The following is a 72,089-nucleotide window of genomic DNA, read 5'->3' on the forward strand; positions in this document are numbered from 1 at the left end:
GATTGGTACAAAGGAAAATCTGCGGACATGTTGACAAAGCCATTTTCAACTACTAAGTTCACTTTGTGTGTGGACTTAGTTTGTCTTACTCTATTTTCAAAGTGAGAAACAAGGGGTATATTGGAGGGGGAAAACTTGTTATGTATTACTCAATGTTGAGGACTGTGATGGATTGAATTCAAGGTGGAGAGTTATTGTAATTGAGGTGAGTTATCCTCTAATGATGGGTTAATAATTGGAGTTATTATTAATTGTGCAAAGAAAATAAATTGGAGTTTTAAGTTTAAGGAAAATTGACCTTAAATGTTAAAAGAAGAAAGAAAAGGGAAAAGTTGGGCCAAAGAGAAAACAAAGTTGTAGCTTTGATTTGGGCCCAAATTTACAAGGCCCAGTAGCGGCAAGGAATGAGTAAAAATAGAAGCAACAGACTTGTAAATTTTTGGTTGTACCCCCATCCAAAATAAACATTAACTATTTCGGAAATGAATATTTATTTCTTTCTTTGGAAATGAGCATTTACTATTTCGGAAATGAAAATATACTTTTTCGGGAATGAACATTTATTTATTTATTTGGAAATGGACATTTTTCTACTCATTCGAATATGAACGTTTATCTAATTATTTGGCAATCCTCATTTATTCAACCAATTTATAAATGAACATTTATCTACTGATTGTGAAATGAGTAGTTACTAATTTTAAAATGAATTTAGTTATTGCATTACTATGTTATTACTTTGAACATATATTTACATATGTTGAGCAAATAAAACATGTCAAATAACATATTTTACCAAAAAATTGAACATTTTAGGCATTGCCTATGTAAGATTGCACTTGAATTACAAGATATTGGTAGAAATCATCCTCTTTATTTTTGTTCCTATATCTTCAATCTTTAATCCTGCTTTTGATGTAGTATCGAGTTCTTATACTTTTGAATGTGTGTATGAAGTGTGATTTGAACACAATATTTGACTTTCACGGTTTCAATTTCCTCATTGTTGTAGGCTGAAAATTAAAATAGCTAGTAAGTAATTTGATATGATGATCACAACTAATTTAAAAAAGAACATTTACTGATTTGAAAATAATGAGCATGCAAAGAAAACAAATAGGTTAAAAAGAAAGAACAAGGGTTTAAAAGATGTTCAGTAATAGAACAAGAAAGAACAAAGAATACAAAAGGTATTAACAAATAAACAAAAAGTATGAACAATTTCATTATGAACATTAACCAGCTGATTATTATGAACAAACAAATAAACAAGAAAGAACAAACAATTCAACAAAAAAGAACAAACAATATAAAAAAGAACATAAAATCTAGAAGAAACAACAAACAATACAACACTTATGAACAATTTTATAATAAATTTAAAAAAACAACATGAAAGAACAAACAGTACAACAAGAAAGAACAAACTATACAAAAAGAAAAAACAAACCATACAGGCGCGCCGTTTTTTTGGTGGGGGGTACAACCAGAGCTGGTTGTACCCGGGTACAACAGTTAGGGGTTACAACAGACTTATTAAGTTATTATGTTGATGCAAGACCCTGCACGAGTTTGCTTTGTGCTACGTGGCTTATTTTTCTTCATATCTTTAGCTTATTCATTTGTACTATATAAATCCAATTAAACTTATTTTTTGATTTGTAGTGAGATAAACATAAAACATAAGAGAGTTAGAGCGAGAAAGTTATTCTAAACTCATTCTAACACAATTTCTACTAATAATACCTCTTTATAAATTGAAGGGGATATTCTTGTGTGGAATGGTCCACAATAATATAGTGACCTAAAGCCAACAATTTACCTCTTTATATATATATATATATATATATATATATATATATATATATATATATATATATATATATATATATATATATATATATATATATATATATATATATAGTGACCTTTATATATAGAAAATCCGGAAAATGCAAACCATTTTCGACCTATTAGTTTATGCTCAACCATTTATAAAATAATTGCAAAAATGATGGTGAATAGACTCAAAGTTGTACTAGGAAAAATAATTCACCCTCTTCAAGGGGCGTTCACTCCGTAAAGAATTATTCAAGATAATATTATCTTAGCTCATGAGGTGTTCCATTCTTTCAAAAATAAAGTAGGAAAAGGAGGATGGATTGCAATCAAGTTAGACATGGAAAAAGCTTACGATCGAATTGAATGAGAATTTCTATACACAATGCTAGATAAGCTAGGTTTTAGCAAAAAATGGATAAGTTGGGTTCGAGAATGTATTTCTCCCGTCTCGTTTTCAGTCCTCGTTAATGGGTGCCCAACAGATAGATTTTTTTCCTACCAGAGGACTGCGTCAAGGTGACCCATTGTCTCCATACTTATTTATTCTATGTGCAGAACTTCTTGCAAGATAATTTCATTTCCGCAGTTTTCATAAAGACAAGTTGTTAGGGGTCTCTTTAGGAAACTCTAGAGTTAAAATTCCATTCCTCACCTTTGCAAATGATACAATGATCTTTGCCAAAGCTACTAAAGAAGCATGTATTATTATTAAAAATATTTTAGATAGCTACTGCAGAATGTCAGGGCAACTTGTAAATTTTAACAAATCTGCTTTTCAGTGTACTAAAAATGTGCCTGCGTCAGAAAAAATTATTTTCAGAAGTATACTCCAGATGAATGAATCTTCTTCTCTAGGAAAATATTTAAGGTGTCCTATAAAAGACGGGAGAGTTTCCAATTCCACTTTTGCGGATACTGTTCAAAAAACCAAAAATCAGTTAACAAAATGAAAAGCTAACTCTTTATCCCAGGCCGGAAGAACGATTCTTATCCAATCTAACTTTGCATCCAAAGCAAATTATCAAATGCAAAGCTTCACCTTACCGACCTCCGTAAATAAAAGGCTGGACAAAATTTATAGAAATTTTTTTTGGAACCAAGACCCGCTTGCAAAATCACCGAATTTAATAGGGTGGGACAAAATTTGCAAACCAAAGTGCTTAGGAGGGCTTGGTTTCAGAAAAGCGGAAATTAATAATAAGGCCATGCATATGAAACTGTTACGGCAAATTATCTCAAACCCTTCTAATCAATGGGTGCAATTAGTCACTAAGAAGTATCTTCGAGGGAAAGATTTATTTTCTTATTCCCCATCCATAAATTGCTCGTGGCAATGGAGGAACCTTATGAAACTACAACCTTTATTCAAAAAGGGCCTAAGATGGCAAGTAGGATCAGGAAAACAAATTTCCTTTTGGTTTGATAATTGGGCTTTTTCTAGTCCATTAGTAGAAATGGTCTCTTGCTCTAGCTCTTCCCCTGAACAAACAGTACATGATTACATAACGCATGATAAGCAATGGAATATGTCTAAGCTACATAGCGTTCTCCCTCAAAATTTGGTGGAGGAAGTTTGTAAGATTCTTATACCATATAATAATATTGATGATAATTTGATTTGGAGCCCAGGAGACAGGCAATTTCTCTACTAAATCTACATCTTTACTAGCTCAAGGCTTATCCACGACGGTGGAAAATCGAGTCCCCTATCGCTGGATTTGGTCGCTCGACATCCCCCCGAAAATCAAAAACTTTCTTTGGAAAATTTGTTTAGATGGTCTCCCTACTAAAGAAAGTGAAGGAAGTATGTCCTTCACCAAAGGTGCATTAAGTCTAATACCAAGGTTCAGACTAATTGCGAACAATTAATTCAGTGAGATCAAGTGATCGGAACAGCTAGCTGGAGCAATGCTTCCGATCAGTGAGTTCTAATGAATATTAAACTCACAACTTACTCTTGACTGAACCTACAAGGTCACACCAATGACACGTAACAGATCACCGGATTAAATGAATCGGAAATTCATTTAATAGCTTTTCGGGAATTAGTTGGAAAGCGTATTATACGAAACGACCTTGCATCGGAATCGTATATCGTATCGCAAATATTCGTAAGCTAGGCGAAACGAATAAATCGTATCGTACGACGGTGATTCGTCGTATACGAAACGGTAAATAATATATCGGAAATATATTAATCGCGGATACGAAAAGGGGCAACGCTGCCAGCCCAACGAGCCAAGGCGCGCAAGCGCGCAAGGCCCACGGGGCGTAGCAGCGACTCAGCGCGCAAGGTCCATGCCTTGGCTGGGCGCGCGCACACGCAAGGGACAACAGCAGCAGCAGCGCATACAGCGCGGCCCAAGGCCCAGCGCCTGTATGGCTGTGCGCGTGTGGGCTTGCGCGGACGATGCTGGCCGGCCTTGCCTTATGACTTGGTCGGTTAGTAAGGTTATGTTAATAACCTTCTAACCACTTTTCCAACACAACACAATTCAGTCACACAACCCTAGGAGAAAAACAGAGAACCCTAATTCTCTCTGTGCCTCCAAAGTGTGTTCATCCCAAAAGCACAAACTCTTGATCGATTGTCTAAGCTACGATAATCAAGACGGATTTGATCGTGTCGGTGAACCAAGTAGAGGAACGACAAGTGGAGTTCTAAGTTCGTGTTCGTTGACAATTTGTGGAAAACACGCTTCTAACGTAAGTCTGCTTAATCTGTGCTTTATACATGCTTCCTGGCTTTGGGGATTGTTTCCGCACATGTTATTATGTTTAACTATATTCCCCTACAGAAAGATTAGCTAAAAGTCATGTTTTTGTCCCTTCCCAATGTCCATTTTGTGACCACCATATTGAAAATGCGTCTCACATTTTTCTTTATTGTCCATTTAGCAAGAATATCTATGACTATTTGTCTGCAAATGAAGGTTGGACCCCTTTACCTATCTTATCTTCCATTGACATGGTCCAGACCCTTCAAACTCTTAAAGATAATTTAAGATTAGTTGAGTTTGAAAGACTAATTATTATTTGGTGGCATATATGGTTCATACGCAACTCAGTAATTTTCAAAAATAAAAGTTTCAACGCATTCCAAGCTTGCACCATTATTAGAACTTTTTACAAAAATTGGATCTCTTCCAAAGATATAAGCTTGGAGGACATCAATCCTCATGTAAAGACTAACAACCAGAAGAAAATGGCTTCCAAGAGCATTGAAGTTTCTTGGACCAAGTCGCCTTCCGGATTTCATAAGTTAAATTTTGATGGGTCAAAGTTGTCTAATGGTCAAGCTTCTTTCGGTTTTGTTATTAGAAATGATTCAGGCGAACTTGTGTTAGCCGGAGCCAAAGACCGCAGTGGGTATGCGAGAGGGTATTAAAGGAGCTATTTTCCTTGGAATTAAAAACCTTATCATTGAAGGGGATAATCTCCTAGTAATCAATGGTTTGAAACGTACATGGAAAATTCCTTAGATTAACACTATTATGTGTGATGCAGAGATGAACCTTGCTCGTTTCGGCTCTTTCTCGGGCAATCACTGTTTTAGGGAAGCTAACCAAGCGGCGGATTTCATGGCGGCTAAAGGGACTAATCTGCAAATCATGAAGTATTGGTTCTCTTCGTGGGATAACACCCTCTCTCTCATCATCCGTAAGGATGCTTTAGGTTACACTTATGTAAGAGTATAACCTAGTTTCTTCTCCTTATAAAAAAAAATATAGTGACCTTTATGGTTCACATAATGACTACTCCGTATAATGAATTAAACTCCAATTCTCTTAGATGTTATATATTAACCATTTTTTGAACCAAACTAACCCTATGTTTTTAAAAGATAATATTAATACGCAACATGTACTAACGACACCAATTTGATATGTTTTTCATAATAATTCTAATAAACACGAGAAAATAAATTATAATCAAGTTGATGACATTTTTAGGCATGATCCACAATAAATTTAGTGTAGATCAAGTCCATTTAAGAATTAGTGAGATTGAAGTGATTAATACAAGAATTAATTCCCTCCCCAAAAGTGGATGTAAGTCACGTTGGATGAGTGAACCACTGTAAATCTTAATGTTCTTTATTTTATTATACTTCAATTATTTCCCAATTGAAGTTAGTTGCAAAAATTAAAAAAAAATCTATCTTTATTGAATTAATCCGGCATTAATTAATAATAGATAAAAACTTTACCCTCATTTGGTCACCTGGAAGAGTCTATGTGCTTTATAAATTAACCTGCTATCACAGATGAATGAGGAATATATATACAATTGTCTTGAAAGTCACATCTTTATTTTCCCTAGGTTGTAGGGATAGATTGAGGACATCTAGTGGTGTTGTTGAGGTTAGTTGCAACCTCCACCATTGTTGGCCTATCGTCTCCTCCTTCTGCCACGCACCTGAGTGCAAGATGTATAGACTGCCTTAGCTGGAGGTCCTCAATACTTGTCAATCCGTTTCTAGTAATTGAAGGATCTACAATCTCGTAAATGCAATTATTTTTGAAGCCATTCCCTGCCCAGATAATTAATGCACTGTTCTGATCATTTCTTTCTCCTGTCAGATCAGAAAAATAAGGGATCTTTCCTGTTAAGAGCATAAGAAAAATCGCACCAAAAGAGTACACATCAGAACTCTCTGCTACTTTTCCATCCATCAAATATTCAGGTGCTATATAGCCAAAAGCCCCCTTTATAGGACTGACTTGAACAAATATTTCACTTTAGGAATAGAAATAGAAGCACTAAAGTTTGACAGTTTAGCAGTGGTGTTCTGATCCAAGAAAACATATTGAGGTGCCAAACACCTATGGATGATGGGCCTCGGAAAAGCTGTGTGGAGATTAGAAACAACATAAGATATTTCCCACGCAATCCTTAGTCATTCATTCCACTGCAATACTTGTTTGTTTTGGTGCTTATCCTTAAAAAGTATTCGGTCTTTAAGAGTTTCGGAAGCCACCCACTCATAAACAATAACAGGAGATCTAGTCTCCAGGCAACATCCTAGTAGTTTGTGGACATTATTATGTGTAGCCATTTGTGAAGCAACCGCAATCTCACGTAAAAGCCCATATTTGGTGTCCTCATTATCACTACTCTGCAGCTTTACCAATACAACTCTCCCCTCCCAAGAGCCTCGGCATAGATAAAAGCAGTTACTAACAAAAATTAGATCATGTTCCACATTCATATTGTTGAGCTCATCAACTGAGAAGAATCGGACATGATTGGGTTTACCATGAAACAAGGAAATTCTTTCTTCAAGTACATCTGCTCCATTTCTTATGAAATTGTTTTCACTTCCTTGGAAAACTTTGTATTTCTTGTTTCTCTGCATCAACCAATTGAGTTATGTGGTCCATTCAAGTAAGGAAACATTGAAAGTGGAAACGCCAGTCAACTTCAAACAAAGAAATGAAATAGAAGAATTGGCAATTTTCATCCAAGCAGTAAATGAAAAGGAGATGTGCACGAATTCAGATTCATCCATAAGTTTAGGACATCAAGGACATAAATGAAAATGAAATAGCAGTACCTTTTCAACAACGTAACGAAGTCGTCAGAAAATTTTAATAGACTTGAGATTTTAAGATGCCTCCTTCCTGTATCTAGCTCAATCAGATGAAGCATTCAATTTCTTTTCACCACTATTGGAATCGAGAGCGATGGACATGCAAGGCAAATGCGCTTAGCTCCAGTCAACCATCCTTATTCACAAACCAATGACGTTCTTCAGAACCAAGTCCCTATCCTAGTGGAAATATATTAATGCACTCATCTTGTTGAAGTCTTTCTAGATTTGTTACTTTTATATGTTTTATTTACTTTATTCTACTTAAATGAAAGACATATCAATGTATTAGATTATTGAATGTCAATCAAATGAGTAGCTCTACGAAAGCACTCTCACCTAGGCAGGAGGGGACTCAGTTCTAACCAGCACTAACCAACTACCAGTTAAAACACGACTACACGTTACACTTCGTACTGCACCGTCAAACTTACCACCAGTCTACCGCAATTTGGATTATACACACGGGTGCACAGTGCTCATGGTGCACCCTGAAGAACATTTGTTGAGTATCTAAAGAACATGAAGAATGATTTCAATGTACATATACAAATGAAATATTTGCAATATATGTACTATGGATTTGAACTATATGTTCATTTAGTATATGTTATATAAATATGAATGATATGTTCTTTGCATTTGAACTATATGTTCTTTTAAAAATAGGGTGCACAGTGAGCATTGTGCACCCGAATGTATAAACCATATTTTGCCAATCTACAACTAATCAACTTTAATCAAGTATGTAAATATCAAACATAACCATGCTTATCCAAAAATAATTTCAAGAATCATAACATGTAAATATCAAACATAAATCAAACAAACCATCCTTCAACTGCTAATTAGAAACATAACTGTATAAGCAAGATTCTTTAAATTACAGAATCTAAGTTGTTATTTATTATATTTTGTTAGGAAAAGAAGACATATAATTTGATTTGGATTATTGGTAAATTATTTGGTTTATAAATTCGAGGTCACGGGTTTGATACTTGTACAACACATATTTGTCATTTTTAAATACATGTGTATGACATAGAACTTTGGAGTGAGATTAGTCAGAGTGCCACATGACATATAGATGTTCTTATCATACGCTTTGTAATATATTAGTATAAATCGGCTAAAACTTCTAAATGAAAGCATACCTCTTCTAAATTCAGATCAGTGTGATCATACATGTAACTATGTCATGCACGTACCTCATAACATAATATCCCCTTAGGGCTAATCCGAATTCGGGGCGAGTTCTGGGGTGGATAGGTTCCAGTCCCCTCCCAATTGTTTATAAGAAAGTATATATGTGCCACATATATCCCTTCTTATTACGCCACGTCTCCACTAATAAGCATATAACAAGGATCGAACACCGAACCTCATGAGTTTAGGTTACACTTTCTACCATCTTAGCTAGCTACGTTTTTTTTTTTTGATAAACAAATTAATTCATTGATAAAAAGTCATACGACATCTACATAAATATATAAATCTAACAAATACATAACAATCGAATCAAATAAAAACTTCTTTTCACCATAGCTACGATCGTAGTATATCAAACATTTTGTATACCCTCTTTTATATCGCTATGATTTACAGCCTTCATTGACGAGGGGGTCTATAGATCTGTTGTAGCCGTGACAAATATGATTTCCGTCTGATTCGTCTGATTGTAGTCGAAAGATTGACATATTCTTCGATCCCGCATAAATCTTTACCAAAGAAACAACCTGAACTAAACTAAACACACAAAACATAACTAAAAACAAACCCACCATAGGGGTACTTACTACACCGAAACAATCAAACCCACCATAGGGGTACTTATTGAGATCTAACGCAAAAACACAACGGAATTGAAAGAGAAGGGCGGAAATAACCAAATTTCCGAAGAAAATTGGCTATTTCCGCCCTAAAAAACCCTAATTTTTGTAAACCCTAAAAAGAGAGAGAAAAGAGGGAGAGAGGGGAGAAGCGGCTTCTAGCTAGCTACGTTGTATGTTATGTTTTTTCATATAAATATAAAATACAATATTTTTAAAATGGTTTCATGTTTACAAAAGGTAAAACCCACTAAGAGTAAAACCCGTAGCACCACCCGAGCCACACACTAGTTACTAGGTTAGTTCCCGTGCAATGCACGAATGTCACTAAATATTTAGTTTATTTTATCTAGGATAAATTGTATTTTACCATCTAAAAAAATCGAAAAATTGTTTTTTACCACCTAAAAATTAAAACTTGTATTTTACCGCCTAAAAAAAAAATTAAAACTTGTTTTTTACCACCTAAAATTGAAAAAAATAGATGAAACCGTTATATGAAGTTTCGTCTTTTTTGCCGTTTTTCAGATGGTAAAAATACAATTTTAATTTTTTTTAGGCGGTAAAATACAAGTTTTAGTTTTTTAGGTGGTAAAAAAATAAATTTCGATTTTTTAAAAACAATTTGTCCTTTTATTTATTTTGGTTTTTTCTCCCCAATGAAGTAGAACAAATCAAGTTTTGTCATTTGTAATTGGAATTATAACAAAAGAAAAACAGAATTAAGCAAGTAGTACAAAATTATTATATACGAAGTATGCAAGTTTATATTCCTCATTTTATCTGCGAACACAAAATTTGGCACATATTGCGGTTCAAGGTATCTTATTTTGCAGATCCGAAGTTAACCAAATTTCGAGTTTTCAAGTAGTTTTGCACAACTACTTTTTCTTTAATTTTTTTTAACACTTGCTTGACCTCAAATGCAATAAAATATTACCCACAATCTCTCACGTTTTCCGGCACAATAAAAGCTATTAGAGATAAAATAATGAAATTGGGCCAAATCCATAATGAAATTTAGATTCCCAAACGTGCCATTAAGATTATCATAAAATCTGTAAACAAGAGTACATTAATTATAAAAATACTTAAGAGCAACGTGTCACAAACTTGAAATCTACTATGTTCTGTTTTTTCCCCTTTATGTATCCACTTTTTAAAAATAGGTGTATTTTGTTATATCTAATTCTACTTTTATTAATTACTTTATTACGTTTTCCTTACTTTTTCCATCTTTTTCTTACAACCACTCACCACTTCTCAAAACAAGAGTCTATGGTAAATGAGAAGAAATAAAAGAGAAAAACAGATAGAGTAACAATAATCAATAACAATAATCAATAACAAAGAATCACCTCTCACAAATTAAATGAGTATAAAACAGTGTGATAAAAGGATCTCTATGTTGTAGCAAGGCTGGAAAGTAATAATCCGGAAGAAGGTAGCATTATCTATGTTGAACACCGATGGAGCAACATGAGACATTCACAACATATTGCTAGTGGTGCTGGTTATAGATTCAGAGGTTTTGATCATGTTGTTGAGCTCAGCTGTGACTTCAACCATGGTTGGCCTACCATCTTTTGTAATTTTGGTGCATCTGAGTGCAAGATTCAGAGATGCCCTCACTTGAGAATCCACAACACCAATTTTAGAGATTGCAGGATCAAGAATCTCAATAATGTCCTCCTTTTTTAATTCTTTGGTTACCCAATCAATTAATGGAAGAGTAGCAAGCTTTCCTGTCAAGAGTACAAGGAAAAGCACACCAAATGAATACACGTCTGTACACTCTGCCACTTTCCTATGTTGATGATATTCAGGTGCCATAAAATCCCTAGCCCCTATTATAAAATCTTCAACCACAAATTCTTCACCATTGGGAATCAAAACCGGAGAGAAGTTGGATAATTTGGCAGTGTTGTCCTTTTCCAAGAAAACATTATCAGGTTCCAAGCATCTGTTGATGATGATGGTCCCTCAATCATCCTTTTTTGCAACTTTATCAAAACAGCTTTCCCCTCCCATGAACCTTGGTGACAAAAGAAATAACGGATAGGATTTGTTCTACCACGAAACAAGAATATGCTTTCTTCAAGTATCCATGCTCCATTCTTTACAAAGTTTTCTTCACTTCCACGGAAAGTCTTGTATTTGCTTCTTTTCTACATTAAATAAATAAATTAAACTGTATTTATGTTACTTTTATGAATAAGAGTATAAATTAAACTCGAGAAGAACAAGTTGTGGAGTTTTTTTATTTTTGCAAGCAAATTAACAATGTTTTGTATACACAAGAATAATAGTTTGATACCATTTCATACTCGTGTGGTTTGTTTCTGCTCCAGTAACATACTCGTCTTATCTTCTTTTTGATGCAAATTAAGCAACATGTTCGGAGTTCCCTTGAGTCTTAACCCTTGCTGATCGAAGTACCTTTTCTCACAAACCCATGACTTGAACTGCTTACTCAAACTAGAATCGTGGAGTCTGAAATAGAATGTTTGATATAGTAGTTACAACTTACAAGTGAAGTTATTCAAGTGGAAATATTTGATGAGGAACTTGTCCCTTGTCAACCATCAAGTAATAAAACAGAATAATAACCATACCAAATCGAAAATAACAAGAGTACCTTCCAAATGATGCCCTTCTGCAAAAGTAAAAGCAAGGCCCAATTCATTAGCATATGTGTAATTTTTATGGAAACATGACATCAATTACTCTTACTTAACTCAATTTCTTCAACGAAAATAGTGGCGAAAAGTCCACATTTGACTTAGAGTCAACTGTCAACTATCTTTGCATCACAAGTCCACGTTCAAGACAAGCATAGAAGGGAATAAGGGGTGACAAAAGAAATAAAAGGGTTCCTCTGTATGAGAAAAGGATGTCAAATGACAAAAACATCCAAGGTCTGAAATCTCAAGTCTGAATTATTAGTTCGGGAGGAAATTTCAAAACACCTACGGTATCTATACCATTATTGTTTTTTTTAAACGTCGTACAGTTAATAAAAGAGGATAGAAAATGAAAAATAAAAAATATCTTTTTATGAAAATTTTACACGAGGGAGTGATATGTATTATAGTATACTCTAGTTCGTTGTTGACTGCAATTTAACACAGGAAACATATTCAATAATTAAAAAGATAAAAAAGTTGTACGTATGGCAGCTTGGTGGCAGAGAGCATGAAAATAAGTGTAAGGTGCCCCAGGGAATTTGGGTGTTTTAATCCCTTTATTGCAGTTTAAATCTCTAGTGACATCTATGTGTTTTGACAAGAAATGATACAACGTTATTACAAACATACACTTAAAAATGACACAAAAGAATATCTCAACTTCTGAATTACCATTCGGATTTCCAACCGTAAATCGCATCATTAAGCTCTTATACAATTTATGTGTGTGTGTGTCTATATAGTTAAATTAGATCATAAACAAAGCTCCAGAACTTCTAAATTACAAATACATCAACTGATACTTTTCACCTATGAACATTACAATTTATCCCAAGCCCGTCCGTTTCTTGATTAACCTATAAACAGATTTGTAATATCATCTGCGTCTATTTTCACAGACAGTGAGGCTAGTCAGACATTAGAGGAGCAGACCGATAACTTCTTTTATTTTTTTTTAGTGAGAACCACCCTTGGAAGAATCACTGTGTTTTCCAGGGAGCTGATTTGAGGAATCACCAGAGTGCCTTTTCGAGGTATCAGCCTGAATTCCCGACACTCGCTTTGAGGAATCACTATGACCACAATTTTCTAGGAACCTAACCACTACACAGGTGATGTTATCTGCACTACCTCGCTGATAAGCTTCTTTCATGAGCTTCTTTGATGCTTCTTCCGAATCCTGAATGGGTTTCACCATATCAACCGCCTCCTGCAATTATTTGTTCAAGAAAATAAATCTAGGTTAAGAGAGTCCAAATTATTGATTGTGGTCTGTAACCAGGAATGATCATAGACATGGCAAACCTCGTTAGTGACGACATCCCACAACCCATCACTTGCAAGAATAAGGAACTCAAGAGAACTGTCAACTTTTTCTTCCTGGTAAAACAACAATACACATTAGAACTTAATCCAGAAATTTTAGCCTAATTATTTAATTGTGGAAAAAAAACACCCCAAGATTTCTAGGCACCGTGCATGAAAACGCGAAAACAGCACCATTTGCCTGCACACACACATCATATATATGTGTGCTGTTTACAAGCTCATAGAGTACCTACCGGCACAAGATATACCCGAACAAAATTGAGAAATAACAAAATAAAGAAATGAGACATTTACATAAATCCACACATGTTTAAATCCACACATGCCAGCATCAACAGAAATTGCATGTGGTTACTTATTTTATGTTGCTTTGAGAACAAATAGAACTTTTGATTTAGAGGTAATACATTTGTATGAGCATACAATAAAAAGCAACCAACTTCCTCTTCAAAAAAAATTTAGAAACAGGAATGTTGATGACCAGGAAATATGATGAGACGGAAGATTTTGGTTAAGAGAAATAGTTAGATAGGGCCCCTTAGGGTGGTAACTGGTAAGAGAAAATCTGAGATACATGCACAATAACTCATGTTCTCATTAGATGTGCTTATATCAAAGACATTGTCATAGAAGTTGGAGGGGAGAAATACAGATGACAATGTAGAAAATATCATATTTTCCTGCTCTGTTCCATCTGCAGTAAGAATTCAGGCAATTATCCAAACTCGAAATACTCCCTCCTTGCAGGGATAACAGTCACATATGGAGTACCAGTTTGCTATGTTACTCAGACTCGGGTACTCAAGTCGGACAGACAGACACATATACGTGTTGAAGTGTCTGACTTTGCTATTTGGTGATTTTAATCATGTATTGGTCCAAAATGAAGTGTCAAAGCGTCCATACCCTTGTCCGAGTGTTGAGGATTCAAACACGAGTACTTGGCATTAAATAAAGAGTCCCAGTACCATACCTAATTTACCTATTGTAGCTGCCTGAATTTTATTTTATTCCAAAGTAGTAATGGTTTATAATTTGGTGTCCCACAATGCCCTTTGTGGAAAAGGTCCAAAAATAAGCAAAGATTTTTCTAGTAAAATCACATCATGTAGTCAATATTTTACTGCGTTGTGACAAGGTGGCGACTATTTCCATATAGAGAGACATAGCATGGTACATTCAATACATTATACATGACAGGAAATGATATTGTACTATCTTATAGCAAGAATTATATGTTGGAGACAGTTAATAATAATCTAACCCATGAAATTCTTCACCAGACCTTAATCTCAGGGTCAGCAACCACATACTGCTTCAAGAGTTTGTCACCAAAAGCACGAGAAACAGCAAGAACACCCCCAACTCTCCAAGTTCCTGTTTATCAAGAGTCAGCCATCCAAAATTAAACAAATTACAGTGGATAGAAGGAGCTAAGATGAAAAGGATTGGGTACTAAAAACCCTTACCAGCCCACATAACAAAACCTCCTGCATCTTCAATCCGTTGCCGTTCATCACTTTGGTCTGGCTTGTGATCTCGGGAAACAGCAATTGCTGCAAAAATATGGACAAGATGAGTGATCAACAACCCCAAAATTGTCATCAAAAAAGTTTCTGATATTAGCATTCAAACATTACAAAGAAGCTGCAAATATTTTTCACACGGAGTAAAAGAAACCCATTTTACTCTCCCAGTCAACGAAAACAAATTGGCTAAGAAAGTGGTATTCCGAAAAGGATAATCTCACTCTAACCTCAAAAAAAGGCCTTTAAAACATAGAACAAACCCTTCCATTTATTGACCAAAATAAAGCCATAATAACTCGAGGTAATTACTCGGAAACAAAAAATCACAACATCACACATTGGAGGGTTTATTTGACAGTTAAATCAATTCCAATAAAAAGAATTATAAGCATAGGAGGAAAAAGAATAGAGTGAAACCACTAGTTGTTAATCTGCACTATTATTTGTAATCACACCCAAGCAAGAAAAGACTCTACAAACAATTCTTTTTTCTATAATCAACATTGAAGATGTTATGTAAAATCAATTTTTAGATAACAATGTGTTTTGGTAACAATAAGGGACAGTCCTAACTTGTTTGTATTTGTTCTCTGGTGCAATGTATAAAAAGGCTCAAGGCGCAACAAGGCGATTTGGAGTTCCCAGCGCCTTAGGCGCGCCTCGGTGCGCCTCATTGAAGTGAGGCGCCCTAATAAAAAGTGAAAAAAAAAGTGAAAAAATGGTATGTCTCTTGGTAGGTGCTTGCGCCTTTTTGCGCCTCAAAGTGCGCCTTTGTGCGCCTTTTTGCGCCTTGGTGCGCCTTTTTGCGCCTCATTGAAGTCGCCTCGCCTAGACAATAAAAGGCGCTGGCTCCAATCGCCTTGCGCCTCAGAGCCTAGGCGCGCCTTTTTATACACTGCTCTGGTGATTAATATATTTCTCTCTTACTTCTCAAAAAAAAAACAATAAGGGACAGAGGAGGGAGAGATGTGGGCTAGAAATTCCTTTCCAACATTGCATTGCTCCATTTTCATTCGCGTCCCTTTCCCAATTTTATGTCCAAATTCATAAAAATGGATCCCTTGCTCTCTCTACTCTCCCTAACCCTCATCCAGACACACTGCAACCTAATTTCTAATGGTGGTTTATAAGCTGTATATGCCACTGAAAGCCTAATATCCCATAAATAGTAACTATGGTGAAACATGTTTATTGAGCACTTGCCTTCACCACCCCGGCAAATAACAGCCCTAGAATCACCCACATTAGCCACCAACAAACGATCACCAACAAGGATAGCAGTGGATGCAGTTGATCCTGCGTCTCTGTTCTGGGAGTTCTCAGATTTTAAAAATTCTGAATCTGTATGGCTGTAAGCATCAGCTGCAATTATAAACAGAATAAGAAAGAAGATTTTCAGTGATAAGTGATTCAGCTTTCTTAGAGCACTGACAAGACAACGTGCAGAACTCTGAAAATACAAACCTATAGCTGATTTGGTATCAGCAATGAACTTTGGGTGCTTAATCAGATTGCTGAAAAGATGGTGTTTAACATATTCAGCAGCTCGAGCCCCACCATGTCCTGCAAAATTGAGTTAGCCTCAATTAGATCAAAGAACCAACATTGTGAATGGGCATAGAAACAAAACCCTTCCAAATCCCAAGCTCCTTGGTTTTATTCTTCCAACCAAAATGTCCAACGAAATTCACTCCTGTTCCCATTCAAGTCTCACTTCCATTTTATAAAACCTGCTAAGATCCAAACTAAAGATGATTTAAACGGTTGTCATATCATGTTTGCACCTCGCAACTATCCATTACTATGCAAGCAGTATTTACTCTGTAGAAGTACCAAAAGGGAGTGATACAAAGATAGAAGTCATGGAACTATTGGATAAGTATATACTTGAACATATTTGAGAGAATCATATCCAATTGAATTCTCAAGAACAAAATAAATTGTAATTGAGCATAATTGAGGTCAGTTCACAGCGGAATCTTTACTTATAAATACCCCACACTTTCAAAAGGATTTTGGATTTTTTATAATTATCAAGGATAAACAATCAACAAGACAAATTCACAGAAAAAGTCAGGCGGAGGCATGAGGCCATATCTGGTGTTGCTTCAAATATAAGAGAATGAAAAATTTATTTACAGATGGTGTTGCTTCAAGAACTCAATTAATACTTTCCATTGTACACAATTCACAGAAGCAATGGTCAGGCCCAACGATGAACGAAATTCCATCCCCACCTATTTCTTCCCATTCTTTATCTACAGAAGGTTACACACAAATTAAGGAAAGGGGGAAAGGGTAGAGATGGATGATCGTGAAAAAGGAAGAAAGAGAACATTATTAAAGTAAGGGCAAGAAAGTCATTTTAGGTGTCAAAATTTTCCATAACTAGAAAGGAACTATGGATATGAAATTCCAAAATAATTCCTTCAACAACAAAAAAAAAAAATGAAATTCCAAAAGAGGTATATGATGCAATAGAAAAAGAACAGAGGAAGTATTACACAGACTTTGTGAGATCTTTAACACTAAATCAGAAACACTGTGACGACTATATATGATAAAACCAGCATCGCAAAGCACAGGACAGAAGTCAGGAAGGACAATATACCATCAAAAACACCGAACAGGCCAACTATCTCTCCATCAACTCCGTCAATTCTAGTCTCGTAAAAATCTTCCATTGATGACCTTTTTCCAGCAGAGCTTGCATATCCATAGCTAAACTTGCCATTTTGGCTGTTCACATACATATTACTATCACAATTAGTATACTGAATGTTTTGAATATCCACACCAATATAACAAATTAACAATCTTGGTTAACTGTTTTCAGATTCCTCTTCAAACATAAGAACTCATTAGGAATTAATAATTCTAGTTCAGCTAGCTTGGCAAATTCAAGTTTCAACAATGTTTATGCCCTCAAGGAGAATGATACATTGATTATCAAATTCCTGAGTGAAACGCATCATGGTACGCTGTACAACTAAAAAAATCTGTTATTATTAAATTTCTGGTTCCACGACTACTTCCACCCCTAATTGTTACTCCATGCATATAGAATCCATCTCTTAAACTTTAATTTTCAGTTGCGCGTGACATAATATTGAGCTGCATAGTGATTGAGAAAATACTATAAAAAGAGAGGGATAAGGAAGAGTAGATAGTTATGTGAGACATGCTCAAAAATGGGTTTGAGATGAAAATTTTAACAAAATTAACAACTAAGTCAGACCTCAGGCCAACCGCCCACATATCCAAATGCCTTTAAATCTGAAATCTGAAATGCATCTCACATACAGCAAATCACAGCTCGTGTCCAACGTACAGGACTTTGTCCTGTAACAAAGTTTTTTGAGACAAGGTGTATCAGACTGAGATACTCAAACACCTATGCTCCCATACCTGACACTTGAACCCTTGTCTATGTATCTCGTGCGACGTTGATGAGAGTGTTGACCTATGAGAAGTTTCTACAAGATATTGAAAACTGCACTTTCTCTTCTCAACAAAGGCCACCCTTTTCCGCTTTTATATCATTTTTAATGGCGTTGGCATTTTCTTTATCAATATACACTTACAACTCTGGGGCACCTTAATCATTGATAAGCAAGTCTTATTCATTAAAGTGAAGTCCTTATCTTAGGTTACAATTCTTCAAGTAACTTCAATCAGGATAATAGACATAACATGACAATATCTCTTCTCATGCTTATTTCCCCCATGGTCGACGGCACACACCCCTTCGCCTCGATTTGTCATGATAAAATAATGTGTTAAGCTTGATTGTTAAGAACACTAGCTCATTGGATAAGCATCGTACTCAGTCTCATGTTTGCAGAAGTGAGGTAATCTTAGGTAACAAAAAGGTCCAGCAGGGATTTAGCTTGGACAAAGATCAGATGTAACTCTAAGGGCCAATTTGTAGTGTTAGGATTATTTTTAAGGTAAACTGGCTGCAATTATCATTCCAGTGCACCATGCAGGTGTTTTTTTTAGGCCGACAGAAAGTGATAAGATGCAAGAAGGAACAAATTGAGTTCTAGCTGAAGTGATAATTCTCTACACTCTCCAGAAAATGACAACCAACAATGTAGTCATCCATAGAGTATGTTCAGCTTCTATTAAAATGTAGGAAGAAGCTAAAAGACTTATGGTCATGGACATGCAGTCAGGACATCTAGTCCTTCGAGTTGTCATTTTTTCAGGTTCTTCTTACTCTAATAAAAAGAAAACTATAATAACGTAGAAAACAAAAACAAAGTCCATGACACATCATCACTACCCAACAGAGCTTAGTGTAATGTAAGAAATCGGTTGCATTTTAACTCTCTCTTTCCTTCCCCTCCTTATGCTTATGGAGAGCCATACTTCTCAATGGTATATGATTACAAAAGAACCACTGGCAGGCTGGTAGCTTAAAAGTTTATTTATCTTATGAACTTGAGCAAAACAGAATTCTGTATTAGCAAGTGCAGAATTGACTCACTTCACACAAGAAGCGATAATATCCTAGATAACACACACTCGCGTTTATTACCCCATAACGTGCACCTTCACGCCTAGGACACACAAACTCTCTCACACCGCAATGAATCGACATTAGTGAGACAGGCACTTTAGGGAGTAGCATTATAATAAGCTGTTTGTAGCTTGAAGAAGAAGATAGTTAGTTATTTAGGGTAGAATCTCCATAAATAAAGCAAATCAGAATGAGGGAAGGCATGCTGAATGTTATTGAGAGTTATTGTTAGTTTATTTTACATTTAAGGAGAGAACAAGCCTCTCAAATGATTGTAACTATCATCTATTATCGCGGTTTTCCAGATAATAATCAATCAAACTTCATCTTATTCCCTTAATCTTCAAAAAGATCTTGCACACACCCGGTGCACAAAAAATTTGCTGTACATATTGTTAACTTTTTAAAGTGTTATGATTAACTTTTATATTATAAAAAAAAGTTAATGGATAAACATTTTAAATGGTGATCTTTATACATTATTAATGATTTTTAAGGGATAATTTTATTAAAATGAAAAATTCTATCACTAAAAAATAGATAACTTTTAAGCATTTTGAGACAACTTTTACTCTGATGTACAATATTTATTGTACACCACCTTTAAATAAGAATTTGAGTTAGTCTTCTCATTCTATCTCTTAATTGTCTCGAAAGTTATGCTAATAGCACACGCTCACACACAAACAAATTCCTCTTTCTCAATAACATCCCATGATCAAAACCATCGAAACAATCAGCACGGCATCAACACCTAAAGAGTTAACCGAAACTTATGGGGCAAACCATAATAATGATAGGAATTTGACAATCTCAAAAGCATAAATAACAATAACTATATAATTACATCCCCCTCAAAAAAAAACATATAATTACATAAAGCTAAATCTCACAGAACTGTTACACGAAACACTGGAAAGACCAGAGGAAAAAATCACCTGAGGCCGCCGCCTGTGACAGGTTGTTCCTCGGCATGAATTTGATTGGGGGATTGCAACACTGAATCAAGGTAACCCATTTCACTGCTCAAATTTTCACAAACCCAACTTCTACCCTCTTTAATCTGATCTATAAAACTAACAACAATAACAATAGCAACAGTTAATATAAATCCTGTATTCATTAACCTAATCAACCTGTAGGTGGCGGTACCCGTAGAAACATTTCCAATTACTGATAACAACCAAATCCAACCTGAAAAACCGTTACAAAATTAAAATTGCTTTTAATCCCAAATTCTTAATTTTAAAAATAAGATCAGATGCCTCAAAAAACAGATCAAATTTAAAAAGATTGCAAATATCTGATCAAAATCAATGCAGAATGAAAATTGAAAGTGAACCCAAAATTTTAAATTACAAGAAAAGATGAGTGAAGATTATGATAATTAATCAAAATTAATGAAAATCAAGTAGACCCAAAATTCAGAAATAAGAGCATATAAATAAAGATCAAAATTACAAGAAAGCAAGATCATTATGCATTACCCAGAAAAGAAAGCAACAAACTTTACAAAGAGGGTACCACAGAAATTACCTGTATGTAGAAAAACTAATCAACAAGTCTGAAAATTAAGAAATCTAATGGTGGATTTCGATTTTTTAAAATTTTAAAAAATGAAGAAATTCAAGGGTGGTTTGACAATGCAAAAAGTGATGTTGGGAAATGCGAAAAGGGGCAAACTTTGATTGAAATTTACACACCTTTGATTAGCAGCAATTCTAATTTTAGATGTTCGGGAATTTTAATTAGTAAAAAATTCCATTATCATAGCGGTTTAAGCATGATAGGAGAGAGAGGGGCTAAAAATTGAACAAATTGGTGTAATGCCGAAAATAGAAGAAATTTTTAATTGATTTAGGTGATGTGACTTTTGTCCGATTGGTCACTGACGCCCTAAGGTAATATGCAAATTTCAAATTAGAATATAGTAAAGGTATTTAATTACAGTAGTAAAAAGAAATTTGAAGACACATGTAAGAGCATCCTTAATAATGAACAAAATAATACAAATTTTTCAATAAGACCGTCTGACGCGTCAGACGTGCCTACGTGTCAGGGCGCGGGTCATAACGCGGGTCATGACGCGGGTCAAAAGAACTCGTGGGTTTTAACTTACGGGTCATATAAATATTTATTTTTTGTCCTATTTCAAAGCCCTAATTCATTTCCCTCTCCCTCAAACTCTCGGCCTCCCTCTCTCTCCTAAATTCCCTGCTTCTTTCTCTCTCATCAAACCCTAATATCGCGGTGGTGGTGTTGCGCTGCTCGAGGTGGAGGCAAGAGAGGCAGATATCGAGGTTTTGGTTGTCGGCGGCGAGTGTCGTCCTCCTCCGTCATTGCTTCTCATGTTATTGTTTCGTATCATCACGTCAATGGCGGTGGTGGAGATCTCGGGGGGAGGGGAGAGAGGAGATTGAAAGGCGCCATTGAAGGATCCGTCGAGCGGCGAAGAAGACCGACAACAACATCATCAGATTCCGTCGATTTTTAGGTTATTGATTTTTCAGATTTTTTGTTTTTTTTGTTTTTATTTTTTATTTTACAATTTAGATCTTTGATTAATTTTGTTTATTTTCGATTTCCTGACAGGAGGTGGCGGTAGTGGAGGTGCGGCTAGGGAAGGCGATGAGTTTCTGTGAAATGATAGGGCGGTTGTGGCGAAGTTTCAACGGAATGATAGGGCGACTGTGGTGGTGCGAGTGGGTCAAATAACAAAAGTCGATTGCGGTGGTAGTAGAGGCGAGCCACGAGTTTGATGCTAGTCCCTGCTGGTGGCTGCGACGCGAACGAACGGAAGCTGCATAAGCCTCGCACCACCACAGTCGTTGTTGTTATTTTAATTAGTTTTAGGTGGCGCCGAGTATGGTGGTGCTGAGTATGGTGGTTGTGTGGTGTTGTTGGTGCAGAAACATTGCATCACCTCTGGTTCAAGGAGATTATTGATTTAGTTACATATTTGTTGTAATTAGTTAAGAAAAAAATTGTTTTAGTTATTCATTGTTTTAGGTTAGTAGTATTTCATTTTAGTTATTCATTGTTTTAGTTAAGATTTTTATTGTTTTAGTTATATTTTACTTATATTTAGTTAATAAATTAAATGGTTTAGTAATATTTTTTCTGGATTATTGTTTTAGTTATATATTTATTGTCTTTAGTTAAGAAATAAATCATTTTAGTTATTCGTCACTTTAGTTATAAATCATTTTAGTTATTCGTCATTTTAGTTTATATGGTTGTTTTAGTTTTGATAATTTCATTTTAGTTAAAAATTACTTTATTTTAGTTCAGAATAATCCTGTTTTAGTTACATTTTTTAGCTTTAGTTGAGAATAATGATGTTTAACTTACACATTATTATGTTTTAGTTAAGGTTAATTTGTTTTAGTTTAGAATAATGATGTTTTAGTTAAAAGTTATTTTGTTTTAGTTAAGAATATTTTTGCTTAACTAATTGGTTCAAATGCTTAACTAATTAGTTCGATTGATTAACTTATTAATTTAAGTGATTAACTAATTAGTTAATCTATCGGACTAATTAGTTAAGCATTTGAACCAATTAGTTAAGCAATGAAACCAATTAGTTAAGCAATGAAACCAATTAGTTAAGCATTTGAACCAATTAGTTAAGCAATCGAACTAATTAGTTAAGCATTTGAACCAATTAGTTAAGCAATGAAACCAATTAGTTAAGCACTGGAATTAATTAGTTAATCAATCGAACTAATTAGTTAAGCATTTGAACCAATTAGTTAAGCACTGGAATTAATTAGTTAAGCAATCGAATGAATTAGTTAACCATTTGAACCAATTAGTTAAGCAATGAAACCAATTAGTTAAGCATTTGAACCAATTAGTTAAGCAATGAAACCAATTACTTAAGCACTGGAATTAATTAGTTAAGCAATCGAACTAATTAGTTAAGCAATGAAACCAATTAGTTAAGCACATGAATTAATTAGTTAATCAATCGAATTAATTAGTTAATCATTTGAACCAATTAGTTAATCATTTGAACCAATTAGTTAAGTACTTGAATTAATTAGTTAAGCAATCGAACTAATTAGTTAAAGCAATGGAACTAATTAGTTAAGCCTAAAATTCAATTAGTTAATCCCAAAATTCAATTAGTTAAGTTTTGGAACCAATTAGTTAAGCAATGAAATCAATTAGTTAAGCATTGTAATTAATTAGTGAAACGTTGAAAATCAATTTGTTAAACATTTGAACCAATTAGTTAAGCAATCGAACTAATTAGTTAAGCATTTGAACCAATTAGTTAAGCACTTGAATTAATTAGTTAATCAATCGAACTAATTAGTTAAGCATTTGAACCAATTAGTTAAGCACTGGAATTAATTAGTTAATCAATCGAACTAATTAGTTAAGCATTTGAACCAATTAGTTAAGCGATGACACCAATTAGTTAAGCACTGGAATTAATTAGTTAATCAATCGAATTAATTAGTTAATCAATGGAACTAATTAGTTAAGCATTTGAACCAATTAGTTAAGCAATGAAACCAATTAGTTAAGCACTTGAATTAATTAGTTAAGCAATCGAACTAATTAGTTAAGCAATGAAACCAATCAGTTAAGCAATCGAACTAATTAGTTAAGCAATGAAACCAATTAGTTAAGCAATCGAACTAATTAGTTAAGTATTTCAACCAATTAGTTAAGCATTTGAACCAATTTTTCCATTCTGATTGCGTTGATGGATGGCTAGTAAGTCACGCCACTTGCCCTGTTTGCAGGTTCAACCTCACAAATTCCGACTTGTGGAAATCGAACGACGACACTGAAGACGACAATGATGAAATGAGTAACTTGTCGAGGTCGTTATCGACAGGGCATATGGATAGGTTAAGCAATGAAATCAATTAGTTAAGCAATATAACTAATTAGTTAAGTGTTGAAATTCAATTAGTTATGCAATGAAATCAATTAGTTAAGCATTAGAATTAATTAGTTGGGCAATCGAACTAATTAGTTAACTATTTGAACCAATTAGTTAAGCAATTAAACTAATTAGTTAAGCACTTGAATTAAAGTTAAGCAATCGAACTAATTAGTTAACCATTTGAACCAATTAGTTAAGTCGGAAATCCAATTAGTTAAGCAACAGAACCAATTGGTCAAGCAATAGAATGAATTAGTTAAAGCAATGAAACCAAATAATTAAGCCTAAAATTCAATTAGTTAAGTCTTGGAACTAATTAGTAAAGCATTGGAACCAATTAGTTAAGCAATGAAATCAATTAGTTATGCACTGTAACTAATTAGTTAAGCGTTGAAATTCAATTAGTTAAGCATTTGAACCAATTAGTTAAGCAATGAAACCAATTAGTTAAGCATTTGAATTAATTAGTTAGCCAATTGAACTAATTAGTTAAACACTATAACTAATTAGTTAAGCGTTGACATTCAATTAGTTAAGCATTTGAACCAATTAGTTAAGAATTTGAATTAATTAGTTAGGCAATTGAACTAATTAGTTAAGCAATACATTTGATTTAGTATAACTCAATCAAATAACTTAAGTGTAAAAAAATATAAATAAAGCGTTTCATTTCATAACTAAATATAACAAAATCATAACTAAAACAATATAATTTTTAACTAATTGAATTGATAACTAAATCGAAATTAAAACACCAACCAGATAAAAGAAATTGGGGCTTTGTCCTCTTTATCAACAAAAAAAGCAGGTAAAATAAAAAAATACAAAGCTAAAAACAAAATCACAGCCAGCTAACACCACAACGCGGCCTCGACAAGCTAACACCACCCCATACTGAAGAAACACCAGCGCTGCTACCATAACCGGTGTCGTGAACCAGCCACAACCGCGCAACTTTGCGAGGAGGCCATTAACAACAACATCGACCACCAGTGCAACTTTGCGAGGATGCGAACCGCCGCCTCTGCTCCCCACGTCTCTCCTCCGTCCTTCGCCACTCGGCCTCCACCGCCTTGATTATTCTGTCGAGATCACCGACTGAAATCTAAAAACAAAACCGAAAACCTAAAAACAAAATCAAATCCACATCAACTGAAATCTAAAAACAAATTCGAAAACCTAAAAACCTAAAAACCTCAAGGTGCTAGGAGGGACAACGAAGAACTGTAAGGAGGAGCTCCTCGGAAATTGTCGGCATGGTAATGGTCGTCTCCGGCGAGAGAGAAGAGCGAAGAGAGGAGAGAGAGGATCGCATCAGCAGGAGAGAGGGGAGAGACGAGGGGAGGAGATGAGCGACGAGAGGGGAGAGAGAGCAGAAACGAGCAGGAGAGAGAAATTAGAAGGGTTTTATTGTGCGCGTGAACGCACGCGCGCGTGGGCGAATGGGCCGTCTGACAGGCGCGTGGCCGTCAGACGGTCTGACACAAAACTTACTGACAAAATAATGTCCATGTGGATGAAGTTTTAATTTTGAAAAATGAACAAAAAGTTTTCGCTAAACTAATGTTTGAAGGAACGATTAAAATGACATGCTCTTATTTATTTGGTAAAAAATAAAGGCAAATTTATAGAAAATTAATTCAATATTTGTCCAATCTTCTAAAAATCGTATCATTTTTATATTAATTTAGAAATAATTTAAGCTTTGAAGTGTATCTTCCTAAAACAGTATTTGACCTGTTGATAACCCATTTTTTTCCTTTTCCCCCTCCATGACAATCTCTCTACTCCTCCACAACCATGCACCTTAAAAAAAAAAAAAAAAAAAAAAAGTAGACTTGTTGCTAAGGTTGTAGGTAAATGTCCTGTTTTGAAAGATAACCCTCAAAATTTGGATTAATCCTGAATTAATCAAATATGATAGTATTTTTAGAAGATCGGACAAAGACTAAATTATTTATTACAAAATAATTGAGAAAGTACATATCATTTAAAAGAGTTATAATACGAAAAATTATTATCATTTTTATAACTCGGCTGATGGGAGTGATCTTCTCTCCTTTTAAACCTCTACTTGAGACCCATTAGAGATGATCTAAAGAACACAAGTAATCAGGTCTTTTTCTCTTGAAAACAGGAAAGAAAAAATTATGGAGAGTGAATCGATTTGCTTAATGAAGGATTTGCATACTTCACTAAGCTTTTTCTAATTTGACCTCATATTTGAGTGTTCAAATTAAGTTCATATTTGAGTGTTCTAAATTAAGAACAATTCACGTATTCATCATTCATCTCTGGTTCTTTCACCAAAAAAAATTAAAAACTTATTCAACTCTGGTTCAACTCATTTCCTCTTCTCCATTGAAAACGTTAAATTGTGATTCTCCGACAGTCCGGCCTCACAATGGCTGTCATGCCTATAATGAATAATAGAGAGTAAATAAATATATAAAAACATCACTTATTTCGTTCTTGTATTTTAGATAAAGCTCAGTGATATTGCAGCAGAAACTAGAAAGCATACCAGCACATCACAAAGAACGAAAACTCGACCTTTACAACGATGAAATATTAGTAGTTGGCTTAAAATGTCAGCGACATTTGATAGCGTTTTTATATACAGTAGTCAACTCGCCATCCCATGTTTAACTAAGGCCCCTACAGGCTATAGTATCTAACTCACCATCTCATATATTGTTAGACTTAGAGCTGTCTACAAAATCGTGAAGTAATTTAGATAAATGTATCAAAGTTGTCTCGGGAACTTTACGGCTAGATTTCTCCATCAAGACTGATGCTATATCCAACATGAAGCTGTGGAACTCCGGTTTTACTGACATACGAGCTAGCATAGAAATCCATGCTTCTGGAGACTTCTTCACTGCCTCCCAGAAATATTGAAAGCCATTTGATACCCTTCTTGTGTGTTCCTGGTTTGACATAAAAAAAAAGTTAAAAGCAGAAATACCATGAAATGTAAGTGGTCACAGAAAAGCCAAATATAACAACAAAAATAGTGTTCCCTTATCCAACAAAACCTGTTTAATAAGACTTAAGTTACTTAAGATAACAATTTATATCTCCAATAAAAAAATGATACACATGATATTGAACAGTATCAGGAATCTGAATGCATTTTACAGGAAAAGGAGAAAGAGCAAGTGATCTTTAGTGACCTAGTACTATTACCATTACAGTATCCTTAGTACAAATCCTAGTAATGTCATTATCATTTTTGAGGTTAACACTATGTTTGGATAAGAGGAAATTGAGAGTAAGGGAGGGAACGAAAAGGGAGAGGAACAAGCTCCCTTGATTGGATAAAAGGTTGGGGGAAGGGAAGGGAAGGGAGAGTTTATGTTTCCCTCCCTATTTATTAAACACCATCCCTCCAAAATTGGAGAGATTTGGAGGGAAAATGAAGTTCACCTTCTCCTCCCCTACTTCCTCTTTCCCTCATATCTTGCTATCTAAACATACCGTAACGGTACGTACAAATGGTCTAAATACTATCTCAATAATCACATCCCTTCATCAGAATCTCTCCTCTCCTCTCCTCTCTCCCACTCTCTCCCCTCTTCCCCACTTGCATTTTACATCACCGCATAGAAAGGATAAAATGACATTTACAGGAGAGAAAAAGTGCAATAGACTGAATCATAGATCCAAAAAGGAGGAAGAATAACTAGAATAAAAAATTCAAGACAGGGAACTAATAAAGTTAAACCAGTTATGGAGAAACTATGTGAAATGTTTTCCTCCTAATGCAATAATGAGCATGATCACCTTCATCAGCAGAAGAATGAATAAAGCAATAAAAGCATGTCTAAGAAGTCCAACCAAATGAAAATCTAGCCCCCAAGTACAATCTAAAACAAATTCTAACCAGTAGCAGAGAGGTATAGTAACACCATATGTGACATCCTAATCCAGAAGCAACTAAGTGAAGTGACTCAAGTGAGGGCAATAATCAGCAGTTACCTCAGATGTCGATCTTTTCCTCTCATTGAAATCTTCATAAGAGTTCTGAGCAACCACTGCGTCCTGCAAGAATGCATCCACTGTTTGAAGTACATCCCTTGTGAGATGTAGGCGTACCCTCCGACCTTTTTCAGATAGGATAAATATGAGAAGATCCTCAGTAGCAGCAACAACAGATCGCATGTTGAAAGATTTCCATCTTAAAGGATTTGAAGAATCTTGTTTAGAGTTAAGATGCTGCTCTGCAGGGTCAAAAGCTTCTTCTGAAATTGCTGCAACCTAGATGACAAATACATTCAGGATTTGACAGCCCTTTAAAAACATTAAAAAAATTATTAACCTAAAGAAAATTCAAAAAAAGAATTCGGAAACGAGATTACTTAGAGAACATATTAATATCAAATATGAAATACGAAATAACACAACCCAATAAAAATTACAAGCATATGTTCTTGCAAGTGCCCATCCACAAATAAAAGGACTCCTCAGAACAGCCATAACCAATAAAACATATCCTAAAACCCTACACTTTTTCAGGCACCAGGCTGGGGGAGTTTCAGGAGCAGGTATACAGTGAAATGTCTAAAATTCTGTAAAGACGACATGAAGAGTGGCTTACAACAACCCTGTCTATGACACACAGAAAAAAAATAAACCATAATAAGCAACCGTGTTCCTACTTATGCTTTGGAGATAGTAATTTGGTTTTAAACTCAGCTGATAATTGATGTATAAGCTGGCAAGTATGTTTTTCCAGCTTACCTAACCGACAGTTACCATGTGTAAAGGACTGTTGCCTATTGGCCGATACAGGACCGAAACAGGAAATAGGGGGGTAATAATAAGCTGATACGACCAATACACAATCATGCCGCGTCAAAGTCGTCAACAGTAATTCTTTACATGACTGTCGCCATGATTCAATCATTACATCAATCTGAAGACTTAGATGATTATTTACAAGAAAGGAAAAATGGCTTGCACAACTAAGTCACAAGAAATACATTTAATAAATCACCAGACATGGCAAAATAATCATGGCAAAATACCCCTACGGCCCTACTAGTTTGGTCCAAACATGTGTAAGCAAATCACCAGATTGCATAAATGAACTCAATTTTATTTTTTGGTTAAAACTTAAAACGTTATGGAACCAATTGGTTTTAGCATTGAACATGATGTAGACGACAGTGTAGGTGGAGGAGATGGGGATGTTGGTGAGAGAGGAATGTGTGCTTTTTTCTTCTTCATTCCAAGGATGGGAGTTAGAAATCCCCCTCGACCCATCGGCCACTGGTACGGAAAAACTATACTGTAGGCTCTCTTGGTATGGCCTCACCACAATCATTACAACCCAATTTACAACCAATTTGATTTGAAATCAAATACTCCCTCTGTTTCTTATTTTATGTACCCACTTTCCAAAAAGGTTTTTTTCTCTTCTATCCGCTTCTACTTTATTCTATTTTTGGCAAAACATATTTGACAATCTTACCCCTTTTCCCCACAATAATTACACCTTTCTATCATTTTTCTCCTACTTTACCCACCTTTTTCTTACACCCACCCTCCATTACCCATTTATAATATTATTTATATATTAAAACTTCAAGGTGAGGAATGCCACATTGCCATGTGTCATTATGACTTGGCAAGTGAAATGCCACCGTGTCATGTCATGCGCACACAATTAGTATCAATGGTTAAACTCATGACCTCTCATCTATAACGTAAAGCTTTAACCATCTCCACAATAATGCAAAAAATGACTCCAAAGTAATGAAAAAAGACAAAAGGCATTCTTATAAATGTTAAACTTTAACACCCAAATAAATCATTATCATTACCCCATTGCCTCAAAGAGGCTCCCGCAAAAAGCAGGGTAACTTTAACACCCAAACAAATATTAGAAAAAAAATCTATTATTAAAAAGAATCACTTAATGTTTCTTTATAAACTCATATCATAGGTAAAGTTGTTGTTTTTAAATTAAAAAAAAAAGTAGTTGTTGCACTGTTTTTTTTAGCTAACCAATTGTCTGGTTTTCTGGTTTTCCCAAAATAATATTGCTTTTTTGGAATTCAATATATAATACGAAGTAATTGATATTTTAAGAAATTTCGTATGTTTATAAGTGAATTAGAAAAAATGAAGTTGTATACGTAGTACAAATCAAGTAAACTACTTGAAATTTTAGTTAACGGAAATTTCATGAAATGCCCTCGAGTTTTGCCATAATTCACCAAACGCCCATCAAGTTTCAATAATTCATAAAATACCCCTCACAATTCGTACAAATACCCAACATACTCTTACTAATAACAGACCGTTAGTCTGCCGTTAGCCAAGTTTCCAATTCACCCAAATGCCCCTATTCTGAAACTTATTTCACCAAATGCCCACATATATTAGAGTACCTACCAAATTTTGTTATTGTGGTAGGAAATTTGTCATTCGAAGCTCTGATACAACACTCAATCCACAAAGGTTGTACTAAAAGTGTGATCCTTGAAACAATCTGAGATAGTGCAAGGGAGTAGTTGAGCAAGAAAACAAGGGGCAACAACACAAAGGACAATGCGGGGGAAGCTTAGACGAAGGAGAAAGTATTGAAAACAGGCGAAACAGTAAGATGCAAGAAGAATTGAAGCAAATGAAGAAGCAGCTAAAACAACAACAAAAAGTAGTTAAAATTGTAATACAAATGGGGATATTGATGTTTGTAATTTTACTGTTTGTAATCATGAAGTAAACACAAGTAATGAGAAACAAATTCACATTTCATAAATAATTGATGTTGCATAATCTGCACAAAATACCAAACTGGGAAGCATTTCTGTTTTTAGCTTCACTTACAAAACATCTTTGCACCAACTACATTTAATGTTGTTTTCTAGTCAATGAATATGTGCAAGATCAAAACAGATGTTCAAAAAACTAGCCAAAAAGCATTAGCAGCTATCCAGAAGAGCTTGTGGAACAATTCTCCACTTCAACCTCCATTCTTACCACAATAACAAAATTTGTCAGGTACCCTAATATATGTGGACTCATTGGGTGTGGAAGATGATTGTGAAAGAAAACTCATGACACAAATCTTATGAAATTAGCAAAGTAAAGTAAAATAACATCTAAAATACAAGAACCATTTAGCAAAGGGGTTTTTATAGCCAACTATGACCAAGAACCACTTTTCAAACAAAAAAACTAGCCGTCGGAACATCAGAATAGCTATATTTAAGTCTGGGGCATTTGGTGAAATAAGTTTCAGAATAGGGGCATTTGGGTGAATTGGAAACTTGGCTAACGGCGGACCAACAGCCCGTTATTAGTAAGGGTATGTTGGATATTTGTACGAATTGTGAGGGGTATTTTATGAATTATTGAAACTTGATGGGCGTTTGGTGAATTATGGCAAAACTCGAGGGCATTTCATGAAATTTCCGTTTAGTTAAATTATATATAACTCCTACTAAAAGTCATATGACATTTACAAAAGAAACTTGAAACTAAGAATTTTAGTTAATTAATTATAATTTTAGTTAATCAATATTTATTCTTACGTATTCCGTTTTGTGTGTTCCATTTTAATCTTTACGTTTGGATATTTTCTTTTATATTGTAAAAAATAAATGCCCCTAATATTCTGTCAAAAATCGTTTCAAATGATTATTTTAATCAGTCAACTTCACTGTGGCATTAAATCTCTCACACTTTCACATTGAGACAATAAATTTCCCTCACGTTCCTAATGACAGATTTTTGACAAAAGTGAAAACATTATTAATAAACGTAATTAAGTGGTTATTAAAAAGAAGGAATCTTTACCCATAGTAAATAAAAAAAGAAGGAATCTTTACCCACATTAAATACGGAGTAGTTGTTAAATCACGTGCATAATACCATACATAAAGATTAAAAAGGAACGAATGGAGTATCAATTATGCTCAACTTATTTTAAATAAAAAATTAATATCAACATATTTGTAACGACCTTGGGCATCACAGGCCACTAACTAGTTACTCCCTCTGTAACTTTCTATGAGTCGCAATTACTACTTCCGATTATATTTTTTAGGGGTCACAATTCCATTTTTGGTAACTTTTACACCCACTCCCCGATTGTTTATTATTTTTACTTTCATATGGGCCCACTTAAATCATAAATAATTCTATTTTTGGTTACTATTACACCCACTTTTTTTTTGTATTGTCAACTACCCCACTTGCATCATTATTATATCAAATTCAACTATGCTTTCTTAATACTCTTTCCACCATTTCCTTACACCAGCTCACCTCCTCTAGAAAAAGGAATTTACAATAATTAGGTACGTAGTAAGTCATACCAACCATTTCCAAAGCATAAACCACACGGGGCTTAATATCTATATACTACCCTGAAGTTAATGCTTTGAGATCTAGAGATAAATGACAGAATTGCAATAGAACACAAAAGAGAGTGGTTCACGGATAAATAATGTAACAAGAACGCTAGATAAAACACCAAAATAATTATCCATGCATAACCAACAATAGCAATGTTATATATAGATTACTCAGATACCATACCAGACGTTCAAGACGGTTCCACCTTATTGATCCATCATTACAAATAAGCAGTTCCCTCAGAATTTTCCTCATATCACGACTTGAATCTGCCAAAAGCCTCCCAATGACGAATGGGTATGCACTTTCAACTACTTTGAAATCCGGGTCTAGAGCTTTAGCTGTCCCCTCCAAGGATCCCAGTGCTCTTATCACCAAAGCATAATCAGGAGGGAGAGAGAAGTTGAACTCATACATCACATCATATAGCTGATTCATTATGCTCTGAAATCCAAAGAGAAAATGTCAACAATCCGATGTTTGTTGTATAATATAGGCTACAACACATTAAACCTGAAAGGCAGACTGACAGAGGGAGGAAAAGGACGTAAACAACACAAGAGGAAGATCCGCACTGAATACTCTATGCCCAAGAGTCAACTCTTGAGTTAAATTTTGATAGGAGCTTGTAGGGAAATCTTTGTTACACCCCCGAAAGTATGAAATAAAAATAGTTAACTTGAGCAATGTGCAAAAAATTTAATGGTACCGATAACGCAATAGTGTCCGGAAAATCTATTAGCTAAGTTAATGATTTAAATTTACTACTTAGAAATAGCGAGAGGAAGTGGGTTGCTTTCACAAATGAAAACAATTATCAACTTTGTAGCAGTAGGCACATCAGGCTTCTCGGATCATTAATTCAATGCAATCGTTTGCATAGTTTCCACACATACAGGAAACCATTAATACCAAATGACACAGATTTTAAAAAATTAGGTGTGAAGTTAGCTCACCAAACATTCATGTGCTTTCCAGCCAATATCTAATCTCTAACATCATGTCAGACTTTCAAATAATGAATGAAGTTCACGTGTCATGAAGGGAACGAGGGCTAGAATTCCCCACACAAAAGAAGCCATGAAAAACCTTCTAACAAAGAGAATAGCCTCAAGGAATCTGCCATATTTTAAACACGCCATCCCATTGTTTTATTTAGAAAATGGAGACATTATATGCAAATCTCTCTTATGCATCGAAATCAGAATAGAATTATCAAATTCCTCAGTCACTGCAAGGACTCTTTTGCTGCTGTTAGAGCTAAAAGTCTTTCATTCTTCCTATAGCTTAAAAAAAAGCCTGTCTGCCATCAAAGAGTTCTACTTACGCGAAACAACCCAAAGAAAGAGATCATAAAACCCGTCGCAAATGTATTCGCTCTTCTCCTAAAAAATTAAAACTTCCGAGCTCTTCTTATCAGTTTAATTTTTTGAAAAGAAAAAATAATACTTCGTATATTATGAGCTGAAAATAGGAGTGCAAAGGAGGATTGTTGTCCTCTAATTAGGAAATTAGTAACAGATTACGCCGGTTTCTTTGAGCACCACCAATCGAATTGCTCTTAAGAGTCCCAGGCCCCTTAGCCCACAAACACAAAGTTACGTTGTCCTAGACCAAATCATAAGATGGAAGGTTGAGAAAGGACACGAGAATTTCACTCCAACAGAATTGTAGCATTATGCCACAGAAACTTCTTCTCCTTGTCCTTACCAAACCCTGCAAAACGAATTTGTAGCCAATCCACTGCTGTCAAAGGACAAACTCACGATTCTTGACACAAGGAAAACAATCTCCCCCATAGGTAACATGCCATTTCAGAATGAATAAACATGTGAACAAGAGCCACTAGCACCTCCGCGAAAGTGCGAAACAAATACATTCAAGGGAAGGTAATAGCCCCGACCAACGCCTTTGAAGCATGTCAATGATATCAATCAATCCAATGTAAAAGCAAAAGCTTTCACCTTACAGAGTTACAAGGACTTTAGCCTTCCAAATCAAATTTGCTACCGGGAAATTTGGAAACTTAGGGTCGGGTTAAGCAACAAAGAAATGTGAACACGAAAGACTTCCCAGTCAGTCAACGAGGTTGATAAACTCAGTCAAAGAGGGAAGCCCCTTTAATTCCCTCTCATGTGGAGACCTCAGGAAACTTAATTCCCAAGCATTCTCGCAATCATAAAAAACGAAACTGGCATTATGGAGAGAAGACAATTGGGAAAACCGAGGATATCTAATACAAAAGGGCTTGCTCTCCTCTCCAACATCTTCCCAAAAAAAATGAGAGAACCATCCCCTATCTTGAACCCCACCAAAAGGGAGAATAAAGTGGACACCTGTAACATAAATTTCAATGGCCACAAAGTGTAATCCCAGAAGCAGCTCTCTGTTCATCCCACCCATTTTGCTTCACAGAGCGCCCAATCATTTACTTTTTTAGTCACCACCTTCTCGGAATCTAAACCTCCTTGCCTTAGGATGACACATCAAATCCTAACGCACAAGATGATCTTTCTCACATCACCAGACCAGACCATAAAAAGTTCCTCATCATCTTCTCAATCCTACTTGCACCAGCACCACTAACCAGTATTTTGAATAAGTAAAGATAGTAAAGAGGAATACTAGACAAACATTGAATAGAAGTTATACTCCCCCCAGGAGATAGTAGACCGTTTTCTAACCAAAGTCTGCTTGGAATCCTGGAAATCACAAGTCCCAAAACAAGTCAAAACTCTGAACGTGGATTACCATAACAAGGCAACCTCTCAACTAGACACTCAAGTGACTCAACCATTGCAGCATACTCACACCCGAGAGTCCGAGACTTATAGAGGGTGATCTTCAAGCCTGAGACCGCCTAAAAAATCTGTGATAGAGTAAGAACCGTTTTGAAAGTATCGTCCACAATATAGAATCTTCTAAACCATTTATGATCTCTAGGTTTTGTTATAAAATCCTATGAAGGCTATTATTATCCAAATTAACCACAACCTCAAATTCACAGCAAGCACATAAAAATATAATGCCTCAAGAACAACCACCTGAAAAATGTAATTAATCCAATAAAGGGACGAAAAAAAAAGGTAATACTCTTATGTTTATCGAAGCAATGTCATATAATAAAAATGTCAAATGTTTGTGGGGCGTTATACTTTGTATATGTGAGATAGACAAAGGGAAGATAGCATGCTGCATTTCAAAGAAGGAAGCCACATTACAGCATAACCTCTCGCGAGTCGCGACGTTCATCATCATATCATAACTCATTACCATTAAAAAGTATCATCACAAACCTGAAAATCTCGAGATTGCCTGGTCCCATCACCAAAGGATGCTTGTAAAGCACTAGAAACCAATAGGATATCCACACCTTCAGGGAGAAATCCAAGGGATAAAAAATCATTTGCAAGACCCAGTGAGTCACGATTAACAAAGTGCACAAGCTGAAAGAATAAATGGTTCAGTCAGAAATAAATTATTATAGCACCATCCTTCACCAGTCCCCCGTAAATATAGGATCAAAAACATATTAAAAAGGACACAAAATACAAAAGCCAATTTTATTGATATTTCTCATCGAATAGAAATTAACAGCAGCAATAATTTCCAACATGGATATTTTCCTTCCAACAGCAGGGTCAGGAAAGTAAAAAGTACATCCAACATGGATATTTTCCTTCCAACAGCAGGGTCAATAGTACTTTATACTAGTAGAAAGTCAATTAAGATTTATCACTTATGCCAGCAGCTATAAGCCATGGGCATCAGTGTCTATGAGACAAAGAAATCATGGCGTTTACAACAATAATTGCAAGATGCCACATATCGAGGTTGAAGCACTTAGGACTTAACTCTTAAGGCCACGGTAACTTACACCATGATCCAATCATAGACCACCTATCCCCCCTCACCCTCACCCTAATAGAAAACAGTTGGTGCCTTGGTGGAGGGGGGGGGGGGGGGGGAGGGGAAATTGTGTGTGCTAATGGTGAGAGTGTTAGCACGATATGGGTAGAACGTGACCGAAGTAAGGTAAATTCTAAAACAACGAAATAGTATAAGAAAACCAGATCAGCCAAGGCAGAAACACCACTTGATATACACAAGCACACAAGATTTTAAAATTGAAGTTCAATATCCATGACAAGGCGAGTTGATAATTTAAGAGTGAAGAAAAAACTTGAGAAAAATCGAAGTCAGGGGTGGCGCTTCACCAGGAATGATAAAATTCTACAATGAGAATGAACATTGGAAGCATCAGCAATGACTAAGATCAAAGATCTAATTCCAACTTACCTCACTTAACTCCCTTTTTCCTGTTCCCCTCTACCCAGCGGTCAATGTGAACACCTGCCAATCTCAGGCCCACCAAGAAAGTAGAGGGGAACAGAAGAAGCAGAGTATTTATCAAAGTGAGGCAAGAGCACGACATGGTATGGCACATCTGTAATTGTAATAAATTTTGAGAAAGGAAGAGGTCAAGTATATTCAAGAAGAGAAAGTATTTGAATTCTGAAAATAGACAAATGCAACACAAAGAGTTAGCACAAACTCAGAGGGTTTACTATAAGTTAGCAGTTGGCTAGCCTCATACCTAACTCATAAGTCATGTCATACCTACATCAATATTAACAAATTGCATGGGAAGAACCAAAGAAGAGATAGTTCTAAAAAGAAATGAAAAGTGAAAAGGCAAAAAAATCAGGAAACTTTGACGTCCTATCCAGGATTCATGTTGCAGAATCCAAGGAGGCAGGACCTCAAGAGCCCTTTAAAAATCATGAACCTAGGACACCAGGCTTTTAACCAGTGGGTTCTAACCCCCTCCACCTCTACCTGCACCGACATCCTGTAAGTGTGTGTACAATAATTCTAAGTAGTGGCCTTCTTATCATCTGATTGTTTTTTATTACTTTGCACCTCCCCCTTCTTCAATATTGTATTACCTTCGACTACCTTTTCTAGTAAGGCTCCGTTTTTTTTTGACGGAGAACGCTTTCCCGGAAAATGATTCTCCCATTTTCCTTTGTTTGTTTGTTAAAATTTCCCAAAGGTGGAAAACAACTTTACCAAGGGGAAAAACAACTTTCCTTTTGAAAAGAAAGAATGCCATATTTTCCTCTATAATCCCTTACTTTTTTTCTCTCTCCTATACATCTCTCAGTTCCACTCTTATGTTCATTTTCTTTATAACTTTTCTTGTAAGGAAACAAAGGAAAGCTATTTTCCCTTGATGTTTTCCGTTGAAACAAACCGAGCCTTAGTAATTAAAAAAAAAGGGGGGAAACTCTTTATGGTACACTTTTATTTTTTACAGTTCCATATGGTACATTAAAAATAAATTACTTACCAAACGGTACACTTGAACTTTTGACTTTCTAGGCACAATGAGCGAACAGTTAAAAGAACTTCAAATGAAGATTATTTTTCCTTGAAAAAAGAGGGAAAATTCTTTTTTAAAATGTCACTGATGAACCATCATCACTTCATATAACTCCTTCATCACCTTATTTCACCACCATCATCTCAATCATCCCCCGGTTACTCTCCTTATCTCTCTTTTGATTTCAGTCTTTATTTCCCAAAAGCTAAAACCTATACCATAAGCCCGTACATGCCTTCCACAGATGTATACAGTAGTTCACAGTAGTTCACTTTTCACACCAATTCATCGATTTCACCTCTCACATTAATTTACTAACCAAATAAACAAAATCCAGTTGCGTACTATGGTCTATGGAAAAGTATAATTGCGTAACCTTTTTTAACACCACCACCAACTCAAACAAACACAAAACGACCAGAAAAATATCCATGAAATTTCAGCAATTATATAGCCAAAATTTCCCAATTGTTCACCATCATCGTTCTGTCATCCTTCTTTCTTCCTATTATTCTTCCCTGCTTCTTGTATTTCTATTGTAGAAGGGGAATTGGATGGCAGAGCTAGACCAAAAGATAGTATTCTGAACAAAAACGTAACAAGACTTACCCAAACACGAGAGGAAGGAAGAGAAATTAGGCAACTGAGCAACTCGAAGAATTATTCAGATGCAAACCGTCCAGATGGACAAAATCAGAGGTAAGAAAGCTGCAAACTGCAATTATACCAAACAAAATTCACAGAAATTGGACAATTTCTGAAGAGGTTGCTGAGAGGCATGTTTATCCCCCATTGACAAGGAGAATAGAGGGAGAAAATTGCATACCAAAAAAACCATTTCATTGACCTTTTTTTCCCTTGGTGACAGGCAAGTCAAAAACTTTAAGGATAACATCTCGAGTGTAATTTATTTTTGTGTGCCAATTATGGTGTAAAAACTCGCCCGAGTTAACTCGTATCGCCCGAGTTAACAAGGTTTTGGAGGCTGGTGATATGAGATATCCCGAGTTGTAAAGGTGTTTTTTAAAACGGCGAGACCTTGGCCGGTTAAACCGATCCGAACGAATTTTGTCCGCATTAAACGTTATAAACCTCACATCTACTCGGTTTCCAGCCGAATACCCCATGTTTTCGACAAAAAGAAAGGGAAAAAGGAAAGAAATGGAGAAACTCCATTGAAATAGAGTAGAGAACTCCATTTTCAATTCTAAAACAAGAGAGGAGGAAGAAGGTAGACAAAGGAATTCATTTTAATTATGTCACGTGTACGGTTTAGGGGAGGGGGACTAGGGTAGGTAGTGAATGGGGCTGACATGGGGCTTCTTTTTCAAATTTCAAATTCCTACTCGACAACCGCGACACGGTACGCGACTAACGCATAATTTCCGTTACCGAGACTCCGCGACCGATCCCGCGACTGTGACCGATACCGCATTTTTTATCTATGGTACCAAATGGAAAAGTCAAAAGTGCAAAAGTACTATTAAGAATTTCACAATTATTAGAAGAAAATCAGCAAACCTTGTACGAAAGGGGAACCAATATCATCTTATCTACACAGCCAGAAAGGACAAGAGCCATTACAACTTACAAGTGCTACACCGGGCTCCAACTAATCCCAGCAGCCTCATAGGAAGAAACTAAACTACCTTACCGTATTTTTTTAATACTTCTACATGACTACTACTACGAAATTCTTGACGCTCTTTCATTCTTCGAGTTCTGACACGTTTTCTTCTTATACAACTTCCGTTTTTGTGAAAATGTTCTCTTCTAGTCTTTCAGAAACAACCTCACTACAAGATTTGACATGTTAGGGCACCATGGGTAATGCTGGATCCTGCAGCAGCTAAATCTACGCACTGTTGGTACTGTAATTCTGCTGTAGCATGTCTATATTACAGAGTACAGACTGCCACCATCACCAACACAAAAAAATCAGCTTAGATATTATTTGTATGCTCCAAACTGTCCCTCAGAACTTTGCTGTTTCCAGCATTAACATTCCAGTATTCATAATTAGACATCCGTAATTCAAATCCTAGACATTATATAACCAGTTTAAAGTTTAAGCCCACAAGGAGAATTGATGGTTCATACCACTTGAATGAGGCCAACACGATAGTGTCGTGGAATATTTCCCATCATTCCGAAGTCGAAATAGGCCAGAGATCCATCATCTGTAGCAACCAGATTTCCAGGATGAGGGTCAGCATGGAAAAATCCCACCTCAAGCAATTGTCTCAAAGAGCAGTACAGTCCCTAAGCCGAAGCAAGAAGCATTCAGAATTGGAATTAATAATGAAACAATAAATATGGGGAGGCTTTTCAAAAGGAAAATAAACACCATTTAAACTTCCCCCTGTTATGCAAAATATCAATCGACATGTAACTTTATTGTAGATAATCATCCAAAATATGTCGCTTTTTCAATCATTAGTTCAAGTTCAAGTTTCATCAATCCCATTCCTTTTTCATTTGATTCGTGAAACTACTAATATATAAGAAGCTATCAGCAGCCCATGAGTCATCCAGCAGAAATCAGTGGTAAAAAAAGAGTACACCAATCATAAGCAAAGCAGAAATGGCTTCGGAATCTTGATCCTGGTTCCATTTTTGTTGGTAGGATCATTGTTAGTTTTTGAGGCATTTTAGTATAATGAAACTTCACAATAAAGTTCCATTTTTGTTGGTAAGATCATTGTTAGTTTTTGAGTGCATTTTAGCATAATGAAACTTCACCATTTACATCAGAAGGCATCAGGAAACTTGATTTTACAATCACTGAAAAGGGTGGTTACAAGGAAACAGCAAAATATTACTAAAAGGTACTAAGAGGTACTCCCTCCGTCCCGTTTTGTTTGCCCCATAGTCAATTCACTTTATTAAGAAGTGGGTGTAAATTGTGCACATGGATTGATAAAGTGGTCCCATGAGGAGAGAGATAGAGGGAGAACAAGTGGGAAAACTTTTGGTATGGAGAAATCTCAAAGGGACACACCAAAGAGGAAATTGGGGAAACGAAAAGGGACGGATGGAGTAACAATGTAATGGATTTTTTTACTTTTAACACCTAAAATATCGTTTTTGCTTTCTAAAACCTTAGCTAAAATTTATTTTATTTTACCACCTTAAAGTTTAAAAAAAATTGGGTTTTAACACCGGTTATTGGATTCCGTCCAAAAATCCATTAGTGCGCCCACATATTTTTTTACCCTTCCTCTTTTTCACGAATTTCCTTTCTATTTTCAACCTCCATTTTTCCTCTATTGTTTTCCGTTAATTCTTAACAACCTTTTCTACCTTTGTTATTATCCCTTGTTCAGCTGAGCCTTCAATTTCAACCCAATAAAAATCCCCAATTTCACCTCAAATCCAATTCCCATATACTGCAATTGTATCTTGCTCAGCTAACCCTCAACTTCAACCCAATAAAAATCCCCAATTTCAATAGTCATTGTAACTGTGCTCCATGTCGACGATGATGAAATCTTAGCCAGCAAGGCCGGAAATTTCAGCGAGGGTGGGAGAGAAAGAGAAGAGAAAGATACCGTAGAGAGTTTCACCATTTCTGAGGCGTGATTTAAGAGTTTCAAGTTTAGCCGTGTCCCTGGTGGTGGTGGAGGTGGCGGAAGGCGGGTTTTCGGATTAGGCTTTTATTTCTAAGGGAAGCAATTGAGGAGGAGAAGTTGGAGACGGTGTTGAAGGTGGTGGAGTTGGAGGAGAGAGAGTGGAATACATGTGTTTTTGCTGAAATTTTAATCGATTGATTTCTGGGTTATTTATGTTAATTGAAACTTCAATTCCATAAATTTTGTTCTAAATTATTGATTGTTGAAGCCTGGCGTTTTGTAACATTGTAAATTGTTTATTTTGGTGAGAATTACTCTTAAAGTGTTATAAGAACATTAATTTTGTGGCATGGTTCATCAGTTAGCTCCTTCTCAATTAAGTTTGAGAGACATGAAGAATTAGTTCATGTTTGTCTTTTGTTTTGACGTGGACATACTCGTGTCCTCGAGATAAATTTGTTTGAACAGGGGTTAGTATGGAATTGAACATTTTAAGAGTAATTTCTCACAAAAACAAACAACTTACAATGTTACCATAATTTTTTGTTCCCTCACTAATGGAATTTCAGACAGAAACCGTAAACCGGTGTCAAAAGCCATTTTTCTAATTTTTAGGTGGTAAAATAAAATCAAATTAACTAAGGGTTTGTTCGGTATCATTTTGATTTTTGAGTTATATGTTTTCAAAAACTGATTTTAGCTTTTAGACTTGTGTTTTTTCAAACTAAAACAAAACTGTGTTGAAAATTGAGACTAATAAGTTATTACTACATAAGTGATCTAGTCTCACGAATCTCACGAATCTACCATCTTCTATGTCACCTAACCTTGAACCTCACCATATGGGCAAGTCCTTTAACGCCACATGTACATTTCTTTTCTTATTTATTTACTTGGAGACATGTGGAAAGTTGGAATATGCAAAATAATAAATCAATAAATAAACAAAATAAATAAATAAATAAAGAAGAAAGACATGAAAACCAGAGTATATTAAACACCCCTATTGTTATCTTCTGCAAAATTAAGTAGATTAAGCACCAACCCGTCAACATGGTTTTCTGGTCAAAATCTATAACTGAAAGAGAGTGTTTTCCCTTCTGCTCTAATATCGGGTGTAAGTTATTGGCGACAATAAAGACCTTCAATTTCCGCCATTAATTGCGCTGGAATTATGTCATGAAAAGGGGAAGTTGGGGGAACGGATGAAACTGACATCGGAAATTTGTATTTACCGATTTTGTTGGAGTTAGTTGGTCATTTTAAATTAGGAGAGAGAATGAAATTAATGGATTCTAATAGCAATAGGGGTAGCATCAATCGACCAACGGCAATGAACGTCGGAGACTTCGATGATCGTGCAAGAATGGTAGAAGGAAGGCACGATGGAGGCAGAATTTAACAGAAACAATTTATTGAGAGAGTATGAAAGAAGCACAATAATGGTTCCTGTAGAGAACAATAGATGACGCCATGACGGTATTCTGTAATTGCGCGGATTATGAAAATGAAAAAAAAAAAAATCAAATCGATGAAAACCACTTCAGTGGTTTGAGGTTTTCCGCTGCAGTTTTGTGAAAAGTGGAGAAAAGTTGTTTTATAAATCAGTTTCACACAAGTTTTTGTTTATTTTCGTTTTAAAAAACAGGAAACAAAATTAATGCCGAACACAACATAAGGTGTTAAAAAAAAGCGGGTTTTTTTAAGATGTTGAAAGTCAAAAAATCCTAATGTATTATCATGTCCGGAAAAAAAAAGGAAACTCTAAAGAATGTAGTAAAAAAATTCAATCTTCAGATTTGGCCTATACCTGGTCAACAAGGTCCTTGCGCTTCAATTGGAGCTTTGCTATTGCTTCCTCATTTGTAAGCTTAATTCCATTTATCCATTCCAATGTCAGCACTGCTTTACGAGTATACTTCCAATATATTTTTGGAACTCTAATAAGGCCTTGACCTCTGTTTGTCTCATAATTCCCAGTCGTAGCATGGAATTTATTTCCAAGACTATCATCACCTTTCAATTAAATCAAGACTTAACTCAGAAAAACTGGTAGAGAAGCTGCCTATTTTAAAGGCCCAAACATGTTTATAGGAAGGGCGGAAAAACGTGTTAACTTCTTGTAAAGGAAATATACTGAAGCAAGCAAATGGAGATTTCAAAGTTTGCAGAAAACTACAGAGATTGAACCCAACTAAATCATATCAATACACGCGATATTTAAACAACGCAGATTTTTCATGTTCCAAACTGAGGATGATGAGCAGCAAGTCAGTAAAAATTTATCTACCAGGAACATATACATATACATATACAGACCGCTTCAGAACAACAGAGACAAGTTACAAAAATAATGCGAAAATTATGGTCGGCCAGCAATCCATCACTGTCTGAGCAAGATTTCTAGATCAATAACAGGCTAACAGCATATACGATCTTCAAGGAAGGAATTGAGACATGTACTAAAGTGCAAAAAGTCACATATAGAGTTAGATGGGCTGGTCTAAAAATTCTCAGTTCTCTTGTGTCTGCATGCCAGGGCAGCCCCCTTTTCTGTAGTCATTTCATTTGGAAGGCTAAATCCTAAAGCTTCTTTTAAGACCAGGGATTTCCCATGAATACCATCCGTAGGGATTAATACAGATGACACACTCCATAAGTGAAGGTCATTGTTGACTATTTCACTGGATATACAGTGTGCTTTGCCAACCCAATGGTGGATCTTGCTTACATATCTTTCTTCATTATCAAGTGTCATAGATCTCTTCGTCAATTAGTCAATTTGGCCATCTCAACGACCACAGCTTCATTTTCTCTGTTCTCTCTTTTTTCTCTATTTTTTAATAGTCTCTCTCCCCATGGCCAATGGATGGGATTACTTTAAGTGTGCTCCAAAGAAACAATGAAAAGACGGGCTAATCCTACAACTAAAACCAGCAAATTTGCGTACCCAAGCCAGCAGAGGCATATAGATCTATAACGGACAAACAGACATTAGCGCAAATCTTTATCTAAAAGAGTTGACATGAGAGTGAAGCACTTGAAGAACAAAAACTTGCAGCACTCGGAACCACATCTATTATTTAGGTGTGAAAATCAAAAGAAAGAACAAACTTCAGTTTCACTTCTTGAAGTAGATAAACAAGTATGATTAGTTAGATGTAAATACAAGTACATCTGGTAGGCTACACCACCACATTGAACATTCAACCACAACAAAATTTGGTTCGTTGACGTACCCCTTCTCTCTTATATTTAGTGTACCCACCACAACAACCTCAGGCCTCAGCCATGGCTAGCTAACAACTACCCACTGTCAGAGCAACAGAAATATGCATACCGAAAAACTCAAGGACATTCCTCATGTCTATACCCTTTAGACAAGTCAAAAGAAAACTCAAGGACAATTGCTGAAACTGACCAATTGCAATTCATATATCAAATAACAAAGGATGCCAAGTAATTGTATCCTGAGGTTGATATTAAGCTCTTTACCACCATCATTATCCGAAACTCAATTGAAAGAACCAACAACAAAACCATATCCCATTGTGAACATACTGAACAAACAATAATTTCTGGCCACCTTCCAGAAAAAACAGAAAACCCCTTCAGAAACCTAGTTTTGCACTACACATGAAGACCAAATTTTATTACATTTGAATTATAGAATAAGTCACAAGAGTATTTACATTTGTGCACTTGTTTTTCTTTTATAACCAAAGCAGAACAACAAACTGTCACACTTACCAGGATGAGAAGCATACAAAGAAGCAAACCTCTCGGCATTTTCTCCTTCTAAGATGTAATCTATCTCTTCAAACATGTGCCTGACCTATCCAACCATGAAAGAAGGCACAATTAGTAGGAATTTGCACACAGAATTCTCCATAGAAGTATCTACCAAGGTTGTGAAACATACGGGAGATTTCTGAACATTGATAATCTAGCGATAGCAAATATGTAGGTTCAACTAGGCCAACAAGTAACCGAATGATGGAAAAGCCCTTCAAATAAATGAACATTACCAAAGCAATCGCCAAACACATCAAATTTATCATGGATTTCATTAACCATTAGTTCTATTACACATGAAACTAAAGTTAACATGACTGACATAATATTCATTTTTCTCGACCTATTGGTCTATGGATGCAAGGGTAAAAAGGAAACAATATGCTTTTCTGATATATACTCAACAAAAGTAATAGTAAAAGTTTCACTACAATGTAGCAGTAAACCAATAGTCCGTATGAAAACATTTTACCTTACACGTTTTTCTCTACCTTCTACAACTTTCCTCTTTAATCCTTTAAATTTAAGTTTGTAGGTAAAACTTCAGATCTATTCCTTATGAAACTAATTGAATGTGGATTTGTCAGAATCAAAGCAAACACTGTCGAAGTGACAGCAGTAAGCATTGTAGGTGAGCATGGCATGCCAAAAGAGAAACATCCTGAATTTCACATCCGCATAGCTATAGCATGTCGGTTTTAGAATGGCTCTAAAATGAGCATGAGATCATAATTCAAAACTAATTGAGTGAACTTCTAATTATTATTTATGGAGATTCAGAGTTTAGTGGCAGCCTTCAATCCTTCAGATGGAGACCTAATTAAAGAATCGGCCTACCTTTAGGGAGGTATTGGGGGTTGTCCAATAAACAATAGTGGCAACCAGGCATGAGAATGATAAGATATATAAAATCTCACCACTAGAGAAACCACGATGATTAAAAAATATCTACTCCAACTCTCCAAGGTCGAAATTCAGTAGAGCAAAACCGGGGTACAGTCACAAAGACATGATGATGGTAAGTTGATGGCAATGCCAGGGAAATGAGCAAGCAACAGGCAGGTTATTTTATGGAAGACGGGGCAGATGGACATGTGCTAGAAACTGAAACACCTAATATCAATCAAGTACTGGAAGATACACCAGTCTCAAGCAAGCACAATGTATGCTGCACATATACCTACGGATACATGTAGGAATTTCTGAGTCTATTGCTACAAATCCTGAACTATATGGTAATAGCCACAAATCAGGTTCAAGGGCTGACGAAGAGAGAGATAAGCATAAGGCTCTCAGCAAAGCTACCACACTACCAATGACTGTACAAATTACAAAACCTTGGTTACGTGTCAAAGGGCCGAATTCCATAGATATATATTTATCTCTGAGGATGAAGGGAAAGACATTCAGCATGACAATATTAGCATTGACATGAAACCAGTTCTTTTAAGCAGGAAGGATTTTTCTGCTGAAGTCTTGTAAGAGCCAAGATCACTAAATCTGTGGATATTGGACAGGGAAGATAATCTCCTGATCTCCTACCACTGTTGTACAAAGCACCCAGCTGCTCTAAACGCATGAACCAAAAATGTATGGGAACAAGAATAAAGAGGGCTGCATACACCAAGGAGCAAGGCGAGGGTACAAGAAACAATATTTTCCCAGTTCTGGTTAGGGCTACCTAATATAAAGGAAGTATCAGCAGAAGGGGAAAATGACATACTATCCTTACTTACCTGGAACTTACACTGGTCAATCCAACAGAAAAAACAAAGGTCTAATAACCAAGTATTCTGGGGTAGAACTAACTGAAACAGAGTGTAGGAGCATTTAAATAAGGGGAAAAACTATCAGAGCAATGTCTTAAGAGAAAAATTCTAAGAGAATTATTCAAGTTACCACTTTGTTATTCATTTTGAGTACAGCTTGTAATTTCCCATTTTCCATTCTGAAGAATTTCTTTCCATAATCACAATCAAAAGGTCAAAATACCATATTTTCCACTCCCATTGTCTTTTTCCAACTGACTGAAAACTCCAATCTGGATAGGTACAGGCTTACAACATTAGGTGCATTAGGTGCTAAAAAATCAGGCCAACAGACCTTAACCAATCTAGTGTTTCTCCAAGACAACCAGGTATTAAAAAAATGGACCACAAGAATTAGGTGCTAAATTCTCTACAAAGAACCCTGAGTGACTTCAGAGTTCTCCTAGACCAATCACATAACAAAGAATGGGCTAACAGCATTAGGTGCTAAAAACTCTAGGCAATTAACCTGTATAATTAATTCTTAATTTTCTCCGAGATCAACCACGTATTAAAAAAGAACAGGCCAAAGACTACAGTTTAAGTTTCTGTTTCAAGAAACAATTCACAGATCATTTGACTTGTTACAATGCAAAAATCATACTTCAACAAAAAAAAAAGCCAAAAAACAACAATAATCTACAAAATTATGATCTTACCATCTCATTCACTGCAACTAACAAATCCTTGCGAGCCTTGGCAAAACGTTTTAATTGACCGCCTATCATGTGAAACAATAATGCGTCAAGAGTCAACGACAATGACATACCAGGCCTCTGCACCTTGACAGCTACCAGCTCTCCGGAATGCAAATGAGCTGCACCACTTGAATCATCAACAGAGATATTGAGATCAAAATCACACATAACGTACAGCTTTCTTTCGGTAACCACATACTCATAAGACTAAGAGTGATTAAAAGGGAACATTTTTGCAAAATGAAATTAACAACCAATCCCATGTTTAGCAGATATCTCTAACCTTTATAAACCTGCCCCAGAGAAGCTGAAGCAATAGGCTCTGCGCTGATGTCGGCAAAGATTTCCGAAACAGGAGCACCCAACTGGGATTCAATAGATCTCATTGCGACAGATGTTGGAAAGGGAGGTATTTGATCCTGGGATAAGTTTGGAACAAGAAATTTTTTAATGCTTATTTGTAAGGCAATATCATGGCAGAAGAGGTACGCAAAAAAGAAGAACCTAAACCTGCAATTTTGTAAGCTCTTGACAATATATGGTTGGTAATATATCTGGTCTAGTGCTCAATGCCTGTCCAAGCTGTAGATACAAAAAAAAAAAATTAAGATTAGAGTTTCAGTCTAGGGTACAACTTCAGTATATCTCTCTGACAACAAAGAAAGGTTACATTGTTGCGATCCCTCATAGCCTGCCTTAGGCAAGAACTCTAAATTCCATGAGGGATACTGCATTTGGAAAATTATACCATTACTACAGTCTACAGCCACATCCGGGTGCCATCGATGCTACATTACATTTAACAACAATAATAACCTAGTAAAGATGCCAGCAAAGGCAGGGTTTGAGGAATGAGGAGTTCCAAGAATAGGAAACGGTAGTACCATACCACTAATTAACTGAAATAGACTACCGTGGGGCGAAGGGGAACCTGTGGCAACGCAAATTAGTTTATTAGAGTTAGCTTGAGGAAGGGAACAGAGATTTATTAGAGGGAAAGGATGTAAGAAGCACATAAATAGAGAGGGAATAAACAGAAAACTATCGAGTTATATTTTATTTTACTTGGTTTAGCTTTTATTTTGGAATTGACCAGCCACTCGAAGATCAGGGATTGTAGAACCATTTGTGATTTAATCGCATCAAATTACAATCAACTTTCAACTTTATCCCAAATTCTCGTCTTCTTCCTTATGATTTTTCTATTACATTAACCTAGGGGAACTAGTAGGAATTTAGTTTGCGACTGTGTTACTTCGACACTTTGGTTGACCGGGTGTGTCGGATGTCAACATGACATGACACTCAACATGGTACTCGAGGAAGTGTCGACACCCCTGCTGGCAAAAGGATCTGAAAATCAAGTGTCGAGATCGGAGGAAAAGAAAAGAAAAAAAAAAGTTCACTTTTTGGTATCCAAGATGAAGATGAAGCATCATATGTGAATAAATTAGTCTTGCCAGATGTTGCCCTGATCAAAAAGCTCTAAAAATAAAAAACTGAGAAGTCAGGTTAACTTAGTGTCCTCTTCTTTTCTTTTTTCTTTTATATACTAAAAAAATATGAGGTGGGAATCTTTCCGTCACTTTATATGACAGTCATGTCTAAAGAACTAATCAAGACACTCCTTTGACCATGTGCCGTGTCTGCAAAATTTTGGATCTGAGTGTCGGAGGATCGGACACTGGAATATGTATCAGAGGATTTGTTGAGTGTTGGAGAATCGGCGTCGGACATGACACTTTTCGAGCACTCAAATTTTGACAACCTACTTTCCAGTAAAATAACTCAACAAATCCTGACTATTCTGGTCCTTTAAAGTTTACACTTCTGCAGAATTCCATTCATCTTAGTTCAGATGTACATGTACCACGGCCAATTATATCTTTTTATTGTTCTGTGCAGGGCTTGCACAAAATAACAGTAAAATGGTATCAAGAGAGTATTTTTCTAAACATAAGATAATAACACAAAAGAATCTTCCGAATGATTCATATTCACTATGACCCAGCACAGAGATTAAGACAGCACGAACAACGTTTTCTGATGGATAAAAGCAACTAGGCGAGTGTTGTAAGTCCTGTAATAGTCATTTAAACTTCAAAAAAATGAATTATTATCAGATTGCAGTGAAATTACTACGACCAGTGCTACTGCAATGTTCAAAACTCGACACTGCTTTCACACAATCTTCCAAGAATTTATTTATTTATTATTGCACAGTGGGCAATATTCCTTAGCTTCCCACATTTTTTGACATTTATTCGTAGGAAATTGAGACCTTAATTCTCACATAAAGGAAATTTGAATCCTTAATCATCTGGCACACTGTTTTCAGCTCCTAAGTTAGCAATCTCCTAATAACTGGAAGTCCATACTCCCAACTCGTGAAACTGTTTCTATTTAGCTGTCTTAGCTGGGGACAACTTCGTCCTCCGGTACTGAATAGATATACCTAGCAATTAACTAAAAAAATTTAGTATGTTGTACACTACAAGAGCTTTCTTGTTTTGCATCCCAGCACATAAGATAAGTAGATAACATGTCCATTGCTCATGCACTGTCACCTTCCTTTCACCCATGTATTAAACTCGGTGTCATGAATAAGCAAGCTTATATCACATGCAAAAATGGAAAGCCAATGCTTAATGTGAACTTGAGGGAGAAGGTAACCCATAGAGCTAACTCATGTGTTAGTTTAAGCCTTAAGGAAGTGAATGATTTTTTTTTTTTAAATAACAATACCCTTTTGGAAAAATAACTTCAGTACTTCACTCTTACGAAACTTCGGTATGAGATATAAAATTTAAATAAAAACGGCTAATGGTTTGTTTCTCATTAAGTCCTTTGATATGCAATGTAGTTAGAAGAACAAGAAACTCACCCTTCTTTATAGAAGGTAGAAAGATACACAGCATTTGCAAATAGAAAAATTGCAGATTAAGTAGTAAGGCGGTCCGTATGACACAGCTGGTGTAAGAGTTAAGCGCTAGTGGAAGTAAGTCTACAAAAGTTATCCGGTGAAACCAGCTTACTGCATGGTATGGATAACAGTTACCAAAATGTATAGATTGTTATCACTGTGATTGAGGACACCAGCAAATCATACTTATCATATTCTTAGAGTAAAGGAGAGGCAGAATTCTTCGATGATTAACAACTGAAAACGTGAAAATTTTTAGACGCCAAAAGTTACAAAGAAGCCAATGAAGCAGTTGGCAAATAGTGGGATGAAGCCTAAAATATAAAAACTACAAGCATTATAAGTTGAGCTACAAAAACTTAATTGGAATACACATGCTTTTCCTCAAAAACTTCAAAGTACTAATCTAAGAGCGCTAAATCCAAGATAAACCTTAAAGAATAAACTCCTGCAATCAAATAAAATCCATCCAAACATGAGTGTCATCACACAACATCAAAATCCAATCAGGATCCTGTTTTGGTGGGTTATGTAATTGTTACTCGATATCTATAGTTTTCATATCAGATATTTTCCTTTTGAACTCGAGCACTTGACCAACTTTGTAAGCTCGGTAAATTCTTATGAACCACATGAACTTTATCTTTATCCTTCCCTCATTATCCTCTATGTATGCTTTGGACGTGAATGTTTCAAAATTCTGTTTGATATTTTACGAGTACGTACAATATATAGTTATTGTAAAAATTAATTGAAAGAACAAACTATCACCATACGTATGTCGCAAATCTGAATAATGCCAAGGATATAAGCAAAGCTTATAGAAACGATCAGAATACTGAATAAATGTTGTTTTAAGATCAGAAGCTCCTCCCTCTTTTTTTCTGTTTTTGCATTCACCAAGTTATGCGTCAGACTTCCCGAAGAAAAAAGCAATTATTCTGCCTCAGCCTTCCGGAGCTTAAGAATATTTACTGATTTAGAACTATAGAAGATGACCCTGGCAACCAAACAGCTGATTACCCCTTTCTCCTTTGGGAGATTTACGTTTCGGAAGAGAAAAGACATAGGAAACAAAATTTTATAGAGACAAGCGCAAAGATAATAAACACTGCAAACTCACATGCAGTATTGTATAAAATGAATTTGCATAAACATCATATAATTGATCCATCTCCGCAAAAAGCAAATATGAACATCCTATACTAAAGAGACGGCATGAGGCAAAACAGCAAAATATTACGAAAGAAGAGAGTAAGATGCAAGGTAAACAACACTTGCCTTTATATAAAATGGTCCAAGCTGAATTAGAGTTTCGCAAAACTGCAGAAAAATGCATTGTTATCAATGTCAGTCACGAATACAAATGAGCAAGGTTTCAAAGATACTTCAAAGATAGATGTCATGAATGAAATCAAAAGTGAAGTAAAACTATAACCGCTAATATTCTTGCACTCTGAGAGGAGAGATATTCAAATACAACAAGCACATACTTCCTCCATCCCAATGTAATTGTCGCAATTTCTTTTTATGCCCATCCCAATTTAATTCACATTTCTTTTTATGGCATGGACCCACTAATATTTTATTTATTCTCTCTCTCTCTTCCCAATACCAAAAGTTAAGGACCCATTTCCTCCCTCATTCAATTAAAAAAAGCCTCCACTATCTCTCTTCACACTTACTTTTCTAATAAAGTGAAGTAATAGATAAGCAAGCAGTAAATTATCGCATAAAACTCCATGAGAATGTACTGCGACGATTAAATTGGGACAGAGGGAGTAAAAAAAAAAAAACTAAAACAAGTCTCAAATTTGGCAATCGGGCATATCCTTCAAAGACATAATTTCTGACTTTCGGTACAGCAAGTCAGTGTAGCTTGTGCTTAAATAAGGAAGGGTTGGTTGATCACTTTTTGCTCCTATGTCTTGGGTTCTCCGTCTTTGACACTAATATTTGCCTAAGATAAGTTAGGTCCAAGTTCACAAGAGAAGTGTGTGCTTGTCAGTTGAAAAGGTCGCTTATATTGCTAAAATGTGTCCATCTATTGTTGTGCATTAAAGGAGAGAAACCAGATGACTATAAAACCCAGAGTTTTATTTATCTTCTTTCAGTAATAAAGAATTACACTGGCAAACATATACAAAAGGAAGGATAGGGACAAAAAGGATCATGCCCTTAAGCTATCACAGAGCATTATATCTACATAGTCAAGATAGCGAAGTGACGTTCACAATTACGACTTGACTCCAGCTATACAAAAGCCTCAATGAATGGAGCTTAAAGCCTTCAGGAGTGGAAGCTAAACCTTCAAAAATCTTCTAATTTCTTTCCTTCCAAATGCACAACCAAATTGCCAACAGAATAATCGTCCACACCTCAACAAGCCAACCTCTTAAGTCCTTTTCCAGGCAACAAAAACATCTTTCACAGAACAAGGTTGAATCCACCCATCTCAATCCATAAAAGGCTAAAGATAAGTTCCAAAGAGAACCAAAGGAAACAGACCAGAAGATGTTATCCGAAGAGAACCAAAGGAAAAAGACCAGAAGATGATTAACATACTTATCCTCCTTAAGGCACAAACTGCAACAACTAGCAATGACAAAGTTCTTTCTCTTAAAAACATCCTCAGTTGGGATCTTCTCTTTGACTGCCACCCCAGTGAAAAAACAAGATTTAGGAGCTTTTGTCTTCCAATTATCAAAGGCAGAGAAAACCCTTGAAAACAATTCAAGGAAGATGCAGAAGCACTAACCGGAAAAGGGGCCACTCTAACTATATCACCAAATTATCTCATCATAAAAGCCAAAGTTCATTTCCACCAGAACTTTAAGTACTCTTCTATGAGACTTTTCTCTACTTGGATTTTTGACTTTGTAGCAAACTATTAGGATCTGCTTTGCTCGCCTTATTTCCACTTATTTCAGTTCAGACAAGTTCATATAAGCTCAGAAAAAATAAGGGCTACCAAAGTACAATTTATAACTAAAATAAGTTTTGATAAGTTTAGTTAAGTTCAGATTTTATAAATTCAAAAAAAAATGTGAAAAACAGGTGAATAGAACACACCCTTAAAGGCCTAAACAAAGTGGCACTAGGCTTTCCTTTATTTTCAAGTTAAAACTATGTAAAATAGCTTTCAAGCATCAGGGCTTTTTCTCTATCCCTCCTATCTGTGAGGAAAACATGATTTCGTATAAAATTTTTAAAAAAAAAATTGAAAATTAGCAGCTACAATATTTACAGCAATCTAGTAAAAATAACGCAATTTAGATTTCTTCATTGAGAAAGCCAGAAAGTAGAACAGAGAAAAGAACATAGTTCACCTTAGTGGCACGTTTGTGAATATCATGAACAAAGAGTTGCCATGCAGACAACTTTAACACGTGGTATGAGATAACTGCTGCTCTGAATAAGGCTAGGAATGGTCCAAACCGATAAACTATTGACACACTTTTGGAGCTGTGTGTCCCCAGTGCGTGTCCGAATTCTTGTTCCAAAGACTGTTTCCTCTGCTTTGCATATTCAGCAGATGGCCTCTCACCATGCACACTATTAAAACTGGTGGAGAAACTGCGTCAAATGCCCCGACGTAAGATAATAAATAAGGTACTATATGAGAAGATAGATACATACTATGACAGTGCAAAATGTTTCTTTATTTTTGGACTAGGGAAGGGAGTTGGAGGAGATATAACTAATTCCAAATTTGTCATGAAAATAGTTAATCAAGACAAAAAAAATCATTAAAAAGCAAGTTGGGAAATCTAGAGAACTCTCGTTAGCCTACTACTCCCTCTGTCTCTTTTTGTTCTTTACGTTTTCCTTTTTGGGTGTACCAAAATGTTCTTTACATTTTCTTTTATATTATCACACAAATATTCTATCAAAATTTGTTTCCAATTATTATTTTAACCAATCAAATTCATTGGGTCATTTAATCTCTCACACTTTTCCATTGGGATATTAAAATTTTCTCATTTTCCTAATATCAGATTTTTGATAAAAGTGAAAACATTCTAAATAAACGTAATTTGCCTTGTTTAAATAAAAAAACAAAGGAATCTCGATGCACATTAGTAAATCGTTAAAATGCGTGCAAAATACCAAACGTAAAGAACAAAAAGAGACGGAGGGAGTAACATCTAAAACTGGAGGTTTACAGACAGGCTACTAAATACCTACATTCAAACAGTTTCTAGTAATCTAGTCTTTCTACAAAAGAAAATATATCACCGAAGGTTCTGTTCTTCCAGAAGCGAACCTAGAAAATTTTGTAGATAAAATCAACTTTTCAACGTCTCTCATATTATTAGAAGACAAAAGGCTCCAGCAACATTACACCATAAGAAAAGCAACTCAAACACAGAACCATCAGAAATGCCTATCATGTACCAACATATCCTACCATGTCCTATCCTCTTTCTTTCTCTATCACAGACATGAAGGAATGGAAATGAAAAACTCTTCTAAAAACCATAGTATCTGCAAACTTTATCCTTCTCAAATTATCAAATACCTTGCTAAAGCACATATTTCGAATGAACCAGGGAAACTCAGACCTTCCATCACATAGCAAAGTAAAAGTCAAATTCCAACACAACTAGTCAACAACCTCAAAATGGAGAAAAGATGAGTTCACTGCACCTCATTCCCCTTCCCCCTTCCTCATGACACATTTCTCTAGTGGATACTTTTAACGGCCCTGCGATAAATCACTAATATGAAAACATATATGCAGATGTACTTGTGGTGCTTTTGTTTTGACTCCTAACATCAGATACACAAAACACAGTGGAAAGCAGAATAATATAGAATGAATCCAGAAATTAAACCAGAATATACTTCCATAATCACAAATTCACAATAAAAATAATCTACTTCCTAGTGAAGCATATGGAAAAACAATAAGAAAACAAGTTACTCACAATCTCTTTTGCAGCATAATGTAAGGAAACCAAAGATCTTCATTTACTCGAGGACCACTCCATTCTCTTAATGATAAACACTGACATGCCCTCCTCCATGCTGTAAATGGAAGAACTAATGTAACCATCAACCCAAAGAAGAAACATCATTAACACGCAAAACCACATAAAGGGCGCAAGGCAGAGAATTCCAGCAGTGTTTCTGAAGTGTCTTCTGTGTGGTGGGGGGTGTAAACCTCTTAAAATGGTGCATGTTATAAAACGAATAGCACGAAGCAAGGGGCGAAAGCAGCACGAAAAGCGAGAGTAAAGTTGGTTATATAACAAAGAAGTCGCCGGTAATAACTGAAGACCCTACCAGCGGCAATCATGAAGAAATGAAAAATAATGATGCTCACAGCACTCCTCCTTTGAAAAGCTACAAGGTGCCTCGGGAAATAGTTCTAATAACCTAAAAAAAAAAAAAATTTTTTTTTTTTGTTAAATATTACATAGAAAATAACTCATGGTAAGGAGTGATATTGCAATACTGAACTCTAGAAGGCAAGAGGAGACTGGGGAAAGTAAAGTGTTTGTACCACCAAAGCGAGGCAAAATTTAAGCTTCTCATATCTGGTTAACGGACAGCTTAATCCAATGGGTATAGGTTTAAGGTAAAAGAGCTACAGAAAAACCTGACTTACAGCAAAAGGCCGACTCTCAAGTCTCAACACCATGACAATGATCAATTCATATGGAGCTTACATGGTATAGAAACACATTCTTAGACCCAAATCCAAAAACACTTGACTGAAATTGCCAGCATTTACAACTCATACATATTGGCTGAATTTCAATCAAGTAATCATATTGACCAAGATAAAATTGAAGAGTTCCATGACCCAGTGAGAGAAATCATCTACTTTGAAGAACCCAAAACCCGCTACAATTGTATAAAATAAACTAAATTAGACGATTCGCAAAAGCTTGATCAAAGAAGAAGCAATGGTAATACCTGTAGAACGGAACGATGCATGGCTATGGTAACGGAGAATTAGAGCGGCGTGCCTCATTGATTCTTCCTGAAATTCGGAAACATCAAACGCAGAGAAAGTGTTTTCAGTTATGAGCCCAACAGATGTTCGACGAAATGCGCAACTGACACAGAAAACTTAAGCGCAAGCCTTAGTCGCAGGCCTAGGATGAATCACAGAGGTCGCGTTGCTCATAGAATGACACGTTTCTACACTGCCTAACGGCGGGGAAGCCGCGCATCTACGGCAAAACCGCTCTTCAAACTTTGGGGATATGTGTTCATGATCTAATTTAACGTTGATAACGACAAGGAGAAAAATGTTGTAAAATTGAAAATAAAAATTTTAATTTGTGAATTGTCTAATAAATAAAAGTATGTATTTTTGTAATTAACTCGATTAAAAGTAAAAGATGGAAATAAAAATATATATAAAATAAACACGTGAATTAAAGATAAAGTTTGAGATTAAACGAATAAAAATTGAGTGTGAATGAATAAAAATTAAGTGTAAATGGATGATTTGATCCTAATTGAAGGTCATATTCACCATTATGCTATGGGATTGTACAAAACATAAATATTTGTAACAGTTATTGCTTTATTTTATTTTTAAAAAGTTAAAAACAAATATATCATGAGCCCCTCTCCTCGAGGGTAACACCTTAGTAATAACTAATAAGAATTGAGAGAAGTTACGGGTTGTTACAAGTATCAACATACATCATAGAACTAACTAAATACTAACCACAATATGTTGCTCTATTTTCTCTACGGTAGACATGTTTGAGTTCCCGAAATGACGGAGAAGACACTTGATGCCGTTGACTATGGTTTGAAGCTTCAAGGAGTAGACCAAACATTGTCAGCAATGTTAACGGGGAGCTAATTCTGCCCTTCAATGTAGAATTGCTTGATGTTGAGACGAATAGCTTGTTGCATGCCTTATGAAAGAGTGGACACTTCTGCCATAAAATCTTGAGAAGTACTGACAGGCTAAAGTCGTATCACATAATAAAAAATAAACCTAAGTTCCACTAACTAATTAGTAGTTAGAGAAGTTATGATCAAATCCACATGGAAATAACTTTTTTTACTACTATCAATCAAACGAAACTAGATCAAAGGTAACCATCTTGTGGGTTGTAAGTACAAACTAAGAACGAAAATAATCAAAGGAATAAATAATGAAAGGCCTAAGGCAAAGGAACACTATGAACATAGATCGGAGTCAAAACGATAATCAAATAACAAATAACATGGAAATATTATTAAGGACAAACATGTTCTCTCGAATCTATGTCACCCTTAAGACTCCAAACTAGCAAGCACTCGTGATTCACTAGTTTAGTTGCACTTATTATTGCAAGTCTAACTATATGGTTTCTACCTCTTGGCATAACCAAAAGTTCACAAAACTAATTGATCAAACCTGATCAATACTTAATTGAAAAGAAATGAAGACAAACAATAGGACAATAGAAAAACTATAGGGGTAGTGTCTCTCCAAAGTCCTATGATCAAGGTTGTTTATTTGGTCTGACCTTAATCATGTGGATCCGCACTCACTAAAAGAGAAAAAAAAAATTCCTTTCACAACTTCATTAATCATTATGCATTTCATAAACGTTTTCAAATCATTCCTTTGGGCCTAGTCCAACTACTAAGCCCTAAATTTTTCTCGATCAAGCTTCGGATAAGCCCAATAAAACCAAAATCGAGTTTATTCCATCCATAAGCTCTTGATTAGACAATGAATCGATAACTATTCAAATAAGTTTTCCATCCATATACCATAAGCTCAATTCCGATTTGTAACAAAAAGGTTATGAGGTCACTATTTGGGTCATATCTTGAGTTATACAAATGATAACACGATGGTTCCATGGGTTAGAAAATAGGAATATGTAGCTTACCAACAATCTATCATAGCCCAAAAATAAGCTATGGTGAGCGAGATGTGACTAATCAATCCGCTGCTTTTGCAGATTTTCAAAATCTTCTAAATTATCTCGAATCAAAGTACGTTAGTGGACTGCGCCAACACCTAGCGCATACCGCTGGCCTTGGAAGCTCGCGCCAGCCCCAGCATAATCCGCTGGTCTTGACGGTTGTTCCATTTCTTAACCCAATTCTATTGTTTTTCCTATAAATACAATAGAAATTAAGGTCTTTTACACGACTAAATTATACCCTAAAGTGACCCTTGTCAACTCCGAAAAATTCATTTTCATTTACACACTAAAAGTTGCATTCACCATTTCGCAATTCATTCATCGAACTTAATCACAATTCGTTCCTTGCGTGATTATGCCTAATGAAGACTCGTAATTTCCTAAAACCCAAACAAACTTGGTAATAATTGAAGGATATACGTTCTTGCTCCAAATATGCATTTATGTCTTTATACGAAGTCTAATAAATGTTGTTCTGATTAATTAACAAGTAAATTATTCAGTGAGATCAAGTGAATCAGAATTCTTAGATGGAGGCTGCTTCAGATCAAGTGGAATTCATTTTAAATACACATCTTACTCCTGACTGAACCCGTCGGGTCATACAAATACTCCCTCCGTATTTATTTAAGAGATACACTTGGCCGGGCACGGGTATTAAGAAAAAGAATTGAATGAAATAAAATAATAAAGCAAGTGGGGTTGGGTAGATATTTTAATAAGTAAACAAGTGGGGACTATGTCATTTTGGTGGGGTGGGAGGTGGTGTGGTTTTATGAAATTTTTTGTTTAATAGGATGGTGGGTCATAGGGTAAATTAGATGTATTATTTAATTAGATTGTGGGGTTGATAAGTTACTAAAAATGGCAAGTGTATCTCTTAAATAAATACGGCCGGAAATGGCAAGTATATCCCTTAAATAAATACGGAGGGAGTAGTATGTAATGGATCAAGTATTTAGGTGAATATATTATATTTAGTAAATACTCTAATAGATGGTTATATTCGGAAATGATGGATGTTGGTTTCAGTGGGAGCTAAACAAATCATCAAAAGGAAAAATCGTAGTGGAGACATTGCTGAAAACGGAAATATGGTTCGAATAAGAAATATTATCGGAAATAGAAATATTACCGGAAATAGAAATATTGTCAAAATGGAAATATTACAGGAAACAGATATATTGCCGGAAACGGAAATGTTGTTGGAAATGAAAATATTGTCGGAATCGAAAGTAAGTGTTTGCGCAGGAGTCCAGCACGGTCAGCCAGCTACTATCGAGCCACGATGGGCACTAGTGTGTTGTGTCTGGAACAGGCGCGGGCAGCCAGCCTTTGGCGCATTGCCTTCACCTGTCTTGAGGCTGAACATTTCTGCATCCAATAAAAAAACTCTAACTTCGTCGTTTTTAATCGTCTTTGCAGCTACGGTTAGCCTTTTAATTACATAATTAGTGCGACTAATCGTGCGCTTTAATTGTGTATTTAAGCGACTAACTAATTTTTTGTTGTAGTGGGCAATAATTAGGAGTGAGGGTTGCCTGTTGGATTAAGTTGTGTGCGCCAACTACTTGTGCACTACGCTTGATCCAGCGAGCCTAGGTATGGCACAATACGGTGGCCCCAGTTTGCTTCGCTAGACTCGGCGTGAATCCTCGTTTCGGCGCTCAATGTTCATGGCTCTATTTGATTTAATTCGATGCATAATTAATTAATTTCATGTTTATGTCTTTATTTCTTTGTAATTAATATGTTTTATTTAACTTTTAATTTATTTTGCTAGGTTAAAGGTAGTTAATAATGCATGCTTTTCATAATTAATACTAATATGTTATTAAACTAACTTGTTTTATTTTATAGCGCTACGCTAATAAATTTGTGAAAATCGTGTATAAAACCCTTAGCTTTATCTCTTTTATTCAATGTAAACTAGTATTTGGCCCGGGTGCTGCCCCATGCTACTACATTAATAACATTTGAATTTACTTATTTTTATTTTCGCAATGATAACATGAAACATGTCATGTCTTAGTAGTAAAGACTTTTTTTAAACACAAGGTTGAGGGTTCAAACCTTATGAAAACCATATTTTCCAATTTTTACATGTACATGAAAATCGCATAAAGTGAATGACTAATAAGCAGAATGCCACATGTCACATAACTTCTTTTAAAACGCCTTTTAATATATAGTATAGATATTATATACTAACCATTTCTTTTGCAGGATGTTTTAATTAATTATTATCATGTCATGTACTTATCAAGTTTTGCATCATTCTTGATTGTGGCGTGTCCTTAGATTACTTTTTCCTTTTTTTATTTCTTTTATTTTTTGGAAAAGATTTCATGATATTTGAATAGAATCTTATATTGTTTCTTACTTCATAATAGATCTTCTTTATCAAGTATAACATATTCTACAATAATATTATTTTTATAAAATTAAAAAATTAGATGTTTTATAATATCCTCTTTTTTTAATACATATCTTTACACAATCTTTGTACAAGACTTTTAACTCCCCTTAAAAAAATGAAACATACTATTACTTTTTAATAAATTTTTGTCAAATTTGCCAAAAATGACTTTTTATAACCCAAATTTTCGAGAAAGGACCTTATATAATTTTTTTATGAAATCACACCTTAATGTAGAAAAACAAACAAAGGCAAGTTTCCGGCATTGACTGAGCTTTTCCGGCCATTGACTTGCACGTGAGCAATACGTGTGGCTTTATTTTGTTATAAAAGGACCTTTTATAACCCTTTGCGAGAAAAGACTATACTTTTTTTTGTGAAATCGCACCTTAATCTAATTTTTTTTTTTTGCGAAAGACAACCTAATAACCAAAGGCAAGTTTCAGAATTGATTGAGATTTTCGGGCAATTGACTTGCACGTGAGCAGCACGTGTGGCTTTATTTGGCTAACCACACCCGATTTCTTGGACGGTACTCCAAAACCTCATAGTTCCAAATTATCTCTCATCCCAAATCCATCAAAAAGTCTTCAACAATGGTGGCATCAACCATGGTGCTCGACCCTAAACCAGTCCCACCACCACCTCAACCTTTCGAACCATCAGCAACTGACTCATTCACTCTCTACAGCCGATTGAAATCCCTAGAAAGGCAAATCTCAGAAACTTCCCTCTTTTCAAACTCTAAACCAAAGAATCCCCTTTTTCTCAAACCAAATGATGTCAGGCGAAGACGAAGAGAACACATCCGAGCTAAAATTGGGCAAAGATAAATTAGATTTTTCCCAATTGTCAAAAATTCTGGGAAGTTTTATTTATTGCTTGATGAATCGAAATGGTGTTCGGTTGAAGAATTGATGAAATTGACCCCTAATTATCTGGAGATTGAGTAGATATTAATTCATTATTATTTTCACAATTATTTCATTTTCATTTGCTTATATGCATCACTGTGTGAAATTTGTGGGGTGACACTTATTCCAATTCGTTTATCATGAGCTCAACAGTCAAAATACTAGAGAATTTTTTGGAATCACTTGTTAAAAATTACACAGCCTCGATGAAAGATGCAATTTCTAAATAACAATATGTTTCTGAAGAAGTTGTAGTTTCAATAAAAAAAATGCAGTTTCTAGAATTCGCTTAGCTTCAGAAGAAGACAAAGAGAAATTGGGTGTGGTTAGTAAAATAAAGCTACACGTGCAGCTTACATGCAAGTCAATGGTCGGAAAAGCTCATTCAATGTCGAAAACTTGCCTTTGGTTGTCTTTCACAATTTATTTTTTCCATTAAGGTGTGATTTCACAAAACAAAATTATATAAGGTCCTTTCTCGCAAAAATTGGGTTATAAAATATCACTTTATAACAAAATAAAGCCACACATGTTGCTCACGTGCAAGTCAATTGCCGGAAAATCTCAGTCAATGCCGGAAACTTCCCTTTGGTTGTCTTTTCGCAAACAAAATTTACATTAAGGTGTTGTTTCATAAAAAAAATTAAATAAGATTCTTTCTCCCAAAATTGGGTTATAAAAGGTCATTTTTGACAAATGTGCCTAAATTTTTGAAACTTTTATTTTTGTTATACTTTTTTTTTATTTACCACTTGACTATGAAAAACAAAAGTCATCCCTTTCTAAATTTTTAAGTATTTGAAGTTACATTTACATATACGTCTATTTTATATGTAGCATGTCATTAAAAAATTGACATATTTAATATTCGAAAAATAAGTACTTTGTATATGAAGATGTAATCCCCCGTAATTTTATACATTTTATATTTTTATTTTAACGTATAGTTAATTATATTTAAATAGAATTTACGAATTTTAGAAATAAATATGTAATTAACGAATATTTATTTTTATACGTTTTAAATATTTTAATGATTTATGCAATGTAAAATAATTTTAGAATTCTATGTTGAAAAGAATTTGACTTTCGAAAACACATTTGAAATTGGGAAACCAAGCCTAATCGATTTTGGATTCAAATACTAAAAGTAAATCCTAATCCTAGCCCAAATTGGTGAAGCCCAAAACAAATAAACCCAAAATAAACCCATAACTCTCTCTCCTCTCCTTCACTCACGTAAAACTCAAAGGAAACAAAAACCCTCTTTCCCTCTTCTTCCTGATGCACGTGAACAGGAACCTCAAGCCCCTCTCCTTGTCGCCGTCGTCCTTCACCGAAGCCTTCGCCGCCGGTACCTCCTTCTTTCTCCTTTTCTCTTCCGTCTTTCCTTTCTCTCTCTCGTTCTTTGCCTCCCCTGACTTGTGATTTTTCGCACAACCACTATCAACGCACGCAACCACCACCTATGCCACCACCTGCTCCCGTCGACTTCCCAGCGTCGCAACCCAGCCGTCGACCAACCTCCTCCCTTCTCCTTCACATACACAAGAAATCTCCCCTCCTATTTTCTTTGTTGCTCCGCACGCAGCCACCACTCGTGTTGCACCACCGTCGCGCCACCGAGTGTGTTGAACCACCGGCGTACCCACCGCCTGCTGCCGCCACAGTCTCCGGCCAGCAGCTTCCTTCTTCCTCACTTTTGGTTATTTCTAAACCCTTAAAACTAATTAATGTTTTAATTATGTTTTTATAATTCGATTTATGTTTCTTGAATTAAATTCATGATTCTTTTTATGATTTATTATGAATTTCGGATTTTATGTTTTGTAATAATTATATTCATTAATTTTCAGATTATACGATTTGATTGAGATATGGTTTTAATTATTAAAGTATGAGTTTTTAAGGTTTTTATAGTTTTGAAATCATGGTAGGACGATTGTGGATTATTAATATTATTGTTTCGATGTTCTAAGAACGTAGATTGGCCTTGGTGAAGTTTTAAATGAATTTATATTGCTGAAAATTTAAAGTACGATGTTTGCAAAGAGTTTTCAACGAATTTCAATCTTTAATTCAATAATGGTTATGCTAGGAAATCAAATATTCAATTTTTGATGTTGGGGAAGGTTCTAAATATGTTTAGGATGTATTTAGAATGCTTTATTATAATTGCGAATGATTAGAAATTGATTGGGAATATTTGTTGGTCGTTTTAGGCGAAGAATTCTCTGTAGGCGACTTTTGAAAGTGTTAAAGTGGTCTATCAGTTTGTTTACACAGGTACGTACATACCTGTGTGCTTGGAACGCGTGCTATTTGTTGAAACCATGTTGAAATTGTTGATGAACTTGGTTATGTTGAGATTGTTGATGAACTTGGTTATGTTGAGATTGTTGATGAACTTGGTCAGGTTGAAATTGCATGTTTAATACTGTTGGATGGACATGTTGAACCTATATTTCATTATGAGAATTATCACATGTTAGTATGGATGATTGATGCAAACATGTTGGTTGGGAACACTAGATTATTCTATATATGTTGGTTTGGATCGATCGATCGTTGTTCCCTTTTTAGCTTTTCACTACTTTATGAGGGCTGTGGACCTTGTTTAGTAGGTTGAAACCTTATACCCATATACAATGAATGATCATGGTTAAAGAAAAGGTTGGATTAATTGGAATGAGTCTTGATTGATGCCTTTATGATCACTTACTTAATTCCAAGATAAAAACAGTTGTGAACAAATGTGGATTGTATGCCTTATGTGATTGTTGAGTCATAACAGAGTCTCAATTTGTAAATCATGTAAAGTGAAACTGAGTAGCAATAGCTTTAGACGGTGCACGTCTAAAGTGACGGACAAACAGGAGTTGGGGTTCATGGTGGTAGCCCATGACCTTTTCTGGGACAGGATTGATCACCGTGTTCTATTTTTATTCAAACGTTCCTCGATATCGCAGGTCACTGAGGTTACGGAGTCGCGCCCGTACCTCGTCTTCCTTAGTGAAAACTTCTGGATGGACAACTCGGTCCATTGTCGATTTCAACCAAAATAATATTATTGTTATAAGTCTAGCCTAGTCTAGTCAAGTATGGTCGTCAAATTATCATGTTTTGTCTGCCCTTATTTATGTTCATTAGTATCATGTTAGGGTTGTTCGTTTAATAGTATCATGTTAGGATTATTATTGTTTTAGTATGTAGTACTCAGCTTTGTTGAATACGTGCTTTGTTTGTGTGTGTTGATCATGGCTATGCCTTATTGATCCTGTGATGACCCATCTTTGGTGAGCAGTCTCTAAGGATCAATAAGCGTTGCCCATCTACAGGTTTGAAGATGATGCATCATTGGGATCGTGATTAAAGAGCTTGTAGTTAGATTTGTTTTGTTAAGTGATTTGGTTTGTTAATTTGGATTTGAGATTTGTCGTACTATTCGTATTTCCTTATTTCCGTTAATTGGTTTTGGACTTAATATGTAATCGATTATTTATGAACCTAAAAGTTAGTTTTATGTTTTCCGCTGCAAAATTCTGAATAAGCCGTTACGTTTTCACACGGGCGATAATACTTTGATAATTCTCTATAGTTATATTTATAAAAGGGTTATTTTAGAAAAAGGGAATTGTCGGGGTGTTACAGAAGATATCATAATATATTTCCTTAATTTTTATTTATTTTTGTATATATCCAGTTTTATAAGAAAACTATTCATCAGTCATCACCACCTTATAATTTATCATTTCCATTTAGTTTATTTTGCTAATAGCTATAACTACGGAGTACTTCCTCCATTCCATAATGTTCTTCATGTTTACTATTTATATGGTCAAAGTATACAAACTTTGACCATAATTAGAAGCATAAGTAATAGAAAAAAAATAACTTGTTAGATATCACTGGATTCCCGTTAATGTAAATTTTCTAAACATAATTTTTTTATAATTTTTACTAATGCGAAAATAAAACTATTAATAGTCAAAGTAATGCATTGAAGACTAATGAAAAAGTGAGAAAAATTATGGAACGTAGGGGGCATAATAGTATTCACTCCAAAAATTATGTCTTTATATATATCACAAAGTATTTCATCATTTTGTTATTCTTTTAAAAATGTATTAACATTGTTTATGATTAAGTTGGTGACCGATGGAAATTGAAAGACTTTTACAGAGAAATTGCAAGTATCATAAGAATATATCTTACTTTATTATTCCGTATTTGGTTCACTTACTTTTAAAAATCATGATCGTCGAATTCATTACTCCACTATATTTGAGATATCCTAAATCTTTAAAATGATTAGTATTTGATTCTCTCTTAATGTGATGTAAAAAATCAACATTTAAAAATAAGTTGTTTAAATAGTATAAAAATCTACATTAAAAAACATTAAAAAATAATAATTGCATAAAGTTTTTTTTTAAAGACGAGCGATTTTCATAGATATGATATTGCTTAAAAATAACAAAATTTCCAAAATAGACTAATTTTTTAAAGTAATTCCTACTAGGGGTGTTCATTACCGGGTACCCGGCTTATCGGGTACCCGAAAAAGCGGGTACCGGATTTGCGGGTAGTAAAAAAGACGGCCCATGACCCGACCCACGAAAACCGGGTACCCGCATTACGGGTACCCGCTTTTCCAAGTCGGGTCATAGGTACCCGGATATGTAACTTAATAATTTTTTTTTTGCTTCTTTCGTTCTTCTGGTACCTAGATTTGGATTACTTACCGAATTATTCAAAGAAATTTGTTTGTAAATCTTAATAAATTGCACAGATCTCAAAAGAAACTAAAAATCAGTATAATACTCCGTACCAAATTATAACTGGATTGCGCCAAAATACCCCAATTAATAATACCAGTAATTATTACAACAAAATTATCAAAAGCTAGCATCAATTGAACTTTAAAAATTAAGCTCCATATCAAAACACCATATATGAAATAATGGAGATAAATAGAGAAGTGATAGAAAGAGATCTACTTGTGAAAGACTAGATGGATTGTCGGTTTATACTACTTGTGAAAGACTATTAGTGGCCAAATCGGAGGATGAACACAACTATCAAGCTAAGAATAATCATGGTGATTTTGGATCTGATCGGAAACAACTACTCACTTATCACCTTGTGGATTGTCATGTTGGCTACAATGGAAGAATCTTCAAAGAGAAGGAGAGAGGAAGAGAGGAGTTGTGTCTGTGAAAGGGAGTGAGAAAGAAGTGCGGCTGTGTGTAAAGGAAAAGAGTCAAATGACCATAGTCCACCAAACCGGCAAACCTTACACTGTATTTAACTAGGTACTCATCATATCGGGTATACGGGTACCCGCGTATTTAAAAAAATGGCCCATGACCCGACCCGTTATTCTGTTATTTTACCGGGTCGGGTACCCGGCCCGCTAATTTTAAAAAAATCAGTTTATTACCCGGTTAATTTTTATCGGGTCAGCGGGTCAACGGGTCGGGTAATGCGGGTCGGGTAATTTTGAACACCCCTAATTCCTACCATACCGTCCATGTCATCATGTGTTTTATAATTTCAATTTTTTTCTGGTTCACTTGTAAACCGTCAATTCAATCGCCGGTTTCACTTATTAAGAAAACCGTCGATTGAATCGGCGGTTTTATCACCACAAAAAAAAGAAGCAAGATCTGAATAGATGAAGCAAAGAAAGAGAATCAGAGAAAAAAGAATAAAAATAATAAGTTGTCTTCCCTGCAACATCACCAATTCACCATCCCATTTTACCATTACCAACAACAAAAATGACAGAGGAATTAACAACAAGAAGAATAATTCATACTTCTAGTAATCTGGATTTATACAACCATCAAACAAACTTAAATTAGTATGAATTTTTATTTAGTTAGCAATTTCACACGAAAATTATACCATAATTTTAAGCAAATTAATTACTTCAATTCGTTGGGTTGTTGTAGCCACCGAAATTGTTATTTAGTTGGTAGTGGTTTTGTGGCAACACCGGAGTAAGAGACGAAGACGAAGATGACTGACTTCGGTAGTTGGTTGCAGCGACGACGAGAGGAGATCGGGAGTTGGTTTACATTAAGGTGTGATTTTACAAAAAAAAATATATATAAAGTCATTTCTCGCAAACTTTGGACTATAAAATGTCATTTTTTGCAAATTTGCTTAGACTTTATCAAAATCTAACTGAATTTATTATTAATGGTCAAATGTGTGTATTAGAGAGTGTGAAAAACAAAGTGTAGCCAAAAATTAAAAAAAACCGAGGGAGTACATAGTATTATACGCAGTATATGGCAAAGAATTTAGGGTGTTGTTTGGTTGGCATACAAAAACATGGGAATTTAGAATTCCTATGAATTGCAAGCTATATGAGTTGTTTGGTTGACAATACTTTGATGAAATGGGGGAGGTGAAACTTACTATGAATTTTAACTTCCCAAAAAATGGGGGAATTTGCTTACCTAGTTCCCCCTAGGTAAGTAGAAAATCCCATGGGAAGTTACTTCCCACATTATTAACCAAACAACTCTAGCAAGTTACCATGAATTTAATTAAGGAAGATTTCCTATGAAATTACATTTTATGGAAAATTCTATTTCTTATGTGAACCAAACGACACCTAGGACTACATACATGTGGGATTCCTATGTGAACCACACATCAACTAGGACTACATACATGTGGGATTGTGGGGTGATTCGATTGTGGGGTGATTCGATTATGGAGAGCTCTTCATTTAATGATTACATTGATGATTACTTCATCGATGTAGTTTTCTTAGAACAAGAGATGTTTTTATTTTAATTATTTATCTTTTTTACTTTATTTTTGTTAATTTTCATTCTTAACAGTAATAACTTTTGGGATATCTATATCTATACTATATATTAAAAGGCGTTTTAAAAGAAGTTTACATGACAGATGGCGCTCTGCTTATTAGTCATTCACTCTATGCGATTTTCACATACATGAAAAAAATGTGAAATATGGTTTGCATAAGGGTTGAACCCCTAATCTTGTGTTTAAATAATAAAGCATTTACTACTATGACATGACGTGTTTCATGTTATCATTGCGAAGATATAAATAAAAAAAATGAAAATGTTACTAATGTGGTAACCTGGGGGATCGCACGGGCCCAAAAACTAGTTAATATATTAAAAGGCGTTTATAATAACGTATATGTGCCACGTATACCCCTTCTTATTACCCCACATCACCACTAAGCATTTGTAAAAGTTAGCCAACTACAATGTATATTATATTTTTTCGTATAAATATAAAATACAATTTCTTTTTAAATGGTTTCATGTTTGCAAAAAGTAAACCCCACTAAATGTAAAACCTGGAGCAACGCCCGACCACACACTAATTATATATTAAATGATATTTTGTTAATATTTTTCTCCTTTTATGTGTCATAGTGATAAAATCAATTTGAGCATGTGTTAAAAGACCTATTCATGGTTTTTTTTAAAATATTAATATTTATTTGCACAACTTTTTTTAAAAAAAGTTATTATTAGTTAGATAAATATATGAGGGAAGGTAAAAAGTTTTTTTCTGAGTAAATGTTGAAGTAAAATAAAAACATTGGATTTTTTTTTTCATTTCTAATACTCCCTCCGATTTTTTAATATACCACACTTTGAGCGGCAGTTACTTAATTTTAGAAGGCTTGAGTTAAATTTAATAACTAATATGCAACTATACAAGTGTGAAATGTGTGACAGTCGATTAATTATTTTATTGTAAAAATATTGATAATGTGTGAGTTATTTATTGTGAGAAAAAGATGGTGTAAACAAACGTGAGAACCATGGGAGAGAACGATGAGAAAAAGATGGTGTGAACAAGCGTGAGGATCATGGGAGAGAAAGATTAATATAAGTGAAAGATTAATACAAGGGTGAAGAGAGAGATATACATATATAGATATACATATACGAGTATAGGTCGAAGATTAAATCATTCGGTATGGGTACAAATCGCTTCATTCATGTCATGTGATATAATGATGTTAGGATAACGAAATTTCAGTTAAGGCACACAGAAAGACATACTCAGGTGAGGAGACTTTCGTTTCAAGTATGAATCACATTAGTTCAATCGAGTTGTGTTAATCAGGTCTATCAAAAATTTCAGAGTAGAATTTTGCGTGAAACAAACAAATTCATGCTACATTTGATTTCAATTGTACAAGCTCTGATAGGATTATTTTCGTTTCAGGCTAATTTCGGGTACAAATCACCTTTGACTTAGGTCTATTCGAGGTTTTATGTTATCTTTTACAACTAAAAAACGAGTCTCGTATCGGATCATTCAAGTTTGAGTAGTTTATTTTGTTCTACGAAAAACTATACCCACAACTTTCGTGTTTGTTTTAATTTTAAACAAACATATTATGCAAATTTTTTAAACCAACTTTCACGACTTAACATTTTACTCCATATGTAATTAATTAATATGGTTTTCCAATCTCACATATCTAATTCAATTTTATTTTATTTCTTTTCACATTCTATTTGTAAATTATTATTGAAGTGATAATCATAAATGAATTTAGTATCATCGTGTATTACACGAGTTCTAAACTAGTTGCAAGAATAGAGAAGTGATCAAATAGCACAGGGACAATTATGTGCAGACATGAGCTATCCACAAAAAACAAAATGTTTGCTTCTATAAGTAAAATACGATTTTCTTTCAATTTTACACCAGGACCAGATACCTGAGTTTAAAGAAGCCGACTCAGATGCTTACTGAAATTACCTATTACATGAACAGGTATACGCTAAGCTAAAACCCAATTATATACATTCACAATATCAGCACTAATTCACTCCAAAAGAATGTAAAGCTAAGTCTTCCCTCGGGATCATCCTATACATCGTCCATGTGGTGATCATTGTCATGGTCACCCTCGTAATACTCATCATCTCTCTGGATTAGCTTATCCTGTGTGTGCTCTAAAAACATGAAATCACAAATTGAATAAGAAATCTACAGAAGATTACAAGTCATCAGAGTACAAATGGGTGTGCAGTGTATAAAAGTGTTTGTTGCGACTTACGATTAATGCGTTCATCAGGATTCTCATCTCCATCAAAGTCAGGGATATAAAAATCAGGGGGGACCTGCAATGTAACTGGATCTGATTAGCTCACTTTTGCTAGAATTGATGTTTTGTTCAGATAGCAGCGAAGTCCTTAATTTAAAAATTAATGCTATTGAATATGGTTATTACCACATTATAAGCAAAAAGATGTGCCACATAATTTAGATACAGAGTTCTGCACCAGCCAAAGTGTATACTATAGAAAGACACATACATACATTTGCCATATTCCTATATATATAACATTTGTAAGTTAACATTTGAAAGAATTAAAACCAAATGACATTTTAAGGATATAGAAACATCAAAAAACTAGGAGATATAACACCCACTTCATACTTCATGTGAGACTAACATTATTTATACAAATGCTGGAAAACCAAAATACTCTTGCAACTGACCTCCTGCATCTGTACACTTGGTGCATGTTGGATACACCGGAGATTTTCCAGAACTTGCATCTTGATTGTTGTCAAGTATGATTTACTGTTCATGTTCTCCTGGTCAATGGATTCAAACCAAACAACAACAAAAACAACAACAAAGCCTTAGTCCCAAAATGATTTAAACCAAACATGTAATAAATAAAACATTGTCTATTAGCTTTATTAATTAGAAAACAAATTATGAGCCTTCAAAAAGTAAGGGAAATTCCCATTAGTACAAATTGTATTAGTGGCTTTTGCCAATAGTACACTTACTTTTAATTGTACTGCCAATAGTACACTTAAACAGACTTCTTAACTACAATGGACTATTCCTTGGTTAGAGTTGACTACAGTTACCTAATGTCACTAACAGTAGGGGAAAAAACCTATGACGCTCTTTATTAATAGGTTCACACTTTATTCGAGGTCATTCTTAAGGAATAAAAGTCAAGAGACTACATTTCATCAGAGATCGTTCTTAAGGAATAAAGGTCTCTTAATGGACTTAAGCACC

The 72,089-nt window shown here is 35.2% G+C and overlaps 3 protein-coding genes and 2 pseudogenes across 18 annotated transcripts in view; all 5 read right to left on the reverse strand.

Annotated features, from left to right (window-relative positions):
- Positions 1-6,161: 6,161 nt before the first annotated feature.
- LOC110790003 (non-functional pseudokinase ZED1-like) lies at positions 6,162-7,201 on the reverse strand (annotated as a pseudogene).
- Positions 7,202-10,577: 3,376 nt separating this feature from the next.
- LOC110790002 (non-functional pseudokinase ZED1-like) lies at positions 10,578-11,970 on the reverse strand (annotated as a pseudogene).
- Positions 11,971-12,590: 620 nt separating this feature from the next.
- On the reverse strand, positions 12,591-21,176 carry LOC110790010 (probable protein phosphatase 2C 59). Of its 8 annotated transcripts, none has more exons than XM_021994744.2 (10): positions 21,038-21,175; positions 20,471-20,528; positions 20,273-20,333; positions 17,421-17,548; positions 16,274-16,372; positions 16,013-16,171; positions 14,750-14,836; positions 14,566-14,657; positions 13,257-13,331; positions 12,591-13,161 (listed from the first exon to the last, which is right to left on the reverse strand). In XM_021994744.2, the coding sequence occupies exons 2-10, from the start codon at positions 20,496-20,498 to the stop codon at positions 12,907-12,909; spliced, it is 984 nt and encodes a 327-aa protein (XP_021850436.1). In that variant the 5' UTR covers positions 20,499-20,528; positions 21,038-21,175; the 3' UTR covers positions 12,591-12,906. The 8 variants fall into 8 exon arrangements, with proteins under 8 accessions (XP_021850436.1, XP_056691591.1, XP_056691589.1 ...); XM_056835613.1 differs by having other exon boundaries at positions 20,273-20,410; positions 20,487-20,528; positions 21,038-21,161; XM_056835611.1 differs by having other exon boundaries at positions 20,273-20,410; positions 20,487-20,528; positions 20,871-21,150.
- Positions 21,177-26,768: 5,592 nt separating this feature from the next.
- Positions 26,769-57,039, reverse strand: LOC110790009 (uncharacterized). Of its 6 annotated transcripts, none has more exons than XM_056835633.1 (15): positions 56,715-57,038; positions 56,079-56,171; positions 55,721-55,820; positions 54,119-54,353; positions 52,071-52,112; positions 48,377-48,448; positions 48,150-48,285; positions 47,828-47,985; positions 45,316-45,400; positions 43,376-43,581; positions 40,094-40,255; positions 35,904-36,053; positions 32,791-33,051; positions 28,219-28,497; positions 26,769-27,167 (listed from the first exon to the last, which is right to left on the reverse strand). In XM_056835633.1, the coding sequence occupies exons 2-15, from the start codon at positions 56,089-56,091 to the stop codon at positions 26,925-26,927; spliced, it is 2,142 nt and encodes a 713-aa protein (XP_056691611.1). In that variant the 5' UTR covers positions 56,092-56,171; positions 56,715-57,038; the 3' UTR covers positions 26,769-26,924. The 6 variants fall into 6 exon arrangements, with proteins under 6 accessions (XP_056691611.1, XP_021850432.1, XP_056691605.1 ...); XM_021994740.2 differs by having other exon boundaries at positions 54,119-54,365; positions 56,715-57,037; XM_056835627.1 differs by lacking the exon at positions 56,079-56,171 and having other exon boundaries at positions 55,721-55,835; positions 56,715-57,039.
- A 13,645-nt stretch (positions 57,040-70,684) lies between these two features.
- The window catches only part of LOC110790008 (histone deacetylase 9), a 10,880-nt gene continuing 9,475 nt past the window's right edge, over positions 70,685-72,089 (reverse strand). For all 4 annotated transcript variants that reach the window (XM_021994735.1, XM_021994736.2, XM_056835638.1 and 1 more), the window contains 3 exons: positions 71,549-71,647; positions 71,103-71,166; positions 70,685-70,998 (listed from right to left, as the gene is read on the reverse strand). In XM_021994735.1, coding sequence (XP_021850427.1) covers positions 70,913-70,998; positions 71,103-71,166; positions 71,549-71,647 — 249 coding nt within the window. In that variant the 3' untranslated portion in view covers positions 70,685-70,912. The remainder of the gene's footprint in view (positions 70,999-71,102; positions 71,167-71,548; positions 71,648-72,089) is intronic.

This window comes from Spinacia oleracea, chromosome 1 (assembly GCF_020520425.1).
Source record: "Spinacia oleracea cultivar Varoflay chromosome 1, BTI_SOV_V1, whole genome shotgun sequence".
Lineage (NCBI taxonomy): Eukaryota > Viridiplantae > Streptophyta > Magnoliopsida > Caryophyllales > Amaranthaceae > Spinacia > Spinacia oleracea.

Coding starts and splice junctions, on each gene's coding strand:
- LOC110790010 (XM_021994742.2), bottom strand. CDS start 20,457: ATGAATACAGGATTTATATTAACTGTTGCTATTGTTATTGTTGTTAGT. Junction 17,549..20,272: donor GTCACAGGCGGCGGCCTCAG/GTGATTTTTTCC, acceptor GTATGTGAACAG/CCAAAATGGCAAGTTTAGCT. Junction 16,172..16,273: donor TGATACCAAATCAGCTATAG/GTTTGTATTTTC, acceptor TTATAATTGCAG/CTGATGCTTACAGCCATACA.
- LOC110790009 (XM_056835626.1), bottom strand. CDS start 56,772: ATGAGGCACGCCGCTCTAATTCTCCGTTACCATAGCCATGCATCGTTC. Junction 33,052..35,903: donor GGCAATCTCGAGATTTTCAG/GTTTGTGATGAT, acceptor TTTGGATTTCAG/AGCATAATGAATCAGCTATA. Junction 27,168..28,218: donor GGAAAAGATCGACATCTGAG/GTAACTGCTGAT, acceptor ATGTCAAACCAG/GAACACACAAGAAGGGTATC.